Source organism: Gavia stellata, chromosome 9 (assembly GCF_030936135.1).
Source record: "Gavia stellata isolate bGavSte3 chromosome 9, bGavSte3.hap2, whole genome shotgun sequence".
NCBI lineage: Eukaryota > Metazoa > Chordata > Aves > Gaviiformes > Gaviidae > Gavia > Gavia stellata.
The window spans coordinates 778,523-848,628 of NC_082602.1; the positions used below are offsets into that span (position 1 = coordinate 778,523).

The 70,106-nt window shown below is 45.4% G+C and overlaps 2 protein-coding genes across 3 annotated transcripts in view; both read left to right on the forward strand.

Annotated features, from left to right (window-relative positions):
• The first annotated feature begins 3,213 nt into the window (after nucleotides 1-3,213).
• SGMS1 (sphingomyelin synthase 1) lies at nucleotides 3,214-39,363 on the forward strand. Of its 2 annotated transcripts, none has more exons than XM_059821157.1 (6): nucleotides 3,214-3,564; nucleotides 25,014-25,856; nucleotides 31,226-31,343; nucleotides 35,194-35,347; nucleotides 36,088-36,254; nucleotides 38,593-39,363. In XM_059821157.1, the coding sequence occupies exons 2-6, from the start codon at nucleotides 25,234-25,236 to the stop codon at nucleotides 38,770-38,772; spliced, it is 1,242 nt and encodes a 413-aa protein (XP_059677140.1). In that variant the 5' UTR covers nucleotides 3,214-3,564; nucleotides 25,014-25,233; the 3' UTR covers nucleotides 38,773-39,363. The 2 variants fall into 2 exon arrangements, with proteins under 2 accessions (XP_059677140.1, XP_059677141.1); XM_059821158.1 differs by lacking the exon at nucleotides 3,214-3,564 and adding an exon at nucleotides 14,360-14,376.
• A 13,858-nt stretch (nucleotides 39,364-53,221) lies between these two features.
• Nucleotides 53,222-70,106, forward strand: part of LOC104260456 (putative neutral ceramidase C) — a 21,057-nt gene continuing 4,172 nt past the window's right edge. Inside the window, exons 1-18 of the mRNA XM_059821385.1 lie at nucleotides 53,222-53,348; nucleotides 55,181-55,260; nucleotides 55,659-55,808; nucleotides 56,391-56,567; nucleotides 57,232-57,359; nucleotides 57,972-58,049; nucleotides 59,085-59,205; nucleotides 60,649-60,774; nucleotides 61,158-61,244; nucleotides 62,707-62,811; nucleotides 62,945-63,026; nucleotides 63,526-63,641; nucleotides 65,888-65,982; nucleotides 66,651-66,690; nucleotides 67,456-67,551; nucleotides 68,395-68,490; nucleotides 69,126-69,275; nucleotides 70,002-70,061. Coding sequence (XP_059677368.1) covers nucleotides 53,222-53,348; nucleotides 55,181-55,260; nucleotides 55,659-55,808; nucleotides 56,391-56,567; nucleotides 57,232-57,359; nucleotides 57,972-58,049; nucleotides 59,085-59,205; nucleotides 60,649-60,774; nucleotides 61,158-61,244; nucleotides 62,707-62,811; nucleotides 62,945-63,026; nucleotides 63,526-63,641; nucleotides 65,888-65,982; nucleotides 66,651-66,690; nucleotides 67,456-67,551; nucleotides 68,395-68,490; nucleotides 69,126-69,275; nucleotides 70,002-70,061 — 1,914 coding nt within the window. The remainder of the gene's footprint in view (nucleotides 53,349-55,180; nucleotides 55,261-55,658; nucleotides 55,809-56,390; nucleotides 56,568-57,231; nucleotides 57,360-57,971; nucleotides 58,050-59,084; nucleotides 59,206-60,648; nucleotides 60,775-61,157; nucleotides 61,245-62,706; nucleotides 62,812-62,944; nucleotides 63,027-63,525; nucleotides 63,642-65,887; nucleotides 65,983-66,650; nucleotides 66,691-67,455; nucleotides 67,552-68,394; nucleotides 68,491-69,125; nucleotides 69,276-70,001; nucleotides 70,062-70,106) is intronic.

A 70,106-nucleotide genomic window follows, 5' to 3' on the forward strand; every position in this document is an offset into this window, starting at 1 on the left:
CGTTGGATGTAGTATCATGGCCGTTTTTCTTCATCTGGGTCGCGGTGCTTGGGCCTCTGGGTTGAGTTTGCTTGGTGGTATGAATGGGTAGTGTGGTTTGGTTTTTTTTAACTTGTGCTAGACTTTACTTCCCACCTTCAGTGCTGGATTTCGTCTGCTAATTCCATAATTTCTTTGCTGATGGGCAAGGGAGAAGGTGACTCATTATAATCTGCTTACTCTGACTTTTTTTGATGTTTAGGTAGATTTAAGCTATCAAGGCAAGGAAGACCTTTCCTCAGCAAGGCTTTTGGAAGGATGCTCTCTTGCCAGTGCATGTGGTGCTTGAATTACCAAGAAGTATCAGCGCTGAAGCTCGGTAGTAGCTATTTCTCTTAAGTGCCAGCAGTCAACCCCAAATCTAGCGTTGTGTCACATAGCTCATGTCCTGATCAGGAAAGAAGCAAACAGGTCAACGCTCGCTGGCCGTCTCTCTTCTTCAGGCATTTTTATGGTGATCGTCATCCTCATATTGAAGCACGATGTGGGAAGGTGGAGATGAAGCAGAGCAATAGCCACTTAACTGAGAGCAGTACTCCCAGATGTTCAGTGCTATAGAAAGAAAATGATGTAATCAGTTCAGGCTGTCCTCCGTTTTAGCCCTTAGGCTAAATATGTCCTGGCCGAAGTGTGTAGGAGAAAAAAAACCCCTTTGCAAGTACTTCGGAAAAGTTCATTAAGTATGTTTCTTCTTATTTGTTTAGGGCTTACAGGGTATTAAGTTGTATCTGTCTGGACACATGCAATATTTAAATGCATAATGATTAAACATGTTGAAAAGGTGTTCCCAAAGCTCGCTTTTAATTACCTGTAATACTCGTCAAACTGTCGTCTCTTCTCCCTTCTGGCCCCACCTCACTCGTGGGAAAACAGGGCTGGCTTCGTTACGTGCCTTGAGGTCACTGAACCCATACAGTCGTGGATCACTGAGGGGAAAAAATGGCGAAGATAAGATCTGCTGGAATAAAAAAAGAGGATTTTTCTCAAATGTGAATGCATTTATTGTCAGAAGTGAGTTATTAAGTTTGCCTCTGTCGTCACCAGGTGAATTCTGCTGTCCCATGAGGTGTGCATTGGCCCAAAGTAGGCGTGAGTGTCATCTACATAACGAAGAATCCACGGCCTGTAGTGTGTCTTCTAATTAATCCCTTGATTCCTCATATATATGCTCAGTGGGAGGAATTTACAGAATTGGTACCGATTGAATTAAATCCAAGAAATCTTTAGGTAACGAGTAATTACCTGTTCTACTCCAGAATCCCTCCTAGAAAGCGGGACGAGGTTGGGCAGATGCGCCTGTTGAGTGTTATGGAGCTCCATTACTAAAAGGCTGCTGGAAAAAAAGCATAGGGAGCTCGCTAGTGGCTAATCCACACTTCTCATCTCTCCTCAGATTTAAAATAAAATGGACTGACTTGGACTTGACTCTCCAGCCTGCTAGAGGTACAGTTTAACTGTTAAAATTCTTCCTAAAAGAGTTCTGAAAAAGGAAATCTGACGGTTAGTTCACTTGAGCCGGGGTCTGCCAGCTGCCACGTTAATGATGATCTGCAGGAAAAGGAGAATGAGCCTATGTGGTTTTTAATTCTTAAATTAGGGAAAAAGCTATTTGAGAAAGGGACAAGCTGGACCGTTAAAACTAAGTGGGGGTTATTTTGTTGATCTTTAAGACAAAAGACTTTTTAAAATTAATTAAAGGCAGGGGAATTGGCTGGCCTCACTGAGACAAGACACTTGCTGTGTTCTCCTTGAATTGGTGCTTGCAGACATACAACTTGATGTTCAGAGTCCTTCATCGAAACCTTCTCCCCACCCCTCTCCTCACCAGTATTTGAAGGTTAGTGACAAACCCGTGGACTTTTTTGGCTTCTGGACTTTGTGGAGGAGCTGATTGTGAACACGTTGTTTCATTCGATACCTGGCTGTCTGCATGTATTAGGAGCAAGGACTGGTGGGCTGTGCCCAGGGGCATGTATCTATTAAAAAACCCCAGACCAACTATTCCTTAAAAATACTTATTTTCCATACGACAAGATTAGCGTGGAGGGATTTCTGTGTGCGGCTTCTGAAAAGACTTTTTCCACCCTGTGTTTCTTCGATGGGGCTCTGCAGATTCCTCGGGATTACTGGCAACAGGCTCCCGCTCCTGGGGTGGAGTCCAGAAAACCTGATGCTGCTATTTGTTAATGCTGGTGTCTTCCCCCCCATTATTTCATCCGTGGAGTGGAAGCAGGCCACTTCATACGCCTCTGACTTCACTTCTGGACAGTATCTCCTTTGCTTACAGCGGCCAGTGGACTGCGTAGAGTCTTTGCTGTCATGTAAGCTGCTGGAAAACACTCTGCCAGCGCTGCTCATCCCATCAGTCTTTCCAACATGTGGCTTCGGTCTGCTTTGTATTGTGGTTTTGTACTCAGTTACGTGGACCTCTCCGCTGTCCCATGGCGAGCGGCCGGTAGACATCCTCCACTCCCTCTCATGCTCAGCGGGGATGCTCCACACCTTCCTTTCCCACTTATCCTCACCACCCCCTATATTTGTGTGCAGGAGGTGCTAGCCTCCTCCGTCCTCTGTGTTTCCAGTCCTGGGTGTGTCTTTTGAGATAAAGGCTAGATGCGTGCCCTCGGGGACCGGTGATGCTGTCTACCCGGGGACTCTGCTGCTGGTGGCAGAGGTGGGATGTAGCCAAAAACTTCATTGAAAGGTTGGGGATTTTGTTGTTTCGCTTTGTTTTTAGCATGGTGAAATATGACTTTTTGTGGTTTGGGGTGGTGTGGGTTGGGTTTTTTTTTTGGGTAGGACTTAACATCTGGTATTTATATATATATATATCGGAAAAATGAATCCTTCCTCCCAGCACTGACTTTTTCAGCTACACAGTGTCATCTTGAGTCTTTCAAAAGTAATACTAATGCAACCTTTGCTTTGGGTTACTCGCACACATTAAGAATCAACAGACTTGAATTTATATGATAATTTTATTTCCCCCCCCCCCTTCTTTTAGCTGTTATTTTGCTGGTAAAACCCAGAGCTGCTGTAGGAAACTGCAGCCCTCTGGCCGGGCTGGCGCTCCCGTCCCTCCTCCTCCGTCTCCTCCTCTCGCCCGCTGCTGACGCACTCGGCAGGGCGAGACAACACGACCGGGGAGGGAGCGGCGGCAGACAGCGGGCGAGCGTTCGCTTCGTCGCCTCCGGTGCACCGCTCACCTCTCGTGCTTTTGCTTTCCAGGTGCTTCCCGCCCAGGGCTGGGGAGCAGAGGGGAGAGGAGCGCTGGCGAAGCCCGGCGCGACGCTGCCGGCGTGGGGAAGTTGAAAGGCAACTTTTAATTTAAAGGAAGTTCAGCTTGCGAAGGAGACTCCGGTGAGATCCTCGGGTCCGGGAGTTGCTCTGCTGAAGCGGCGGAAGGATCGTAAAACGCTTCAGCTTGCAGAGGCCTTGCTGCTGTCTTGCCATAAGCGTCGCGTCTGGCTGTCAGCTGGGAAGAGGAAAAGTTGGCTGCTGTTATCTGCCGTCTGATTTCCATGAGTGAGTAGCTCTCCAGCTCTGGATGATCCCGTTTTAGTCAAAAGGAGTGTTTGACTGCTGGTGAAGGGCCAGGGGCTGTGTTTTGGAAGCGTGCAGAAGGACTCGGATACAATAAGATCTAAAATGTGGCTTTTGAGGATTTTTTTTTTTTTTTTCTTTTAAAGGTGGCATTCAAGCTTGTGGTTAGTCTCTTGTTTGTTGGTTGTTTTTTGGTTTGGTTTCTCTTTTTCCCAAATAAAAGCCAGCCAGGCTGCCAGCAACTGGGGCAGCACTTACCCGGCCAGTGAGTACCCTTGTCTTGTCCCCCCTGAATTGCATCCGGGATCCAGCATGTTTCCATCAAACAGGTTCATCTCTCGCCATGGCCGGACATTGAGGCACGATGGAGTTTCTCCGTGGTTTCTAGGTTTGGAGGTTTTGTTTGCAGCACACGGGTACGAGGTAATCCGAGTTAGGCGGTGCAGCAGCGGCGCTTGCTTGCACAAACTAAAAGTCAGGGACAAGCTGCTGTCCCTTTTGCCATCCTCGACACCTCTCCACACCCCTAACCCCCTCCTTAATAGCTGCCAAATATCCCCAGGGCAATTGCAGCGGGTGTTTATATGAAACAGTAAGAGCAAGAATGTATTTTAGACTTTATGTGAGGTTTTTTGGCAGCTGTGCATAGGAAGAGGCAGTGCCATGAGACTGTGCCGCTCCGCATGTGTCACGGTTTCACCCGCCGCCCAAAAACGTGAATGCTTCAGTTGTAGAGGAGGGTGGCCCTGGGTCTGTAGAGGAACGCAGTGAGTCACGGGGAAACCCCAGAAATCCTCTCGGTGAGCTGAATGCATTTCAGAAAGAGAAATATAACTTTATTCGTAAGCTGTGTCTTAAATACGCAGCTGAGTCGTTCCACGGTCTGTGATCCTCTTTGTGCGTTTCTGGCATAGCCACCTTTTCTTCTCATCGTAAACCGCTTTTTTTGAACTGAATGCTTTAATCTGGAAGCTTTCTGATAGATTTATAGTGATGAGTTGAACAATTGCTTTTTTACTTGACTTTTGGGGAAGAAACTAGAAAACCTGTGCTTGCAGTAGCTCATCTCTGTGTGTATTTTTTTTATACATATATATAAAAAATATTTGTGTATATATACCAGGTATGTGTACATGCAAAGAGCTACTCCGGGCATTGGTTTTTAGTCTGTGTATATATGTAAAAATGTATATATTTTTTTTTTAAAGCAGGATGGGGTAAGCAAGCTTTGATGAGAAGAGGCATTAATTTCTTCCTGTCCCGTCAAGTAATACCATGCCCATCTCATTTGTGAGATGATTTGGTTATGTAGGCAATAGCAAGAAGGCAGACCATAACAAAACACACTCTTATCAAACATCTCCTTACAGCACTGTAATCATTGTAATCACTGTAAATCATTAACGTGTGGTCCCAGTGCTTGTCAAAGCCGCTAAAGAGGTTTCTCACCCCTGAAACTCCCTTTTTCCAGGAGGTAGGAAGTGAAGTTACTTTCAGATCTTGGTTTCTTGCATGGGTGTTTGTTGCTGTCATGGTTTCAGTACTGGTTAATAAAGTGATGTAGTCCAGTGGATTAAGGATGGGAGAGGATCTCCTCCCCCGTGCACAAAGAGTAAAGCGCCTTCCTAAGAGAGCAGCTCGAACTAAGGCAGGCCAGGCTGCTTGGTGCGACCAACTCGTGCATTGCCGTCGTGCTGGAGGAACCGTGGATAATGTTTTTATTTCACGTGAGCAAGAAACTTGTGCTCTGAAGCACTTTTGGGTGGGGGGAAATCGGTGTTTCAACTCTTCGTCAAAGTAACTCGAGGCCAGGAAGAGTTTTGCAGAAAATCGCGACTAAGCCGCATGGTTATCCACAAACCGAGAAGAGCAGCCTGCTTTTCTGGGCTGTTGCTGATGTATGTAGGGGCGGAACAGCTTCTCAGACCTACCTACCACTTGTGCTGCGTCCGGATGTGGGCCGTTGTGTTCATGGTGGGGTTTCTCTCCCCTGGCCACAGCAGCAGCGCGGCAGTTGCTGAATCACATCGGTTTCTGCTGCTTACCTACCTGTAAATACTGTAACATATTAATGAAACTTAATTTTAAATGGGTTTATGGCTGATGGGCTGTTTTGCTCAGCAGCTTTGTTTCCTGGGATTTGAATCTGCTTGAGCTGGGAAGATTTGCTGTGGGTCTTGCTGTGCTTAAATCCACACCAGACTTCTGTTTTGCCAGACTTTTTGTTTCTGTAGGCATGTAAGAAATGGATTTCTCCGAGGCATTTGATACTTATAATCTGTAGAGTCCTGTCTGCATTTGCTTTAAGTTTTGATCGACGGTCAGTAAGCCTATTTTGCGCAAGTAACTCGAAGTATAGAAAGTAAGTAGCGTATGAAAACACATTATATGGAGAACAGCAAAAGTAGCCTCATTTGCAATGTTTGCAGCTGTTGTTTGAACAAGAGAAAAAGGGCTTAGCTCAAGAAGGGCTTAAGCTATCCTAGTTGCCCACATCCAAGAGCGTGACTCAAAACTTCCCGCTAACTCTTAAGCTCCCTGAATCAGCGTTGGAGTTGTGTCTTGCCCTCCCCAAGCTGTGTGTGTTTCAGGTGCCGAGCTCTCAGCCCGGCTGTCTGATGCCAAAGGTCTGCCCAGTCCTACAAGGAGACTTTCAGTTTTCTCACTGAAAATGCCTGGTCCTAATAAGACCTTTGAGAGCACAGCTCAGAAACCTGGACCTCACTTTAAAAAAAGAAAAGGCAAACCCCAAACCCAAAAGCCTGTTTCATGACATTCCGCGTGGCTCAACACCTTGCACAGCCTGTGTTCTGCGTCCCCGGCTTTCCCCCGTCCGCCTGCGAAAGCTCAAAGCTGCTCTTGCTATTCAGGAAAGTGCCCTTTTTGCTTGGCTAACTTTACAGGGTGGCCGCACATTACCTTTTTAAAGCTGTTCTACCATGTGAGGAGAGAATTCAGGATTTCACGTGTGTCTGTGTTACACCTAACGCCAAGTGCCTGAAGGAGGAGATAGCCAAACCTGGAGGAGAGGATGAATCCAATCCTTTCCCCAAGAAATGGGAGTTTGTTGAAGGAGGTCTGTGTACTGCGGATGTCCCAGCGAGAGCTCTCAAGTGCTGTATCAAATCGTAGCGCTGGCTTGCAGAAGGCAGGAGCGGTCTCTCCATCTCTGTCCTGGGAGAGCCAGCCAAGGCAGAAGAAGGTCCACACTCTGAATCTTTGCTTAAGCCTTTCTCCTTTGAGTTTTTAGGGACAAGAGGTGCTGAGCGGGATCCCAGTTGGTTTGTGTGAGCCAGGAGAGTGGCAGTCCTTTGGACACGTTCGGTAAGAGCCGTCGTGGCCGCAGGGGACGGGGGAAAAGGAAAACAACCCGGTTCCTCCTTGGCTACCTTCAACTGTGGGTTCGGGTTAGTGTTTGAGAGTGTCTCTGCTGCCCCTTGTGCACTTACCGCCGGCCTGTAGATGATTTTTTTTGCCAGGAAAATTGGCCCGATGGAGCACTCGGTTGTCTCCAGCTGCTTTCTACAGCTGTCTGCATGGCAGAGAAGGTGGGGGAGATGGCTCTGGTTAAAAATAGAAAGGCAGATTAGGAAACTTGAGGTATGGTTTCAACATACAGCCAAGCTGCTCTGACAACTCGCTGCTGCCACCGAAAGGGGAAGGACTTGCTTATGCTTGTGAGACTGTGCAGCCAACTGGTTCGGCCGCCCAGCCCAGCAGAAACCCAGGAAAAGAGCAATTTTTCCGCCCTGCAATCACCCAGGCGCAAGAGAGGAAGGTAGGGATACAAAGCAGGAGGGTGGGGATGCCTCCGAGAAAAGGCTTGTTGAACTCCAGTAGCCCGAGTTCAGGTGCACAGGGGCTGGAGCTGAATTCAGGTGAGCAGCTCCAACGCTTCGCGTCGGTAAGGTCAGCTCTCCTGTGTGCTCAGCTGGGGTTTAAAATCACAGCTACGGCGCCCGTGCTGCCGCTTCTAGCTGGGGCTGAGCTACTTCAGGTTAATCTACCCAAGTTAAGAGCAAAGCCTTAAGGAGATCTACTTTGCTGTTTGAATCGTTCATATTCTGATAGTTTATGGGGAGAGTTTGTGTAGTTGGGAAAAAAAACCACATAAAAAGTACTGGGGCCTTAATTTCACTTACGAAATGTCAATGTCTTGCTTGGTTATAATATTACGCTCCTATAAGAGACTTTATTTTTCAATAAGCATGTGAAGTGTCAGGAGAAACGTAGTCAACAAGGAAGCCAAGGGTAAATCTATTGTGCACTTTGTAAGCAGTGAGCTTTTTAAGCATTGCTTGTAGTAAGTGGCCGTTATACCGTACTTTGTCAGCAGCTCTTCACTCAGCATTTATCGCTATTCTTCGTGGTTATCACTGGTCCTCGTAACTTTGTCTGGATATATTTTCTGTTGCCTTCCCTAAAATAAGGGCAAAATCCAGTTAAGGAAATTTTTTTTGCTGAAAAGTTTGTTTCCTGATGCTTTTTATGTCTTTGGGTTTGGGGTTTTGGGTTTATTTTTGTTTGCTTTCTCTTTTTTAACTCTTTGTCAGTCTTGAGAACGGTGTGATTTTTCGAGCTGCTCCTTGGTTCCGACGAGCTCCTCTTGCTGTTATCACACGTTGATAACCAGTGAGCCATCCTGTTCAGTGCCAAATGAAGAAGGAAATATCCAGGGATATTTCAGATATCCTAGATATCCATCCTAGACGGATCCTAGAAACCAGCAAGCGCGTCGTACCAAGCATCCCCTGCGCAGGACGTGGTGGAGGGAAAATAGCGGTTAGTTCAACGTAACTAAATAATGTTTAGCTATATACTATCTAGTTCAGAAAACCTGTGACGTAACACTTTCCCTGAGCAAATGACTTGGAGAAAAACGTCATTTATTCTTTTCAAGGGGCTGTAGATACAAGCATATCTAGAGCTTGGTGGAATTTGGTATCGAGGCAAATTTTACCTCTTGATTTGCAAAACTGGAATTATTCTTTGTTTTAAAAGTGAATATAAGAATTCAAGTTACTTTTCTAGCCTCTGGACAAGAATCCTGAAGACAAGCAGCTAGTTTTAACTCAGTTACGTTTCATAATGCTTCAGGGTGCTTTCTCCTTGTTACTGGGCTGTTTTTCATAACCAGGAGTGAAAATTCACTGGTCCCAGTGATACATATAACACTGTTTTCTTGTAAATTTAAAAAAATCACTTTAGCTGCCAAGCAGATTTTTCACTAGTGAGAATGTTGACACTGTTACACTTTATTAATGTTTAAAAAACATCAAGTTGAACCCAGTTAAATCCAATTTATTTATGTTGGGGGAGCTGATGCTTTGGGATTGGTGAGTATTGAGCATCAAGGATGAAGAGGATTTAGTAGGAAGACCACCAGCTCGTGAAATTTGGTGCAACTTTGGTTTCAGTTTCTTAGTCTTACCAGCTCTCTGGGTTTTTTCCTTATTATTTCTAACTCCTTTTGTGTTTTGAAATGTTCTCTTTTAATCTCAGCCACGTGCTTTTCTTTGGGGACATTGGTTTGTCTGTTCTAAACGAGTCACACCCTACCTAAATCCGCAGTGAAATCCTGGCACTGTTCAGGCCTCTGCAATGTGTTTGCATGTCGTACTTAAGTTAGAACAGCAAAGATCTGACCTGGGCAAGCCTCAGGAAACTTTATTTTGTGTTAATAGAGTTGCAGAGAGAGAATGGAGAGACGCTTTGGATGGTGAGAGTATCTCCAGTCCTCTTAAACTTGAAGCTAAGGAAAGCAAATAATATATTGCAAATGCAAAATGAGAAATGAAAGCAACTTTCTGCTGTGTTAGAGTTTCTTTGTCTTCACGGTTCTCCTTGCAGTTTCAGAAGACATAAGATGTGTCACTGTTTGCTAGGGACTAGATTTTAGAGAGATGAAGAAGCTCTTCTAGGGAGGCTAGAGTAAACCCTCATAACCCAGGAGAACAGTTTTCCCCTGTTTTGATTTCTCAGCTACTAAATTTACATAAACAACCCTCTCCCAAACCATATATATTTTTAAATGATAAAATTATATCTTCCCTGTATAATAAAAATATAATTGTCTAGCAAAGGGACTATTTGCAAACATTTTCCCTGTATGTGGTGGCCTGGCTTTTGCAACTTGTGAGGCAAAGGTGGGAAAAGAATCGATCTGGTAATTCAGGGTTACTTAAGCTAAAAGTACGCAGTTACTGAATTAGATTTATCTGGGAGAAAAGTAACGCAGGCTCAGACTTTTGTTAATGTTTAATGTTCTGTAACGGTCTTCCTCAGGCATAATTGAGCCATCAGCGCAGGAGCGATCCCGTCAGAGGAGCTTATTTTGAGTGATTACAGAGCCCGCTTTGCCTTTCATTTCGGTGCAGCTTGAGCTAATTGATGAACAGGGCCATAATTTATTTACAGTCCTCGGGATCCTTTCAGACTGATTCTCCTTTGGTCTCGTTTGGGATGAATACTCCTGATTTTTCTTCCTGATTTTTTTTTTTTTTCTTGATTTTGCTAGATTCCAGCATAATACAGTTTGTCTCCTACAGCTTGCTCTACTGATGAATCATGGATCTGCATCAATAAATCCAGCTCTATGCAGAGCTTTGAAATAGGGAGGAACTCCTGTCTATAAGTACCTTTCGAAATAGGTAAGCAGGAGTGATTTTTATACTCAGAAATCACTTTGGGTATGAAGGTGACTTTCAGTTCTGTTGAATCTCTGAATAATCAGGGGAGGAGGCAGCCGTGAACGGATGCGTGGCTTTGGGTTTTCCCCGTGCTTGGGGCAGACCTGCTATTTCTGGAGCTTCAGCAGGAACCTGTTGAGCTTTATAGTCCTGTATGGTGGGAAAGAGTAGTATGGAGTCCCTTAAAGACCTGAGCACTGCTGTCTTGGACCTTCGCATGTCCTGTCCTAGAGAAGTTGATGGTTGGACTTGATGATCTTTTCCAACCTTAGTGATTCTGTGAAGTTGCTTGTACAGTTCAGCACAGTCTTCATCCTGATCTCGTTCATCTGGCTGCAAGTTAAAGGGCACTTTGCAAATATGGAGTAGTAAAAAGGTAGTCTGAAAATACATTTAGGCCACACCCTAATTTTCAAGATGCAAGGTTGTTTTCAACTAGATACGCGGTTAGTTTTCACGACTGAACTTTGAGGTGCCGGCCGCCAGTTGTTTGAAAGCTGCTGTGCCTTTTGAATCGAATTTTGCAAATACAAGGAAGGAAAGATGTTGTGCCTTGTAAACATGAGCACTGCAACCGTATTACTCGTCAGTTGGCTGCCTGAAATAAAAAAAGAATTAGGAAAAAGAAGATGCCAGTGATTAGGGGCAAGTCTTCCGTAGGTAGCTATTACTCTTCCCCAGGGAATTTTGCCAAAGCAATACTGCTAACACTTGAAACTGTAAAGACATTGTGTTTGTGCTCACGTGCATGGCAAAGTGCTGGAAAACGGATACAGCGATGAGTTTCAATAGGGCAATTCATAACTACTGTCACATCTTCAGGCAGCTTTGCAGGGAAATCTGACGGAAGCATCATTTCAGCCATTCTGGCTCAATTACCAAACCGGTGAGTGTCCTGCCATCCCATTGCAAGTGTTATATTTGGTGAAGATCCACGCCAAAATCATCAAATGTTTGTCTTGAGGTTTGATTTTTGCCTTTCACCCCTTTGGCCTGACTAAATAATACATGAACCAAAGTGGTTTCTGCTATTTCTAGGCAGCGTGGATCACAAAGGTGAATATAAATGCAACACTCGTTAATATAAAACTTCCTTGCCTGCTAACCGAGCCTGAAGTCTGTGCCCTCCATTAGGGGACATAAGTCCTGTTGGCCTCAATGATTTATGCAGTTTCTGCAATAACAGGGCCTGCTGCTTACGGAAGTGCATGCATTTATATTTTACGTCTCCGCCTGCCCTTCATATTTTATTTAACGAAGAGTGTAAGGAAATTGGTTACTTGGCAAAAACTGGCTTTTAGTGAACTAAGGAAATGCGAGTTTCCTGATACTTTTTTTTTTTTTTTTGGGCTGACGCTATGTGTGTGGTGCTCCCCTCTTTCTCAGGATCTTTCTACATATTGATCCTTCCTCGTTACACCTCTCGAAAGTGAGGAGAGCCTTCAGCCCTGCTGTTGACACCCTGTCTCCTGCCGATCACGTTGTGCCCCACGAGGAGGGCAAGAAATCCCCGTAACAGATGGGAACGTGATATCCTTGGACTCTCCTATAGCTGCTGACTTTTCTGGTCCGAGATCAGCATTTTTCCCCTTTAAATCTTAATTCACCTGGTGCTGTGCGCGTGGCACGTCTTGCGTTTCAGCTGGGATGAGACAGGCTGTGTTGCCCATGTGCATGTGCTGCGGCTGGACCGGGCTGGTTCAGGTGCCAACCGTTGCGTTTGCTGTTTGCTTGTTTTTGATGGGAGATGCTCTTTTACTCTTGGGCTGTTGCTGTGAGGTCAGGCTTTTGCGATTTGGCTGCCGAAGACTGATTCAGACCAGCACAAGTTTTTCTCCGGATCAAATTAAATCAAGTCCCTACGTTGTTTCACTAATGACGTGAAATAAAACCTATAATAACACGCTTTTTTTCGGTGCTGTTGTGGTGCTGTGTAGGGTGTGCTGCATATTTCATCAGGATTTCTGCCCCAGTACTCTTATCCCCTCGCCCACATTAAATATTTGTGCATGTAGGGATTTTCAGACCCAGCGAAAAGGTTGGGGAGTGCCCAAGGACAGATAATAATATACTTGCTTTTAAAAGCAAATTTCATGTGTACTTACATTCTGTGCAACCTCTGGTAATACAGCCCCACCCTCACCCCCCCAAAAACCACCCAAACTAAAAAAAAACAACAACCCAACAAAGGCCAAACGCAAATTACTGTGACTGTTCAATGTCTTTTGGTGTGAACACTTCACAGTACTTGATCTGATCGTTTCCAAAATAGTACTTTTTTTCTCCATCAGTAGTCATTTCAACAGCTCTGTATTGCTTAGAGGAGGAGCACTGGCATTACCGGAGTAGTGATGGTGAATTTTCGTGATCTTTCTACATGTAAGATTATTTCTTTTTTTTATGGCCTCTTATTAAAATGCTATATTTTATCAGGTTTATATGGTCTTGGAGATGTTCTCAGGATTTACCTAAAAGATGCACGTCAGAGCATGGTTCAAGGATAGTCCCCTAAGAGCAAGTCTGACCATGGGATGGGTGAAAGCAGCAGCTACGTCAGGTTGGCTCCCATTTGTTTTGTACTCTTAAAATATTCGGTTTACTAATGTGTTTCGGAGGCGTATATACATTTCCCAGGCCTTGAGGGGAGTGCTGTGTAGTCATGGAGCCTGTCACGAGGTGGCTGGACGGGGCTTTACTGGCGTCCCGCTCTCAAGGGCTCCTTGTCAGATGAGTTTCTGCAGTATGATAACATCCTAACCCCTCCGCTGCTCGGATGAGCCCCTGCACATTAGAAACATCAGCGTGATTGTTATTCCCTTGTCTTATTTGCTTACTCAGGTACGCAGCAGGGATATTGCATCCTGCTGGACATCTCCAGAGAGTGCGTCTTTGGAGTATTTACCTACGGGAAGGGCTTATTCCCAGCGAGCCTTTTGCATCTTGCTGCTGAAGGTTGATTTAAAGGAGTATTGCGCTCTCCTGTGCGGCTGCTGCTTCCTTATCTACTTTGCCATTCATCTTTTAGCTTCAGCCTCAGCAGCTTTTTCCGACCGCGCTTCGCTTCTCTTGCGATCTCCCATCCTTTCCCACTAGTCAGCAGAGCCGTGACTTCGTGGCCGACACCGATCCGTCTGGGAGAGGGGAGCTTCGCTCCGCTCGGCGAGGCAGGTCAGAGTTCGGCTATTTTTGAGCCGCACCTCATCGGCGTTTACTGCCTTGCTTTCGTTAATACCTTGCTAATCTGGGCTTCACCCATCTGCTTGCAGAAAGCTACGGTGTCCACGTGACCGCAGATTTAAATCCTTCCTCCTCTCCCTCCCTCTCGTCTCCTTCCCTGCAATTTATTTGGGTTCCTCTTTCTGTGGCTGGAAGGAGAATAGTGCCGCTGGGTTTCTGCAGTTCTCTTGCTGCTGTAAACGAGCAGGGCTTGTCCTCCTTATTGCATGTTAACCTATTTGTGTAACAGGAGCTACGAAGCCCGGTCTTGTTTTTGCAGACAAGCAGCTCAGTGGTCTTTTCGGAACGACCCGCATCCCTTCATTGATTAAATGGTTAATTCACGTGTCTACTTTCTGGCAAGCAATGCTGATTTTTTTTTTTTTTAATTTTTTTTCCTTGCAAGGGTGGATGCAGCTTTTCAATTCCTAAAGCAACTGAAATTATCTGAGCAATTTGATTTGTTTGCTGCGAGCACCGTGTGGATGGTTCACCGCAGGGAGCTACAGTTGTTACGTGCTCGATAAAGCGTACGCGCTGTGACGTAGTCCGTGGATGCTTACGTCGGGGTGGATCGTGGAAATGACATTATGTCTAGCGCTGTGCTGTAAGCCCTTAACTCCTCCCGCCTAATGTACATTTTAATGAAAGGAAACACGGATTTTGAGGAGTGCATCATACAGTTCGTAGTGTACAGCTCTGTTTGCCTTCTTTTAGTTAAAAGAAAATGTTTAGACGAGTGAGCAAAGTTTGCTAGAGGCTGCGCACTCGTGCTAGCAGCTGGACGATCACGTGCTGATGATAGCAGCCTGGGTCTGGTCCCTCCATCCTTTCTGTGGCTGGAGAGAGGTGTCACATGAACCACCATCTCAGGAGTCATCTGACTTAGGTATTTTTGATCGTTTCTGGTTGTGAAGGGTGAACAAACTGCTGACTGAGCTTTGCACTCTATTTTTGAGTCGCTTTGCAGCAGTTTTATGGGCTATGGGTAGGTAGTGGATGCTAGTGTTCTCCAGGGGGGGCAGTTTGTGAGATGAAATACTGTTTTTATTTAAGTACTATTTTTAAATGTTGCTTAATTTTCGTGACACGAATGCAAGCTGGTTGTACTTACCCGGTACCTCGAGCTGAGATTCTCTTGTTTGGCTGGAATTACAGGTTACTTTGTGAACTGATTTAATTGACGCATTCAAAACCTACCAGTTCAGCGTGTCATTCTGTTACGCAGTCATCCAGTCTTTCGTGTTCGCTGTGCCAGATAGTGGAGTCACTACCTGCAGAAGAAAGGATGGCGGAGAGCCGCCCTGCCTGAGATACTCACTGGGATCGTAACGAGTTGCTGATGGACCTCTCCATAAAGATACTAGGAGAACATGACGCAGGTGCATCTCCTATACCCCAAGTGTGTTGCTAGAAAAAAAAACCATGAGGTAATTGGATGTCTGCAGGAGGAACTTATTTCCGAGGCTTTCAGTTGGTTACTGAAATATTCATTGTTTCCAGAACAGTTAAATAGCAGGAAGTTTCTTATCTTTCCTTATTTGTGAACATAGTTGATCGTTACTTTGAGCGGAGAGGAATATTTAAAATATTAAATACTCGGCAGACTTTGAACCCTACTATAATGTTTTCAAGTGATTCTGCTTGTGGTCTTGGAAATTGTTGGATACCTGTTAGTACACCCAGTTGCCATCACTGGCAGCCTGGAAGGAAGCATGTTTTAAGTGTTTGCCAGATATTTTAAGAGCACAAACCAGTTAAAAATGTTAGGAACACTTAATGTTTTAGGGAGGAAGTTTGTGCATATCTGTTCTTTGGGTTCAATGCTGAATTGTGGTCAGAAGCAAGATTGAAGTAGGATTTGCCGGTGTCCCAGGATAATCAGTGGGAGGGATGGCATGTCTGACGTAGATTGAGAGCAGCTGCCTATGGATAGTCTATGGCATTAAGATCTGGAGTCCGATACAGAGATAAAGCTACTTTTCAGCACTGGGGGAGGAATATCTTGGGTTTCTGAAGTCCAAATTCTGAAATTTGGAGCTTGTTGTAGCATCAGCATGTCACATTCGGTGGCGGCAGCAGCAGTCCTGAAACACCAAGCAATGATCATGAGATTATCTATAAAAGGCAAAAAAATAGGGACCCTGAGAGCAGGGACCAGAGCTAGTCTGAATTGGAATCCCTTTCTGGCACTCTTGCTTTCAAAGGAGGTGATGGCTGGACTGAAGAGGAGAGAGGATTCGTCTCTCGAGCAGCACTGGATTTTGCTGAATGAACACGAGCGTGTTTTTGCCATCAAGTCAAACGCCGACAGCGGCAGATCTCCACTGCAAACAGCGAGATTTGGCATCCGCGTGACTGGCAGCGAAGAGAACAAGGAGGGTGGCTGAAGTTTGGCAAGCGAGCCGAGAGATATTTTTCTCGCTTGTAGCATTAACCACAAAAGGAAGATGTCAGGGCAGTTCGTCTGAATTTTCAGTAGATCTGGCTCTAGTAAGACAAGTTCCTATCGTTAAGGTTGTACACCCGTAACTCGGCAATCAAAAATGTGCTTTTGGGTTTTCTTTTTTTTTTTTTTTCCTCTTTTTCTAGCCTTTCCTGGGTTTCTGGTTGCTCTAGACCAACTGTGCAGTAAGTGTATTCCTCTCCTTCATACAGACAGATGTCTTCCAGATCTAAATATTTGATTTATGGTACAACTCTGAACAGGTATTGCTGGGAAGAGGAGGAATACGTGTTCAAAAATCAGGTTAGGACTATTTGTACCACAAATAATCTTGAATACTTGTGGTGTTCTGTCTTTCAGACCAGGGATCAGTATGTGTTATATGAAACTAAATTAATAAAGACAAACCCAGGGATCATTTTGTTTTATAAGGGTAATAGCACTGAAAATTAATGATGTTGATGTTGCGCCTTTTGGATGGGTTTATGAATAGTAACAGCTGAAATGCAAAGAACGGCATCTTGCATGAAGATTTATAGATATTTATATTTCAATTCTTGAGGCTTGGAGTCTTTTTGATCTGGGTCTGATGTGCTGGACTTCAAAAGTGGTGTGTTTGAAATGAAATATTTCTATTTCTAATGAAATAAGGAAACATTATTCTAGGCTGGGATTCTGAGCGTGCAAACTCAGTTTTCTTTTGCTTTAGTCGTAACTCAGGGAAAGGCAGTTTGGAGGAAGCAACTGTTGTGGTCTGGATGCTGTCTAATATGGTTATCCAGTAACAAACCCAAATATTAAAAAAATACGGTGCTTAATTGCTTTAAGCCTTCAGTGAGGCTCTGTTTTTCATTGTAGTTTCATCTGGCTTTCTTTTTCCCAATCTGCGTGGCTGGTTTGGCAGAATATGCTGGAGTACGCGTTTTAGAGCCACGTTACCATCAGTCACAAGACTGTCCTCAGTTTCCTTAGGCAGAACTTCCCTTTCTGTTTTGAGATTTATTTTTTTTTTCCTTACTTCTTGCTACTACTTGGATTCCCAGAGGCTCGCTGCAAATCTGACTCTCTAACAATACGTGACTTTGAATACTTAAAAGCAGGTTAAAAAAAAAAAAAATCAAAACCCACCCCAAAAAACAAACCCAAAACACGTGAACTTGGTTAACCGAGTTAAAATACGGAACGTCACAAACATTTAATGTCTCTTCCTTCTTATCTTCTTGTTCCTGTCCTTCCGCCCTACCCCATCTTCTCCTCATTTCTGTGCCTTGTAGGGGAAAACCCACTTTTTCTGCTTTTTTCAGTGTTTCATCTGTTTTCCTTCCGAGGTCTTCTGTTGTGTGCGTATAAGGAGGTTTGGATAGCTTCAAGAAGGCGGCAAGTATGGTTCCGTGCTCTTTAGTAACGGAGTTAGCTCAGAGGTTGTGTGAGGACACAGGGCTCTATTTCCAGCTCTGCCCTATCTCTGGCTGACCCAGATCCCGAGGCGTAACACGGACGTGTTTAGCTGTGTTGGAGACGACAGCCAGAGCTTGCTGCCGCCTGAGCGCAGAGCCCAGAAACACTTAAGGTTGCTTTGGTCCAGAAACCAGATGTGCAAGGTTTGAGCTCAGCGCGTGTCGTGGTGTCCGTGGGGTTTTTTCTTTGTATATAGCAAAGAAGCAACTGATATGATGGGTGGGTTGAGTCCTTCTACAGAAGTCTTTGCTGAAGAATTAAAGATCCTGGTGTCGAAGCAGATTACCCGTACGTAAGGATTTGTGACGGTCTGTTAATATTTTCACGCACCCCTTTGCGGGTGGAGGGCTGAAATAGTCAAACCCACTTTTTCTCAAGGATAATATTTTTAGGAGTTGAATATAGCTGTGGATTTGGTTTTTTCTCCCCGGTGCAAATTAACTCTGTGGTGTTCCTTGCATCTTTCTTGCACAGAACTAAAAGCATTTTGGGCAGGGAGTTGGAAGGTGGGTTTCCTATTGCAGCCATTCAAAAATAAGCTAATATTCATCCCACTTCTGTTGCAGGTGTTGCATTACTTTAGAATTTAGACATTAGGATTGTGGTATGCAGTACAAAATGAGATGGGCGCTTGGGTTATCCCCACCATATAGGCGGTAAGCCCATAGATGTTCCTGCGGGTGCCAGCTGGGGCTCTGGTCCTGGTGCCTGGCTCTCCCCTCCTGCGTTCAAAAAGACCATTCAGTCTGAAATAATTGTTTGTAACTTAAACCAAAGGCAGGACCTGCCTTCCCCACCCCATCCTTTCCACCCCCAGATCACTCGAAGCAGGATTTCCGTAGTGTCAAAACAAAAGCCCTGCTTAGCAGCTGCTCCTGTGATAAGATTGCTGGTCAGCTAAAACCTTCTCAAGAGTGTTTGCTGGTTTCCGTAACCACTTCCAAGCGCAAGGAAGAAGAACGGGGAGGAAGAAAGTGGAGCAAAAGAGATACAGGGCTACGAAGAAGCAAAGGGATGAGCCTTCATCAGGTTTGGAGGGAAAAGTTGTCTCCATCACCTAGCACAGAGTGTGTGCGTGTATATGCCTATACACATGCATGCACGCAATATAGATGATGCATTTTTGTAGCAGAGATGTTCACTAGCAGTGTTTCCCATCTGAAGATGAGCTGTTTGGTTATTCAGATTTGATGCAAGTACTTTCATTTTGACAACCTTGCCGCTGAACTTTGGGCTTGGGTTCAGAGCTGTTATACTGAGATCCCTGCCTGTGAGTGGATTTTAATTTCTTATTTTTTTGTCAAATTAGGATAGGAAATATATGGTGGGGTGTTTTTTTTCTTCTTCCTATAGAGTAATTTAGAAAAAATTGGCTGCTCAGGGATTTATGTAGTATGCAGGCAATTTTTTTTCTCTTTGAAGCTGCGTAAGTAGCTATTCAGGGTACGTGGGAGTTGCTTCACATATTGATCCCAGCCTCTCTTTTCATAGTAGTAATTCTGCTTGCTCTGACTTTGTGTCCGTGGGACAATGTTTTCCATCTGGGACCGACCGAGGAAACCTATCTCGGAGCTCCATGAAACTCGTGAGCCCATCTGTGCCTCAATCTTACACTTACAGATATTTTGTATTTGTACTTACAGCACAGAACCAGTTTTGTTGTTACGTTTTAAAATGCCAACGTGCTTGACAGCGGTGCAGCCGCTTGCAAGGGGCGATCTCTGGTTTGGAGGCAAGGCTATATCCTGGAGGGAGGGGAGCAATTCCGTACGTTGCTTGAGAGCTCGTTAGTGACAGCCAGCACATAATTAGTGACAGGCATCGCCCTTTCGTTGCAAATTGGTGCGCAGAGGTGCTTTGCAAGTACAGGACGTGCAGTTATTGAGGTGTCGGAGCGTTATTGTGAGGGATGATAAAATGCCTGTAGAGGAGGTGACTGTAGCAGTGACTCAGACCCTGCTGTTACGAACAGTTTGTTTTGAGCTGTAAAAATACAGGACGAGAGCTCCCGGCTTTTATCCAGAGTACTTGGTCTCTGTGTAACTTCTGCTCGTGGTAGGGTTTAGGGACTTTGCTTGTGATTTGGTTTCTAAAGCATTAAAACTTCAATCCTTACAGCAGTCGATTTTATCCTGCTTAAGTGTGTGCACATAATCAGCGTGCATCTCAGCATTTGTTTTCCAAGGGAGAAATTGTCACTATTTTATCTTCAAACTATTCTTATCCCTGGACCTCCCTCATTTTAACACTTTTTTGCTAATGGTTTTATCACCTCAACTTTTCTGGGGTGTTTGGGAGAGATGCTCGGTGTTGCAACTGAAACTCACCCACTGCCTCTGAAAGGATTTGAAAATCTCCTTGGCTCCTGGTGAGGAGCTCGTCGAGGTTTCTGAAATGGCTGGTTATTTTACTGATTTCTATAGTGACTGTTGCCTTGGCAGCAAAGGTCCTCGCTTAGAGAATAAAAGCACTGTACAAACATGAGGAAAGCATGATTTGATTTGGGAAGACTTGGGTTTTCTTCGGTCAGGTTTCAAAGTGCTTTAGGAGGAGATCGGAGATGAACAAACTGGGTTTGGGGGTCTTTTTTTACTGGTTTAGGCAGATGTGGTTTTGTCTCATCGGTGTTAATTGTGAGACGTAATGCTTTCTGCTTGCAAGTTTAGAGGTAATAGGGAACAGCGTGTTAACCTGTAAGCCAGCTCCGGGGCTGTGGAGGGAGGTTACTGCTCCGTGGACCCTGCAGCCATCCCAAAATCTCATGCTGCCTGCCCGGGGAATGTCTGTCGCTCGCTCAGCAGTGAGCCCGTGGACTTTGAAACGACATCTGAAACAGTGATGTCCAACGTGAGTGTTTAGTTCTCCTCCAAGCAGACCTAGAGTTGGAAAACCGCAGAGTTTTCTGCACCTTGGCTGCCAAGTCAAGTGTGGAGGTGTAGCCAGCTGATGATTTTATTGCTGATTATCTTGTCCTTTAACCAAAGAGGTGGATGCTCCCACGTTCGGTCCTTATGCCCAACCGCACCTCCGCAAAGCGACGCAGAAGAGAACAGATCTTGATACGCAAGGTTACGTAGCGCGTTCTCAAAAACTTGTTTAACCCACTGGGGTGGCCGCGGTCACGGTATTGCAATCCTCATACGGGCAGACTGAAGTGGTGGTGGGAAATACTCCCTGTCGGGAAAGTGGAAAAGGATCTGAAAGTTTTGAGTTAGCGCTTTAACGTTTGGTCATGTAAACACGAGGAGGTGGGGACTGGAGCCCTTACCGAAGTTATTTCACCCTGCTCAGTCTTGTGGCGTGGATATTTTGAGATACCGGTTTTACGCAGCATCGTTATTGTGGTGCAATTGGTATTATTATCATAATCGCATTGTTATTTATAATTCGTTATCAGATACAGGCTCCTTAATGAAGCAGATCTGCTGCGGGTGGAGGGAGCGTTTTAGTTGCCTGGCCCAGGCTAGCAACCTCTATCAGAGCTGGGGAGGCTTGGCCATGCGCCCGTCCCCCTGCCCGTCCCCGTGCCTTGCTGGGGCAGTGGGACCAAGCTAAAGTGGTGGATGTGGCCCGGCAGCAGCCGATGCCCATCCCCATCTTCTGTCTTCAGCTTTTGTGGACAGGAGAAGACCTTTCGTGGAAGCAAGGGGGCCAATGAGGGCTGTTAGTCTCCCATATCGTTTCTGCGAACCTCACCCCATCAAGCTTTCGTGAACGCACAACAGAAAACAAGGGATTTCTAATGTGACAAGCTGGAAGGTGTTAGTAAAGAAGCTTTTTTTGCCTCTTCTTCCTCCACTAGACAGGCTGTGAAATGGAGGTTTGAATGGTAGGTGTTCATTAGAAATTTTAGTTGTACTTCCTCATTTTAACTGTCAGCGAAAACGACTCCATGGCCTGTGTCCTTGGCAGAGTATTATCTTTCTTCTAAGCCTTCCTCCCATGAGTATCAGTTACTCTGCTTTTACAAAAGGTGCTCGATAGCGTTTTACACGCTGGTGGTGCGATAGCAGCGGGCTGGGATTGCGCCTGGCCAGCGCTGCGCTCGTGCTCCCAGAAACGTCGTCCGTGAGGACTGAAGCTTTCTGCTTAGTAGCTTCTTGCTCCTTGGTGAACCCCATGCCATCGTTGTCCGTCCATCCACAGAGGACGAGATGGGGTGAAAGTGTGTGCCTCTGTGTGTGAGATGGGATTTCTCATTTTTTAAAACCAAGAAGGACTCTTAGGAGAGATATTTGTATTTTATATTCCATAAAGACACAAAAATTGGAGTCGAGAAATCTTTATTCTTCTGTGTGGTACCTTTTAATAGAATTAGTGATGGTGAGTTTAAAGCATGAACAAGTTTCTGAATTGATTGTAGTTTTTAGCAATATTGCCAAACCCTGCAGTTTTACTGCAAGACACACACATTTGCTATTTCTCATAACGCTGCCAGGCCAGGTATCATGGGTTTACAGCAGCATATTGTGACTCTTGTGCCAGCATCAGAGTAGTATGTGCAGCTGGCAGCAGATTCTGTTCTTCTAGGCTCCACACAAAGCTCATCTTAAAACCTACTAGCTTAGCCACAGCAGGAGGAGATGTACGTGCATGGTAAGTAAGGAGATGTGATTTGAAGGTTGGTTACAGGCTCCTGAACAGTGATGAATGCAGTCCTCTGCACTGTGTTTTTGGGATCCCGAATCCTTACGCATGCAGGAGGCTTGCGGTGTGTTGTCAGGGGTGGACGGAAAGGCTGGTACGTCGGGAGGATAACGGTTAAAGGTCCGCTTTCCTCCTTTCTGAGCGGTTTGGGAAACTGTGATTCAGTCACTCCAGCGTTTAAAATTGAAAAGGTTTAATATTGCCCCACCTCGTGGTATACACAGAATGCTCCGACAACCCCAAATCCATGCAGAAATTGTAAAGCAAAACCTGGAGAGGCAGCTGATGTAGCTGTGAAATGGCATGGGAAAGCAAGGTCCTGTGGCAGACTAAGACCCCAGGTGTTGTAACAGGATTAAAAAATAAATAACTTAGGCTTTATCTAAGTTGTGAGGCATTGCCCTCGGAAACAGCAAGCCTGTAGAGAAGTCTGTTACTATTAGCGAGAATTTGATGCTGCGCAGTTTATGCTGCTGCATCTCATGGATTTCACCCTGAGTTTTGACCCTAGGACAAGTGTGAAAGCGTGCGTTGCATTTTCCTTCACGTAGACACCGATCCCTTGAGTTGTGAATTACTGGTCCATCACTTAAGACTGACATATTGTTGGCATCAAAAAGGCGATGGTGTTTCCGTCTCCTTGGTCTGCAGGGAGCGAGTTGAGCCCCAGGCGTTAGTAAGCGAGGTAGCTCAATGCTGCCATCGCCCTTAACGCACAGACTGAGGCCAAACAGGGAGCTGGAGGCAAAATATCTTCCCGTAACTGCTGGTGACACCAACTCTCCCCGGCATGGAGTAAAGATGCAGGATACACGCTTGAGCTTCGTGCTGCAGCTGGTGCCAGACCCAGGATTTCAGGTGCCCTGTGATAACTAACGCGAGTACCGTGAGTACAGTGGAGACCAGCGTGGTGGAGAGCCGTGCTGCTCTCCTTCGGTCAAAGTCTTGTAGGAGTTTCTAATGTGGGTTAACATGCATTATTCAATCCATCCTTTCTTTCCATGTTCAGAGCTGTGTAACTAAATACCGATTTGCTAAACACAATTTGAATAATGAAGCGATCCATGGCTAAAAGCCTTCCTCAGTATGTATAATCCCACTGAAAAAAAGAAAGAAAGATAATAGAGCTGTATCCTCTCTTCCGCTGTTTCAAAACAGCGCAGATATTCGCAAGGGGGAATATTCATCTTTGTCCCTGTTTGCTCCATGGATTTCAATACATGCACGTGCATGGCGTGCCCAGCAAGTGAGAGATGGTGTACGCAAAATACCGCCAGTCCTTCGTCCAAAGCTTTTTCTTTTCTCAATCACCAGACCTGGTTCATTCTACGGAGAAACAGATTATAAACTGCACCTTGTGTTTCTTGCTCTGTTTAGAGGTAACAGGTCGAAAAATCACAGAATCATTAAGGTTGGAAAAGACCTGTAAGATCATCAAGGCCAACCGTCAACCCAACCCCACCATGCCCACTAAACCATGTCCCGCAACGCCACGTCCACACATTCCTTGAATACCTCCAGGGATGGTGACTCCACCACCTCCCTGGGCAGCCTTTTCCAATGCTTGACCAAAATATATTGTGCAGCATGGTCACATTTTGCATATGAGTATAGCCTTGTATCTGTTTTGTACCGCTTCTACTCAAATCGTGCCAGCAGTGTAGATTATTTGGGTTTTCCTCGGTGGCAACTTTGCTCCCTGCGGTGAAACACATCTGGTAGCTTGTAAGAGGCTAAAAATATTCTCTAAGCTGATAAAGGCATGATACAACTTTTGAAAATATGAAGTGTTTTTTCCCCATGCTGTTACTTTCTTTAGGTCACTTCGTGTTTACGGTGCCGCAGCCTCCTGCAGGAGAAGCTTGGTCCATGGGACGGCAGCCTGGAGACAGGGGTGCTCACTGTTTTCCTCTCTTTGCTCTGGGGAGGACGGTTTGTTTTTTGTTTGTTCGTTAAATAAACATCGCAAACCTGGGAATTGGCTGGTGGCATTCGCTGCCACGTGATCGCCACCTCGTGCTGAGGATTTTGCTGCTCGTGTCTCAAAAATGCAGGAAGAGGTTCCAGCAAGTAACGTCTGTTTTCCTGTAATTTTTGTATTGGAAGCGATGATCAGCTTTTCCAAGCTTTCTAAGCTGTTTTTGTAAATAATTGGGTGTAGAAGTTTGTTACCTAGTTCTTTTTTTTTTTTTTTTTAAGTTTCCCTTTTCTACTGGTTCCTTCTTTAGCTGATGAAAAACATTCATTTGAATTGTAGCAGTATACCATATATTACCTTGAAGAGCTGCTAAATATCTACTAGAGTCCTGCAAACCTAAATGCTTTGATTTATTTTCAGGCTAATCTGTCTGAGCATTGATTTTTTTTTTTTTTTTTTTTTTTTTTTTTTCTCCTGCTGGTGCTTTGGCCCAGAGAATATAACCTTGCTTATCTACACCATTATATTTTTTTTTTTTGGCGTGGCTGACCTGTAGAAAAGCGTTTTTTGTGGTACACTAGGTATTTTTGCCTTGCAGAACAAAACCCAGGCTTCCTATTTAATAACTAGGTGCAACACATTGCATTAAGATACCAATCTGTAAGGGGGAGAGAAGGTTTGTGACATGAATAACACTAAACATTTGCTCTGTGGATCCTTAAATCTATTAGTATTGTGATTTTAAGAGGAGTTTGGGTACTGGTTATGGACCAGAGCTGCATAGTAATAGAAAATTTAACAAATATAGAGCAGGAAGGAGTCCTTTCCACAGCTGCAAAGTGGCGTTTATAATACAAAACTGTTAAAGCTCTTGAGAAATCAGTGGCAAGCTTGGAAAGGACGGTGCTGCGTGTACAAGGCTAGAGCTCAATTCAGTTAGTCTTCTCCATGCCAGAGTCCAGCTATTCTTTTGCGGTAATTTTGTCTTTAAACATGAATTGCAAACTATTGGTGAACGCTGTCCTAATGCCTGGTTTTGTGTTTTTCTCTTCCCCAGGAAGAAGAATGCCAACTCGAATATGAAGTGAACTGTTTCCTATGCTTGCCACAGTGCCTGAATGCTCGTATCGGATGGTTAGAGACGAGGACTTGCCTCTCGCCAAACTGCTTCCTTGGACAAGATGAAGCCAAGGAGGAGCTTTCCGACGCGCTGGAGTCGCAGTGACTGCTGCCCAATTTAAAATCGATGTCAGACTGTGCCCCGGCTGCCTGGCGAGATGAAAGAAGTGGTGTCGTGGTCACCCGAGGAGGTGACGAATTGGCTAACAGAAAACGCTGTGCCGGAGTATTGTGAACCATTGAAGAGCTTCACCGGGCAGGATTTGATCAACCTGACGGAGGAGGATTTTAAGAAGACGCCTCTCTCCCGGGTGTCTTCTGACAGCGGACAGCGACTATTGCACATGATTGAAACTTTAAAAATGGCTCACCACATCGAGGCTCACAAAAACGGGCACGTCAACGGGCACATCCGCGTCAGCGTGAACAACACCACGCGCGAGAATGGCTTTAGCAGTAAAATGAAGCTGAACGGGATGCCAAATGGGTATAAGAAGGAGATGATAAAGATCCCTATGCCAGAGCCAGAGCGCTCACAGTATCCTATGGAATGGGGCAAGACTTTCCTGGCTTTTATTTATGCACTTTTTTGTTTCATCTTTACCACAGTGACTATCTCAGTCGTTCATGAACGAGTGCCTCCCAAGGAGGTGCAGCCTCCCCTACCAGATGCATTTTTTGATCGCTTTGATCGGGTGCAATGGGCTTTTTCTATTTGTGAAATCAACGGCATGATCCTCGTAGGACTGTGGTTTGTTCAGTGGCTGCTCTTAAAATACAAGTAAGTAAAACCTTTTGAAAACTGAGTGTTAGGGTGTACTTCTGACAGCTTTTGGTGGTCAGATGGTGGTTTACATCCAAATAAAACGAAGCTTCTTGTGACCTTTCTGATTTTGGTTTCCCAAACTGAAATAGATACCATGCCATAGGCAAACTGCAGTTTGTGTGGGCTGCTTGTGCAAAAGGGAGAAATTCAGTTCAACTGCTACCTAAGAAACTAAGAAATATCCCTGGTCTTGTTTGCCTGCGCAATTAACTTGAACCCTTTTCATGTGTGAAGACCCATGAATTGGATGTAATGATGTTCTTAACTCAGTTGAGCATCCTGTCTGTTTAGAGGGAGCACAGCTCACACTCTTGCGAACACACCAGCGAACCAACTTGGGATGCATTTAGTGTCTCTGTAGTTTACCTGATGTAAAGACCTACCCTGACGTTATGATACTCTTGGACAAAACCAACAGGCAGTGGTTTAGTCCGTGTACCTAAACAGCGCTGCGTGGAAAAAGTGTTGAAGCACGTTTTCTGCTTGACATTAGATGGGACAGGTAATGTCAAACACAAAGTATGTCAAAAACTAATCGTAAAATATGCAAAAGCATGGATATGCGATGAATTTGCAAGGTCTTGGTGGTTGTCTGCCTCCTTGCTCATACTGGTCAGAATTGCAAGGGTGAATTTGCCTGCCAACGGAAGTAACCCACCGCTTACCCTCTGCAGAGTGTGTACGGATGCTTAATTTAGGGTATTGATCCTGCCGTAAATCCACACCCTGGGCTGCCTTACCACGAGTGTCTGATATAAACCCTTGTGCTGCCACGGCTGTGAATGAAATGTTCAAAGTCAAGTGGCTTTAAGCAGTATGAAGTGGCACATCACCTTTCCTTTCGAAAACCAGGCATGAGCATGTCCTCCCAGCTGCCCAGCCCAAAGAGGGTCTCCTCTTCTCTGCTAATACATCTCATTCTTTACCTGTTCACTGACTCTTTTTTGTGCCTCTATGTAGGAAACTGAGGAAGGAACGTAATTTGGCCCCCACCATGTGAAATACAAGATCCTTTGGTTCACAGGACTTTGTAATGACCTTAGAATTACAGATTTCCCTTTTTAAAAGAAATTAAAACAGAGGCCAATGGATCACTCGCCCTTAGAACGGAGAAAAACATTACAACTTAAACGTAAGCATGTGGTTCACCAGCTTCGTAAGGTACCGGCAGCTTGAAAAGAGAGAATTGCTAAGCTGGAGCAGGATACCCTTGTGCAACACAGCTGTAGGTTTCCATAGGAGAGTGACAGATGTTTAAGTAATCCACAAGACTGAGGTGATGGTTTATTCATCTTTTCTGTTGCCTTATATTACTTAATGTATTTTATCAGGTGAAATTTTAAAACTGTTGTACGCTTGTACAGAGGTGGCATTCGTTGAAGGAAAGTTTCTAGAATGGTTAATTTATTGCTATTATAGGAGCGTAAAAAGCTGCGGAATTGCTTTTTGTTTGGTTGGGTTTGGGTTTTGGGGTGTTTTTTTGCTTGGGTTTTTTTTTTTGTTTTGTTTTAAAATGTGCACATATGTGCAGGAGGAAGAATTTACCCCAGCTTAGCCTCTTGTTTTGTTCATGGCTCTAAGCTTCAGCATCGCTCTTACGTTGGTAGCTGCAGTGCTACCAACTGCACTCCAGCTCCTCTCCCCACTGCTCCGTCTGCCTACGGTGAACGTGGGGGACCATTAACTTTCTTGGGGTCTCTGTGCATAAATGTTGTTCAAAACCAAGGGAAGCACCTAGAGAAGGTGGCGTGGGGTTGCTCTCAAGAATGGGGTGTCAAGTTAATAGGGCAGTATGAGGGATCAAACACCCTGTGATGGAGCTGAGCAGAGTCTTTAGATGAATTCCTTGGAGACTTCGAAGCAGCAAGACAAGGGTTGACTTGATGATAAAGTATGTTTGTGTCGTTGACAGATGTGAAGATTCCCCCCGTCACCCCCCACCCCGTTCCCTGTTTGCTTTGATGTGTTTGTTTTTACTTGCTTTAGAAAGGCTCTTTCTGGTGTTAGGGGAAGATGTCAGGGAGTCGCAGAGCTTTCCATTCCCAGTATCAGCCCTGGAATAGCTGGTCAGCGCTGGTCAGCGTGTCTACTGGTCACGTAATGCTTTGCAGACCGAGTCTTCTTGTATGTCAATGAGCGGAGGTATGGAAGTCTGAGAGGCCCAAGCTGTCGGTAAGCAGCAGAAAGGGAAGAATGGGAAAGGTGTGCATGGGAACAGGAACCCAAGGAGGTGGCTTTAGCTGGAGGACCTCATCCTCATAGCTTTGAGTGGTGAACCACTAAGTGCTATAAAAAGAGCTGAATCACTTTTGTGGCGTGGGTTATCACCTCCCTTTGAAACTTAATTCAAGAATAAAGAGAGGGAATTAAGCCAGCTAGACCTTCCTCGCTTCTCTGACCTCTGATGTCAGGGATAGCCATTGCCACACTCCATTTGAGATCTGAAGATAAGACGTGAAGCCAGGTGATTGCTGGGCAGGATGAGACCTGGTTCCTCGCCTAGTCAGATGATAGAGATACCATTCACAGATGTCTCCATGTGCAAGCTCAGGGTCATCGCTGAAGCAGCAGCATTGTCACCCATGACCTGAATTGCAGCCAGTGGCTGGGTTGAACCTGTGACCGAAGGAGGCAGCTTCATAGTTTCAGACTTTTTGAAACTCTTTTCTTTGCCAAGCAGTGAAATTCCTGTTGCTTATCCTACCAGATCCATTATTTGCCGACAACCTGATTTCATCCAAGCTGAGCCTGCTGTTCTCCCAAGCAATGAAGGACGACAGAGATGTGTCATTCATGATACTGATCAGTCAAGTCTTCCTTGTTTAGGCCAGGGATTGCATGATGACGTTGAATAGGACCTGTGTGTCATCTTTGTTGGACTGCAAAGTTGGGGCCAAAATGGAAGAGGGTGTTGGGTGTGTCTGTCCAGCTAATCACAGTGCAGGGTTTCCCTTGGCCCCTGTTACTGCTTTCTTGCCTGAAAATTAATTTTACCTTCAGGTAGACACTGGAGTTTCTGGCTGGCTTTGGGGCAAGGCGCTAGATTTGGCGCGAGAAAATCAGTGACAGCTTTCTTTGAGCATCCATATAGAATACTGTCCGTGGCATTGGGTTGGGTTGGTTTCTCACCGGAAAGCAGGAGCAGGGTGGGTGTGCAGGTCTTGGCTGGGGACTCCGGGCTGCCCAAGCCTTTTTCCACAGATAACACGGGGAGCTCGCGGAATCCAGGCGAGCTGCCGAGGCAGAATTAACTTCTCTGGGAAGCATTCCCAGATCTTTTGGGAGAAGTACAATGCTGGTTTTTAGCCACGCTTGACATCTGATTCAGCCTGCATGCTCATGGGATTGAAAAAGCAGCGTGCTCGCTACTCGCGTTAGGTGAGGTCTGCATAGTTGTAATAAAAGTTGTCTTGGCCAGTAATAAGCTTAGAGGTTGTACTTGCTAGCTGGCTCATAATCACACACGCACACACAGAGATATCCTTCTGAGAAGGGAAAATATGAGGCTTTTTACATTTTTTTTAATATTACAGTACAGAGCACTTTGACGCAGATTTTCCTAAGCTAAAATATGCTAAATCCAGCTAAACCAAGTAGGTTTGTGGATAATTTTAATTTAAAAATTGTTCAGTGCTCAATAAAACACTGCCAATTCTTCGGTCGAAATACAGCGCTGCTCAGTCTTTAATCCCCAATCCTCCCCTGTTTGTCTTTATACCAGGTTATAAAGAAAAGCAAGTTCATGTCTAGTTATAAAAGCCAGGCACAAGTGTGAGATCTTTATTGGATCGTACGGAGAAAAATTCCCCATACGAAACACAAAGGAAAACCACTGCCCCAACGGCATGGTGCCGTCCACTCTTAAATTTCAGTCCATGGAGCTACATTAATAAAGTATAATTTTTAACTCCCACCTTTGTCCATGTTTACACCGGGAGGGGGAAGAAAAAAATACACAGTGCTGTGTTTCGATAGCAGTGAGCACTCGAGTGCAAAATGCATTTACACTGTAATAGTTGAAGCTTTTCTGATAAATTAAGACACTCAAGTTGTTATTGATCCGGCACTGCAAAGTCATCCTTCTCCGAGAGTGGAGCACTGCTGTTTAATAACTCTGCCAAAACTATTAAAAATAAAAAAGATGGCCAATTTTGAGCTTTGAAAGAGCTTGGCTTGACAGAAATACTTTTTTTTTTTTAAAGTGAACACTTCAAAACAGCAACAAATGAATGCCAGAACTTCCAGCTTCTGTTGTAACCCTTGTATTCCCCAAATGATCGTAATCGTAAATAACAAGGATTTAAAATCAACCAAAACCAACAGGGTACAAAGGGTTGATGTGGTTAAGGTCATGAACTGCTGTAACTGGATTTGCCCTTGATTTTTGTAACGCTGGCAGCGATTTCTCTTTGCTGAACTCTATGTGAGCTCAGACAGAGGTTGCTCCCATCCTGATGGATGTGCCAGAAGGGATTTAATTGTCGTAGCTCTTGCCTTGTGATGTTATTAGCTGGTACGTGGCAGTGTTAACTCAACGGGCCAGTTTTGGGGCTGGCTGTCACTCCCGAGTCGAAGCTGCAGCTCTTTACCCCGTGTGCTCTTGCTGGTTTTACAGAACTGCGTCACGGTACCCCAAAATTGCATCTGTCCTCTCCGCATATGTCAGCGACTCGCTGGCAGCCTGCAATGAATAAATCTCTTGGCAGCTATGGCTGCTTGCCTTGAGAGTGGCTTCCCGTGAAAACACCCTGTCCTGTAGCCAGCGCAGCTCTACATTTGTATTTCGGAGGTTTCGTTGCTGATGGGAATTGCTTCCTCTTTAATACTGCTCAGGAAAGACATGTTCTCACTTGTTTGGGTCATACAAGCTATTTCTTCTCAAGCAGCGCTTTGTAATTACTAAATATGTGTGTCAGTCGAAATAAACTTACTCCTTTTCGTCTTATAATGAAAATATTGTAACTTTATCCCCTGCCTTGAATAGAAAATTAGTCACCGCTCAAAGCTAATGGAGGGGTGTGGGGCATGAAATCCCTTTTAATGTCTTCAACACTAAATCTGCACAGGCTTTTGTATTCTAATCCTTACGATTCCTGTAATCACCGGTCATGGGTAATGTTAGTTGAGTTGTTCTTGTGTTTCTGACCTGTAAACCGTGGGAATATTTGTAAAGTAGTTCGGTGTAAGCTGATACCCTCACGAGTTTCAAAAGCATCGAGAAGAGAACAATTGGTAGTTTATTTTATTTACCTTTGCATATTTTGTTTGCATTGAGTGACCTCCTTATTTTTTTTCCTCTCTCTTTTTTTTTTTTTTCCTTTTAGGTCTATAATCAGCAGAAGATTTTTCTGTATAGTTGGCACACTATACCTGTATCGGTGTATTACAATGTATGTGACTACACTCCCAGTACCTGGCATGCATTTCAAGTGTTCTCCAAAGGTAAACTTCTTCTGGCTGCCTTTCTGTATTTTAATCTGTATGTTTTCCCCTTGCCCCTGTTGTTCCCAAAACTGTGAGCAACGCTTTCTCAATAATTGTTCCTAATTAATTATTTCTCCATAATTGTTACTCCAGTCTGGAGAAGAGGAGGCTGAGGGGAGACCTTCTCGCTCTCTACAAGTACCTGAAAGGGGGTTGCGGGGAGGTGGGTGTTGGTCTCTTCTCCCAAGTGACAAGTGACAGGACAAGAGGAAACGGCCTCCAGTTGCACCAGGGGAGGTTTAGGCTGGATATTAGGAAAAATGTCTTTACTGGGAGAGTGGTGAAGCACTGGAAGAGGCTGCCCAGGGAGGTGGTGGAGTCACCATCCCTGGAGGTGTTCAAAAGACGTGTGGACGTGGCACTGCGGGACATGGTTTAGTGGGCATGGCGGGGTTGGGTTGACGGTTGGACTCAATGATCTTACAGGTCTTTTCCAACCTTAGTGATTTTGTGATTCTGTGATTTTGTAATTTGAAAATACTGGTTTGGCATGATGGGGACATCCTTCTGCGGATCATCAGCTTCCCTCTTGGCGAAGGTGTTGACGGTTGCTTCGGGGCAGTGCAGGCATTCCCACCGTTTTTGAAGCGCTAATCTACGCAATTTCTGTAGCATTTTCAACTAATTTGCATGATCAGCATTTTTCTATCTCCACTGAAGCAGTCGAAGGTGTGCAACCTGCGGAGGTGCCACGTGTGACTCATTTATTTCTAAACACTTCAGTGTGTCAAATCCAAGGATGATTTGTGTTTGAAAATGGCCCAAAGAGACTTTTCTAAGGCTGGTGAAACTGTCTCCTTTGCAGCCGTTTGTCCCTGCGTGTATTTTTGCAACTGTGTTAGCACAAGGACTTGCCACCTCCTCCCCAGTCTAGGACTGACTCCTGTTTGTTGTGCCGAGGAATAAAACGGGCTTGCGAAAGCCGTGGCTGAAACCAAGTTACTGAGACAGAGCTGCTTAGGCAAGACCCTTGTAGTCAGCCTTGAAGGGTGATTTGCGTGCTCGGGGCGGAGATGGGACAGGGATGGTGGTGTTGCATCCATCTTCTGTCACACAAGCGTTGGCGTAAGCGTGGTCCTTACTGCAGCGTGCTGTTTGTGGTGGGGAAATGCAGTCTAATACAGACTGGACTTCTACGGTAGGGAACAAGGTGCGTATATTAGACAAGTGCTCTTTCTCTAGAAGTAGTTCATCTCCATGCCCCTCCTGGGGTTGTTTGTGCTGTAGCTTGATTTAAGCAGGAGAAAGGGGGGGGAAACGTAACTTCTGTGAAATATCTACTGCACGCACAGTTCAACGGCTTTGTGTGCACAGCCATGAGTTAGATGACAGGTAGTAAAATCCCTGATTTACAGGTAGTAACACCCTGATTTGACTCGGTCCACGTGCTGTCGCTGTTTTGGTGAGGACGGCTGGTACATACAAACAAAGCCGAAACGTTTTAGTTCTTTGGGGAAATAAAGCCAATCAATGTACTACGTCGGTTGTTTGACAAGGCAGAGCGTTTGCCAAGCCCCGTGTGGCTTTTTGAGGGACCGAGGTCTTTTGTAAAGAGAAGCGAGTGGGAGAGGAGTCAACATTGTATTTGATCAGTCAGCCATTATGAAATTAAAAAAGAAAAAACACAGGTATTTATGAGCTGAAGTGAGTAAATCTCCCAGTTTTGGAAATTTACAGCTTTGGCAAGTCCGTCTCATTACTCAAGTAAAGACAAGCCTATGTTGTGTTCTTCTATTGCCCCGGTAAGACTAAGAATCAGCTGGGCATTCTTGAAAGCTATAAATATACTGGTGGGAAAAGAATAACCTCTCAACACCTTACTGAGTTATATCCGATTGCGAAGAGTGGGCTTTGGGGAGCATTTTAATGTTTTGTAAGGAACTGTTAGCAGGAAATGTTTAATTGCTGCAAAGACCCTGTTTAAATCTGTCAAATTAATAATTTCCACGTCTTAAAGCAAGACTGAGCTTTAAAATAAAAGGAAAACATGCCTATAATGGCCAGCCAGGGGGATCTGTGTTTCCTTCTGACTGTTAAATGGTTACCATGGATTTTAAAACTACAGAAAATGAGGTAAGGATGCAGCACGTGTGTAGTCGCGTGCCTTGATCCATTAGTCCTGCTCTTTTGAGCTCAGACGATTCCTGCTTCCCGTTGGGTCCTGGAGGTGCTCGGTACGTCCTGGTTTCACTTGTCCCGTGGCATACATTTTCTTTGTGGATTTGTTTAACATTCGGGCTTGTTTTAGAGCTGGGAGGAGCAAAAGCAAAGTCTTGGGACAGTGCCAGCTGCCCTTTGGTCACCTGGGAGGAGGGACAGGGGCGTCCTCACCAGAAGGTCTTGGTTTGCTTCGATTTGACTTTCCTAAGGGAAATTTGAAGGTTTTTTTAGAAATCCCACGACACTGGCTCATAGGGTTTGGAGGTGGGACCGAGCAAATCTGTCAGGTGTAGAGGAACGTCCCCGTTGCTCCCGTGGATTGTGTGAGTTAAAGCCAGCACGGAAGTTTGGCACCGTGCTCGTTGGCACCGTGCTCTGACGAACACCGTATGTGTTTCTTTTGAAACGTGAAGCGCAAAAAAACAACTTTAAAGGCTTTCCAAGGCGGGGTGGTGCGAGGCCTTAGAGTTCAGAGTGAGATACTTTCTTCTGTGCGTTGAATCTGGGTTTCGGCAGCTGGAGGTAGAGCTTGGGCGGTTCATCCTGTTTTCTGTTGGATTGTCATCTGTAGAGCTTGCGCTGTTATGAACAAGATGAATTAAATTAAGCTTGATTTATTTTTAGAGCGCATTGCTCTTGAATAGAAGGAAAATCAGATGTTTAGAGAACACGACACAATTCTAGCTATAGCTGGAAATATTTTTAATTCCTTTTTACTGGTGAAGCTGGATTTTTGAGACTGCATTATAGAAGTCATATGTTTTCCAAGGGTCATTATTCTGAACCTCACTGTACATACACGAGTTTCATATATATATATATATATACACACGCACACGCCCATTGTATAACCCAGTGCAAGAATATAATGAATAAAAAGAGATCTGAACCCATTAGCTCTGTTTGAAGATTCCCTGTAAAAATCATTTTCCTGCATAGCCACGAACATTAGCAAAGGCGTCAAAGATGACACCTTTACGTGGTAGCAGCAATAAGTACTTATAAATAACATAGAAAACAAGTTTTTCTCACCTACCTGTTTTACCCTAAGTGTAGCACTCTGAGTGTCGCCACTGACAGGAGTTTAACAACTTTTGGACCAGTTTTTTTTTGCTTTGGTATTATACTGAAAAGATGCCATGTTTTTCATTGCAACTGGAAGCGACCTGGTGTAAAGGAAACACATATATACATATACAGATATGTCTGTAAATAAAGTTGCCCTTTTTCCCTGCCTTTTCAATCTATATTGTGAGCACAGGAAAAAACAGTAGTCCTTTGGGATATTGTATTTATAGGGAAATTGTAATAATTGCCTTGATTCTTCATACGTTGAATACTTAAAATAAAATAATGTTTTAGACAAATGGATGGAGGTGCATACGCCTGTGCTCATATGAACACTAGCTGTAATAGATGCAAAGCATCAATAAAAAAATAAACTCGTGTCTCATTTCCAGTCTTTTTCCCTCTGGAAATGTGCTGATAGCTGTTGGAAAAGGTTGTGGATTTACTGATTGATCTTGTGTATCAAAGCAAGAAGAGAGAATCACTGAAAGGCAAAGTTGCTGGCTAACACCATTGCTTTAAGCTCTGAAAGATTAGCGCTGATATTTTACTGTGCTTTTGTGTTTTCCTCTTCCACCAGCTTTTTGGAGACTGGGAATCTCATCTGCGAAGGATAATGAAATTGATTGCTGGCGGAGGATTGTCCATCACAGGATCCCACAACATGTGCGGCGACTATCTGTACAGCGGTCACACCGTCATATTAACTCTTACATACTTATTTATCAAAGAGTGTAAGTTTGTTACTGTTCATGTGAAATTTTCTGTTGTATAATTCCTTGCTAATTGAAGAATTATTGTTGTGCTGGTCGGTAAATACTATTAAAGTAAAAATGCACGCTTTTTCAATGAAATAAAAATCATAGCACTTCAAAGTCGTAGGGCTTACTGAAAAAGAAAACTTTGGAGACAAAATTAAACACTTCACCATGTAGATGTCTGAATTAAGTATTTTGTTTCAAAAAGATTTTGTTTAGAATATAATGAAACCTTCATTGCACCCTGCCTGATGAATGGCATTTCAACTCTGTGTCTCCGAGTCTAGAGAGAGATGAATGCCATGTTAAATGCAAGGTTGCTCGTTTTGCAAGAATCAGGCCTTAATGTATGCATTTATCTTTTATGACAGGCAAGAGGAATGGATTGCCATCTATGCAGAATCAATATTGAAATACAAATCAGTTAATTTGACTGACCAGGGTATATTACATCGTTATGTATTGGGCCTGTTCCTCAAAGATTTCGTAACCTTTCTATTTTCCAAAGATCGGATTACGCCTGGGTACAATTTTAAGCTGCACCTTAAGAGAATGATACTTATTTTGTGATCTCAGCATTCCTGCTCTTAATTTTAACGCAGGCATCGCGCTACCCACCCAGGATTGCAGTCCGCGTCCTCTGCTAATTACAGTAATAGTCTTGCGCACTGATAACATTACGCTTTGAAATAATCACTGCGTGTGCTTCTTTCCAGATTCCCCACGGCGACTCTGGTGGTATCACTGGCTTTGCTGGGCACTCAGCATGGTTGGGATGTTCTGCATCCTCCTTGCTCATGACCACTACACTGTGGACGTGGTGGTGGCTTACTACATCACTACAAGACTTTTCTGGTGGTATCACACAATGGCCAACCAGCAAGTGAGTTTCTTTCAGCCTTTGGATCCGTGTGGCTCCGTTTGTCATAGCGCGGTGGTGGGCGAATATCCACACATTGTCTTGAGCCTTTCTGCAGGAGTATGAGTGGACTCAACCGTGTCTTTTGGCCCTCTCTTCCCCCCTCACACTGGGTTTGCAGGAAAGAAAGAGGCGTCATCGGTTGGGTTCGTCTTGCATCTTGACTGCAAAAATATCTGAAGGTCTACCCGCAGGCAGGCAGGCCTCTCTGCTTCTGCTGTGTAACCTCAATTTTTGAAGTCCTTCTGAATTTGGGCCGGTTGGCCAGTTTTGTGATAGCAGAGCAAACCATTTAGATGTGGTGGTTTTTTTGGTTTTTTTTTGCCTTGGTTTTTTTTATTTTTTGTTGAAGCCAACTGGGTTGTCCTTGTATTCTGTGGCTTGTGCCCTTTAGTCAGATGACAGGTCTCTTGAAGAATAGTATGAGGCCTCACTAAAAATGAACCGGTTTTTCAAAGTGTTTCCAAGTGGCGGTAAGTTCCCCTGACCAAGGGAAATATTTTCTTTTTGGAGGATGGCGCAGCAGAAAACAGGCTGCTCCTGTCCTAAAGCCTGTGTCTGGGAAGGCGTGAAAAATAGGGTGGTGAGGGAAATACTGAGAACGAAGAGCTGCTTAGGAGGAGACGCAGCACTTGATGGGAGAGAGCAAAGCATGGTTTGTAACACTCAACCAGAGAGCAGCGGTAAATGAGTCAAAGGTCGAACGAAGAAGTCTAAATGAGGTCTCATGTCATTCTCGTTGTTCTTACTTCCCTGCCAGTGAACTAGATCAGTAAGAGACGAACTTACAATGCTGAGGGATGTGAGAGAAAATGCACAAGTCTCTTATCCATGGGAAAGACCTAGTAACTCTTAGGTCTGTAACAGCATATTGGTGTCCAAATATTTTCTGTGCAACGTGGAGAAAGATATTTTGCTTATCTGTGGCATATGACTCCAGTTAATTATGTTTAAGAAAGACCTAGTATGATGATAGGGAATTAGTTAATATTGTGATAGTACAGATTTTTAGATCGTATCAAGGTCTTCTAGCTACCACGTCATATTATTCCCGTGGTTTTGATGCTACTTGAAGCACTACACCGCAGTCAAGCCCTGTGGTACGTTTTTACCACCAAATGCCTAATTGCAAAGAAGGCACTTTGATGTTCAGTCAGTTGGGGAACCACTGTGTTCGATAGCGATCTGTGCCCAGACTTCGTAACTCTTGCCGTGCAGCATCAGACTGACTTCCGCGCTTTGAATTTGCTCCTGGGCTCTGTCAAAACAGTGGTGCTGAGTGGCTGTGCTTCCAAGCTGGAAGCTGCTGGAGTCAGGATTGCCTTGAGTGCTAATGAGGACTTGCTTCAGAAAAGCCCTTTGCCTTATTGTATGGAAATCGTACCTGTTTTGCTGCATGATGTGACTCAGAAGATGGCTCAACGTTGCTTCCCTAAGCTGCTGAGATGTTGGGAAATGCCGATCCCTGGATCCTTACCTGAGCACACATTTGTGTCCTAGTCTCTCCTCCCTGGTGCTGCTCCATGTGCTGTGGCTTGTGGCTGACCTTAAAATAAAAAGCAAAAGCCCACCAAGGCTAAAGTGGATTTATTTTACATGTGAGTTTAGGACATGGAAAGAAAGCTTTAGCATACAAGCCCTGTACTTACACTTTCCAGTGGGCTGATACAATGCTTCCCTGCTCTGGCATTGAAAACGTGCAGCAGGATAGTTGGATAACTCCCTCGGTGCCTGCCTACTCCTCGCGTCTCAGCTGTGGCTTGCTCATGGCTGGGAGAAGCAGAAGGGTGGGTGGGGGCAGTTTGGGAGCATGTGGAGGGCAGGGCAGGGTTCCTTACCTCCTCCGGATGGGTTGAGGCATGCCTTGCTCGTTGCTCTGTAGGTACACGGCCGGGCTGTGAAGCGATTCTTGAGCTACATGTAATTTCAAAGATACTTATGGAAATAGCTGTGCTTTGGGTTGGGATTTTTTCATTCCCAAAGGAGAGGAGAGACTGACCTTTCGGGCCATTCATTCTTTTCCTGCGGGACCACTGAACAGCTAAAGCCTTGAAAACAAGGGCAAGCCTCACTTGGGAACAACATTTGGTGTGCGCAGGGAGGCTATGGAAAAGTAGCTTGGCTCCTCTTGATCTTTGTCCGTGCAGATCTGTTTGGGAGGTGTTTCTAGATATCGAAAGATTTTTGGAAGCAGCTGTAAGCAAGACGCCGCTGAACGGTAGCAAGCGACGTGTAGTGAAGTTGTGCAAGTAAGTGACGTGCTCATTTGTAATTCTCTTTTTTTCTGATTGTCTTTTTGCAGGTGCTAAAAGAAGCTTCCCAAACTAACCTCCTTGCAAGGGTCTGGTGGTACAAGCCCTTCCAGTACTTTGAAAAGAATGTCCAAGGAATTGTACCTCGCTCCTACCACTGGCCCTTCCCCTGGCCGGTGCTGCACCGGGGCAGGCAGGTGAAATACAGCCGCCTGGTGAATGACACGTAACAGCGTGTCGACGGACAAAATGGGGGGGGAAAAGACCTGTCCCAAGTGCTAAGAACTCCGTACGAGAAGATGCCATAAAAAAAAAAAAAAATCAACTGCTCCCTAACCTTTCTTTTAACAGTTCCCTTTACTTAACCTATTCAGTTACCTGGTAAGCACTGTGATCTTTTTTTCTCTCCAAAGGATCTGCGTTGGACAACAATAAAGAAAATTTAACTTATCATGCACTGTTATACATTTCTTGTTAATAGATTTGGGATTTACATTTACCCATCACCATGTTCCTTTGTATATGATGCGGCAGCATAAATGAAAGCTTTTATATCATAAGTTCTGGTCTTTCCAGTCACGTCTGGGAATAAAGCATATTATTTTCTTGGGAAAACATACTTTTCATATCTCTTGCCCCAAAGATTGGGCTGTAAGCCATTTTCTAGCAAATGACTATATGAAGGTTTCTAAATACCTGCCTTGGGTAAAATCGAGAAATCTTTCTACCTGTTGCACCGCGCTACGAATAAGATGATAGACACAGGAAGGTTTGGTAATCTTGATTTTGTAGAATCTGCAGTGACTGTGTCAAAAAGTGCAAAAAAAAAAAAAAAAAAAAAAAAAGGAAGAAAAAAAAAAAGTTGTAAAGTGATTTTCTAAGTATTTCCTAACTTTATTTTTCAAAATGTGTATGAAAATTAAATTTAAAAAGATTTTTACATGTCAGAGAATAGAGAGTTAAAATTTAAAGAAAATGCTTCTTGGGAGAGAGAGATTTGTCTATGTTTCTAGTGCCTTTCTTGTCTTGATTGTATGGTCAGTAGGCAGTCTTAAATGTTTTTATTTAAAATAAAGTATTCCATGAAAGCAGAATTATATATACTGTATAATTACTAATTTTTGCATTTATAGCTAAATTAAACTGGAAATTTGCTTATAATGTTGAAATTGCCATGTGTAGGGGGTTAAAAAAAAACCAAATAAAAAGGGTCCGATCTGGCTCACACATTGTGGGCAGGTCAAACGAAAAGGTATCACTTTATTGTCTACTTGGTAGCTGTATTTTAAAAAGAAAAACAGCCATGAATTCCTGTTTTTTAAGAATTTTACAAATGATCACTGAGTGAACTACGAATGGTTTCTCCATCCCGTATTGAAATGTTGTTGAAAAACAACAAAGATAATCTATTTCTTTAAAATATTTGTGCAGAAACTGCATGTAATTATAAGTTTCACTCCTACCATACATACTGTATGTTTGGGGAAGTATTCTATCCTAAACTTGCCAATGTGCAGAACAAAATAGTTTTTTTTAAAGAATGAAGAAGAGAAAATATATATATAAATATATATATATCCATTCTGTATTTTACGTGAAGCAGAGTTATCTTCTGTAGGGTTTTTGTGTATTCACAAGGTGATATTTGTATTGTAAAACAACAATGGTGAAGGAAAATAAAAAGGCTTTTGAAAAATGTAGTTTCCTTTATCTTTTTAATATTAAGTTTAAATTTAAAGCTGGGTTTATTCTTCCAAACCTTGCCTTTAATTTTATCTGTTATTGCACTGTAGGCCATCAAATTTGGACTGTATGGAAACTGCATTGATTTCGAATTGCTTGTTCGCGTTGGGCAAAACAGTGCCTTATCTGAAATAAATGCTATGCAATAGATTCTGATCGTGCGGGAGCCGGGAGCAGATGGGAGAAGCCTTCCTGGGAGCCATCACCAGGGCTTGAAAAATCTACCCCAAAACCGCTGGGACGGAGCGCATTGCAGGGTAAACATCCGTGACCCCCGGATCTATCAGTCCTGTCACTTAAACGTCCAAAAAAAAAAAAAAAGTGACATTTCTGTGAGTACGTGCTGGTGAAAGTGTCGTTTCTTTCTTCTTTCCTTTTTTTTTTTTTTTTTGGATGGGTTATCTCTACTTCTCTGCCCTGTTCCTCAGCCTTGGCCAAAAGTCTTCCTTGAAGAATTGATGGGGTGTTACTTCTGCTGCTTTGCCTCGCTGTTGCTTGGGATGCTAAACAAGACTAACCCGTTTCTTATCAGTTCTCTGTCTCCCTGGGAGGGAGGGGATTCCTTCACACCCCATGCTTCTTGGCAAAACCCTTTGCAGCAGCATTTGCAGAGCTGTCTGCGAATTTTAGGGATTGGCTCTGCATGCTTTACCTTCAATTCACAGTATTAGCTTTGCAACTCTCGTTGAAAGTCCGTTTCCAAAAAATGCGAACCCACCCCGAGATGATTGCTTGAGAGAATTCACGCTCCCAGACGTAAATGAACGAGTAGATTTTTCAAGACCTGGCGTCACGCACATCAAAACCATTGACATAAGTTAAATGTATGGATATATGCACATGACATTAAATGGAATCTGCTGAATTCTGCATTGTAGTGTCTGACTTACTGCATGGATCTTGCTAAACATGGTTTCATTTTTTTCACAGCAGAGCTGTGCTTTGGTAAAGCATGCTGCCTTGAGAAATAAGTCTGGGCAAGCAGGGACGTGGAGCTCAGCGTGGCGTTGCTCTGGGTGCTGCCTAGTCTGGAGGAGGGGACCAAGGGAATAGGTACGGGACAAAATTGTTGTGCATCGGTGTTAACTCCAGACCGTGGCGCTTGTGCTGCCTTGTTCTTCTCCTTCCCTGTGAGTATCTGCTCGGCAGCACCAGCTTTTTGAGATGGGTGATGGCTTGCGATGGCGCTAACGCTGCAGGGATCGCTGCGTGGAGTGCAACCGCTCATTGTTTAGCATCGTGCTAACGATTGGGGATCCCAAATTTCCCACCGTCCAGCGCTTCAGCTGCGTTTCCCCCAAAACCGCTCAGGTATGGTACATCGGACATTGGAAGAGGCTGCGCAGGGAGGTGGTGGAGTCACCATCACCGGAGGTGTTCAAGGAACGTGTGGACGTGTCACTGCGGGACATGGTTTAGTGGGCATGGTGGGGTTGGGTTGACGGTTGGACTTGATGATCTTACAGGTCTTTTCCAACCGTAGTGGTTCTGTGCGTGATCTACAGTGACTCTTTGGCCTTCGCTTTCTGGAGAAGCATAGCCCAGGGGTGATGGTGGTCTCCTGGAGACTTTGAGCACCCACACTTGCCTTTCGAACTTTGCATTTCTGGGGTGAGATCCTTGGGCAGCTTCCAGGGGCTATCCTGTTCCCAATTAGAGGCTGAACCACCGTGTACATCGTCCCCTTGCCTTGGGGCAGTGGTGCATGGGTGCATTGTGTGCATCTACCTGGGTAGTGAAGCCCGTGCTGCTTGGGCGCACGTGGACCCTTACCATTGGTGCCCGTCAGAGAGGTGAGCACAGCAAACTTGTGCCAGTGTGGAGCAAGAAGTGAATAAAAGAGCTGAAATCTGGTGGTGTGCTGCCTTGGTCGAAGAAAACAGAGCTAACGGCTCTTCCCACATTGTACCGGTAAAACCATCTTCTCTTGACTTAAAATTGAACATTGAGTTGTTCAGTTTGAGGGCGTCTGAAGGAGGACAGACAGGAGCCTGGCTTGTGTGTGGAGGGGTTAACCTTAACACGTTGTCTAGTGCAGATTCCAGGAGGCTGAGATTAAGACCCTTAAAATACAGGGACGGGAGGTTTTTGAGGAGCACAAGCCAAGCAAGGGCAACGATCCCTTTGCTTTTCTGTACTCTGAAAACAGCAATTAACCCCCATCAACCTCCCCCCTCCTGCTTTTATTCAGGGGCCAGCTCAGGGTATTGCTGGTTGGCTTATCTTTCTTCTGGTGCCGGGGTATCAGAGCGTTCCCTGAAGACAAGCCACCACACGGTCCTGTTTTGGCAGCTTTTCCCATCCAAATCGGCAGATATTGGCAGCCGGAAGGTTTTATAGCTTCTTTTTGATCATTTGATAAGGACTCCTTCCACAGCCAGGCGACCAAAATAGAGATGAACCCTTTGCGTCGTGCAACGTGGTGTTCCCACGCATCTCCTCTGTAACCTGGCAGGAATATACCTCTTCCTTGTAGAAAATTAACATCGATTTTTCCAGCACTGGTGCATCCTCCTGGTGTCACTTCTGCCACTGGTTATCCGTGTGCGCTGTAGGCTTGGCAGGGAACGCTGGTGAGCACTGGGATTTGGGCACAGCACCTTCTGCACATCCATTCTGCAGCCTGTTTAAATAAATAAGCACATCTCTAACAAGGTTTGGGAGCAGGCAGGAATCCCCCAACTTGACTGCCGATGGTTTTCAGCAGCAGCATCTTGGCCCTGGTGGTTCCTGTTGCTGGCAGACGGTTGGCGTGTAGGCATGGGTGGGCACAAAGCAGCCCACCTTGTTCATTTTTCTGCCCAATTTTTGCCTAGAAAAAGCCACCGGGAGTTAGCTTGGGAAGCAGCTCCCCAATTCTGCATTGCTGTTTTTCAATCTCCAGGCCCAGGGGGTGAGAAGTTTTTCCCAACCTTGTGCCAGCGCTCTTCCGCTTTGCACGTGCTGCTTGGCTCTTCCTCAGAGCGATGCTTTCCCCACGCTCTCCCGCATCCCAGGTAAGTGCCGTGCCCATGGGGCTGCTGCTGTGTGCGTTTGAGCAAAACATCCATCCGGGGACGGGAACGACTCCGATAAACGCTGTTTTGGGTGCAAATGAAGATGTTGTTGTCACCAAAGTGTTTGTTTTCCGACAGGTGCTTCTAAATTCATCCAGCAGCCTTGTGATCTTGTTGCAGGTTGGTGAAGGGGGAAAGAGGGGAATGGGTTAGCTTGGGGTAATGTTCTTCGGCCAGGAGACGATGGGCTGAAGCCAAAATTGGCTGCTGTAGAGTTTCTTCTGATGTCTCCTACACTCCTAAGCATTGAAAGTGCTGCCAGCTTGGACTTGGACATCTCTTAACCCATTTTGCTCTCAAAAGACCTCTGTCAAAACAAGGATGTCTCCCTCAATCACCCCTCTCTGATGACGGGGACAATCCTCCAAGTAGTGCCATGGGGTCCGGTCGTTTTGGAGTTGGTCCCATCCCCTTTAACACGATGAGGACAACTTTCTGCAAGAGCTTTCCCGCGGGGTACCTTCACCCCCTGGTAGGGTCAAAGCAATTCATCCAAGCCCTGCTTTTGCCCACGTAATGCTTTAACGCATCTCCCTCCCCGGGCTTTGCAAAGCAGCTACAGAGCTGAAGGGTCTCTCCTCTGGACCTATTTATGATGCTCTGGGTGACTTTTGGCCAACGTTACTCCCTGACTCAACTAATAATCGCTTCTGCTCAGGCTTCACCGCTGGCTGCCCGCAGCCGCGGCACACGCCAGTCACAGCACAGCGTTATCATAACCGCTGATTTTCATTTTCCCTGGGAGAAAGATAACGCTGCCAGACGAGTTATTTGAGCAACCCTTTGTTTTGGGTTAATTTTGGTTCATCTCAGCTTCTCGCAGGTTGGGCGCAATGAGTCTGAGTGCGGAACAGGGATTTGTATTTGCCGCCCGGCGGGGTGGGTTTGCCTCAGGCAGCGCTCTGCCGGGTGAGCGAGCCTCGGCTCTCCCTCCAAGGTGATCGGTTTTTTTCTTTTCCACTCAATATTTCATGGGCTTAAAGGAAAGCGGAGTGGGCAAGGAGCTTGGGACGTTACCTGTTTCTCTGCATTGATGTCTTCCTCTTGGTCAGAAGATGCAGCTCTGCACCTTCCAGCAGTGAGAGGCGCTCTGGTTTATTTTTTTTTAGCCCTTCAATGTACTTGCACTTTGACAGAGTAATTGAAACGTACCTTCCCATTTCATCTGGCAGTCAGATTACTTTTTTGTTGTCGTCGTTAAATCCACCATTATCTTTCTGGCAGAAATTTTGATACTTGCTCCAGTGCCCTCCTTGTCGTTCGGTTTGTGCTGCTGTTCGGGGAAATGAAAATGCGGCGCTTTTCCCCCTCTGTTCGTTTCTACCCCCTGTTCGTCAACCTGCCCGTGCCTTGTCAGGCGACTTCTTCATGACGTCGTTCTGCATTTTCAGCTCGTGGGAACCCTCAGCCAGGCTAGGGGGGCAGTGAGGGGGATGCTTCAGTTCTGAAAGCAGTAACGTTACGTATGAGACGGGGAACGCGCGTTTGGCCTTTTGCTGTTGCTTCAGATGATTGATGGCAAAATATTTTCCATTTGTGGTGAAGCTTTAACCCATTTGCATTTAATCTGTGGGTAGATTTCAGGCACGTGATCTGGGGAATTTTTGGGTGTTCCCATGTCTGAACATCAATCAAGTATTAGACAGCAGCAAAAAATTGCCAGGAGTTTTGTCCAGAAGGGCAGGAGGGTCCTTGCACATCCCAGGACAGCATTTCGACAGTGTTTGGTAGATATCCCTTCAGTTCAACTATCGCTCAGTGATCTGGGCATGACTTTTGAGTTCAGAAACCATAATTGTTCCAGTTTTGCTACTTTTGCAAAAGCCCTTCTCCCCCTTCAACCTGCCCTTCCTAAACTTCTGTGCGTGCTCCCAGCCCTGTTGTCCAGCAGGAAAATCACCGTTCACCACCACAAATAGGTCTGATCCCGCTACCAGGAGCAGCTTTCAGCTACGCCATGGACTGCGACGCTTCCACAACACGGCGTGCTGTCTCCCGATAAGTTGCAAGTACCCCAATGCCACGTCCCACAGAGCTGTTGGTGTCTGTCCTGGAAAATACCTTCATGGCCCCCAACCAGCTATTTAGCACACGTGCAAGGACAGATGCTTGAGGCCCTCGAGGGACGCCAGGTAGCCGAGCGCTGGGACTGCAGCAGGTTTTTGTTGTGCAGCTCTTTATGGGCCTCCTCTTCTGTTTTTCTGTCCCTCTGGCATCACTTTTGTCCTCCTTTTGCTTCCCCATTGAAGTTTTTTGGTTTCACCTGTACCCACAGAAAGGGGTCCTGAACTCAAGTGCTATATTTAGAGCTGGCTTTAGCCATGTTCCATTGCGTCACTCAAGCCCAAGCTCGGGCAGCTCCTGTCAGCAGGCAAGAGGCATGTCCACAGCCAAAGCTCCTGTTGAACGAGCTCTCCCAGCTCACGGGTGGCAGATTTACCAGAAGAACTAGAGGTTTCATGAAGCCATTGAAGGCAGCTGCACTGATACCCACCTGGACTGGCAACCTCTCCACCATGCTCAAGTTTTCCAAAGAAATACCTGAGGAGCTTTAAGCCCAGCTCAGATCTTGGTGAAACACCTGTACTGCTGCATTGGTCATTGGCCATTGCTTCAGAAGGAACTCACTGCATGTCCCAGCTGTTGGGCAACCAACTAGAGAGCTGGAGAGAGATCTTGTGCTACTGCTTGGCGCTTCTGGGTCAGTCTGTGTGCCAGCCTGGTCATGGGGCTGTACTTGGGCATGGCCACCATGTCCATGACTTCAGCCCTTCACCCAACGGAGCTACCTGCTGCTGCTTGCGGCAGGCGTGTGAGTGTTTTGACCAGGAAAGGTGGGGAAGAAAATCCACGGAGTGCTGCCCGGATCACTTCCCACTGTGTCCTTGCCAAAACCTGAGCAGCTTTTTGCTGACAGCTCTGGGCAGAAACATTATCGTCTCCTGCCATCAGGATCCTCCTGCGTCCATGTAAAAAGGACTTTGGCCTTTCTTTGTTAAATAAACAACATTATCTAAGAGACCTTATAACTGCTTTCCCCTCCTCACATCCAGGATTCCAGGCTTTGGTGAACGTCTTGGGTCCGTACAAGCAACGTGCCCGTGTTGAGATGGTGGTTGTTTCAATTTTCTGCTCAGGAACTGGCCATGGTTTAGCAAAAGGGGTTGAATCAAGGTTTCCATCCTCCAAGTGACTAGGCCTGCGACATGCCTGACCTCGCTGGAGAATTCCTCACTGCTACGGGGTATCTGCAGTGACTTCCCAGGAAAAAAAAAGATTTGCCCCCCAGAAAAACGCAGGGTTGATGCAGCCGCTTTCAGTGGCTGCAGAAATCCAGCCAGACTTTTCTGGTTTCGTAGATAGCGGCACAAAATGTTCCAGCGTACTAAAGAAAAGCCTGGGCAACGCAGCACTTTTCTTTTATTTCTTTTCTTTTTTTTTTTTTAAATATCAGTCTTGTCATTACCCATCCACCCTTTTGATAGTCCCCAGCAGAGGCAAACAAAAATTCAGCCAGATAACGCAGCAGATCTGTCCTCTTCCCAGCTCTGTGTCTGCAGAGAGTTATACCAGCTGGTGGGTCTCTTCTGGACGGCTTTTTTAACGAGTTTAATTAACGGAAAGGCAGCAGAATTGGTGTGAATCTTCAGGAGGGCCTTTTGAAGATGTTCAAGAACCCCACACCTCGTCTGGCAGACGAAGGTGTACAAGGCAGCTACGTTTTGCAAGCACAAAGCAGCGGGTGCTTCACCCCAAACATGGGGCTGGACTTACTGATAGGACATGAATTTTAATTATAATGCAAATGAGCATGTGTTTTGGCTTGGGGCTATTCATGCTGAGATGTCTCCGGTCTGTCAACCAAAACTCAGTTGGACATGTTAAAACGGGATGGTCGGGTTGCTGTCCCAATGATGATGAGCTATGTCAGAAAAGCAGAGATCCTTTAAGAGAAGGGTTTTGTTCTCCTGCCTTGGTGAAGGCAGTCGTTCCTTTAATCCTCACCCCTTAAAGCATTACTTTTATTTACTATTTTTAACAGATGAAGTTTTTTCTGCTTGTTTGGCTTTGGTAGGACATGGCAACCACAGCCCTATTCTGGTGGGGACAAATTGCCTCCTGTTGCGATTTCATCCTGCGTTCCTGGCTGACCCCTGGAAACCTCACGCATCTCTGTGGATTAGCCAAAACCAGTTGTTGCTTTGGATGAACGTCTACCATGTGTGAATTCAGGTGAAGCCACTCTGAGCCTCTGTTTGGACGGAGCTCAGATGAGAGCAGGTATTAAAGCTGGAATAAACCGCGCTGTGAGACCATGTGAAGGACTGTGAAAATGAGAGGGGAGGAAGCCTAAACTCTGGCTGGTTTTCTCTATTTCCCTTGAGCGGAACGGGCAACAGCGAAGCACTGCTGATGGAACGTTACGTCCTTCCCCTCCGCGGTCTGTGGGAAAGCGGATGATAAATTCAGGGTTAAAATGAGGATTGAGAGAAAAGGAAGGAAAGCAGAGGGACAGAACAGATGAATATGTATTCTATTTAGTCTCTTCTGTGATCTGCTTAAATTTGAGGTTTCTGTGGGAAGAGCACCTGGAAGGCCAAGGGCAGGTGGGAATTCTGCAGTGTCCTATGTGTACCTTCCCTCTGTGTCTCTTTGGTGATCTTCCCCATCGCCTTTCCTGCACGCCGACATTGCAAGACCAGGATGGAGGGATTTGGTTTCAGAAGGTTTGCGGAGAAGAGCGTGGTCTCCTATGCATTTATAAGGGAAGAACTTAGTTTTCTATGGTCCCAGCTTTGGCTTGCACAAAGTGAGCTCTCAGAGATCAGGAAATGCTGTTTTTGTGCAGGCTGGTTTTAAAGCGAAATGTGGATGCTGGAGGAAAGAGTCAGTTCTCTAAAATGATCTGGTCTTGCTCTGCAGCAGTGAGAAACTAAAAAATGAGGAGCAGAAAGGGAAGCAAATGCTTAATTGGTTTACAGTTTAAAGAAAATTTGCTTAATTTTGGGTTTTTCCTAAAGCTTCATATATAGAGGCGGTTTGAATCCTCTTTCTTAATGTTTTGGAAGCACAACCTTCACTGCATAAGGAAATGTACATTTGCAAATCTATGTTTACTGCGTTTCCTTCTCTTAGCTTTGACTTATTGCTTCACTGGATCCATTAATCGCGCGTGGCTTTAGAAGTTTTTCTTTTCTAATTGAGGGTACATTAACAATATATTTTTAACTTTCCAAATGTATGAAATGTTTTTAAGAAAGGAAATCATCATTTTATCCTCTGAGATCCCCTTAAGTGGTTTACCTACAAAGTTGTTCCAAACTTGTGTTGTTTAATCCCACTGAGTGAGAGGATCCACAGTCTCCTGATGCTCCTTGTCAAATATTTCCAAGTAATTAAAACCTGGTACCTGGTCTTATATGAGAAATCAAGAGCATCTGTCAAGAGAGGTCAAGCCCAGCTGAGCGTTTCCATGAGTCGGTTGGGTGGTGGCGTCAAACCAAGTAGGTTTGCAAGGGCTTGGCTGGCTTGTCCTAAAGTGTTCTGCAGCATTTGTGCTGTGTTGAGAATGAAAAGACTGTGCTGTTTGCAGTCACTGGATGTGTCTGGGAAGGGTACAAATTAGTATCGTGTGATAGCGGTTGTGGGTAGAAGCCATTATTCAGTACGATAAATTTTATCAATAAAATACAACTCTCTTTAGTGTCATTTAGCACACAATGAGAAGGGGAAGAAGTTGGAGGACTCTTGGTCTTGGGAAAGTGGATGTTCTTTGGGAAACCTTTCGTCTTATGAGAAGGTAACTTGACATGTTTATGATGTGATACCAGCCTGGACTGATGCCTAGAGCCAGGCTGGCCAGGCATTGCCGAACAAGGACCTCACAAAGGAAATAATTTTTCTGGGTCTGCATGCATTTGACATGTGTGACCACTTTCTAATCCCATGTTTTCTCCCACCCCCAACACGGAGCATAATTTCAGGGATGTGCTGACCCCTTCAACCAATGACTATTGTTGCTTCCCAGGCTCTGGTTTCCTTCCAGCCTGGATCCGCAGAGTTACTGATCTCGACCATCAGTAGTTAATGAGCAGGTTCACGAGCATCCTGCCCCTGACAGGACAGTTTTTGCATGGGGGTTTTAGTTTTCGAGCTAGGTGCTCTGGTGTGGCCGCTTTGCGGTAAGCATCATGCCTCCAGTGGGACCACAGTCCTTCCTCGTGGTGGTCGTGTTGGTGATCTGTCTGATGTGGTAGACGTGAGATGCAGAAACCGGTGGGGAGAGTTTCCCTGAGAAGTGCTGGAAACATTTCCAGGACTTCTCCTCTGAGCCAATTTGTCATTGTTTCTCACTAGATTGACAGAGGCTCTGAGGTGCTCCGGGGTACCTCTTGCACTGCCATGTGATGACCTCTGTGTGCTCAATAAACACTTTCCTGGCCACCGTCTTGGTAATCCACCTTCTCTGGAGGCACTGGGTTGCATTTCCACAGGCAGGAAGGAGTTCAGAGGGATTTACCAAGCCCTTAGCACTTCAGCTGAGGTCTTTGCAGTCCCTTTTCTGTACCAAAAAGCTTGCTGTTTCTGCAGTCCTGAGCCAGGGCGGGTGGACATGGTCATGCCACCTGGGGGACATGGGGAGCTGTGGGTCCCCATAAACTCAGTGAGCAGCCTTTTTAAAAGGAAAACATTTAAGATATTCCCCAAAACGTGTTTTGAGCTGCTATCAAACTTTCTTTTCCTCCTCCACCCCCGAGAACAGTTGGGTTGTCCTTTCTGGAGTTATAGAGCCACAGTGAGGTCTTTTCCTTGGTTCTTTGCATTTCATGGGATGAGACTGGCAGGACACACCATCACTATACGAACTCCTTAAACTCGATTTCTCAAGTTTTCCTGATGATCAAGCAAATATACCACCTTCAGGAAGAGCTCTTGCTCTTCCTGCCAATGCACAACCTACTCCTGGCTCATCTCTATCTCCAGGACCTTTCCTCTGACAGCAGTGTGATTGACTGCTCATGGTTTTGTCAAACGAGGCTCTTCAGTTACCTTCAAGGCCAGTGCACAAAACCTTGCAACCCGAAGAAGGGTATTCCCAGCATCACTGAGGTGGCTGGGGATATCTGTCAGCCCACACGGCAAAGCAGGTTGTTTCTCCACCAACAGCAGGGCAAGCGCGTTCCTTCGGTATTGCAGCGGGGAGATAATGTATCAGCAAATCTTGCTTCTCCCCAGCAGCCGGTCCAAAAATCGCTGCGTCAAAAGGCAATATTGAATGTCACCTTGAAGCAATGACTCAGACTGCATGTGCTTGGCGCTAACTGGATTATTAACCCTTGGATTAGGGTGCATGAAAGAAACGGCGACGAAAGGGGAAAACTGAACATCCCGACATTTGCCTCTTGGAAGCTGACTGGGAGGGAAAATGTCGGAGTTGGTCCCAGCCTTAAATTCCCACTGAAACGCATGGGTGCTGGGGGAAGGAAAGTGCTATTGCTTCTGTGGTCTTTCATGCCCCCCTGCCAGCAAGGGCAAGCAACCACTCTCTGAGGGATGCTGTGGGTCCCGTCATGTTTGGGAAGAGCAAACTATCAAAACCCTTCTGATAAAGCATGTTTTAGCAGCTGGTGAATTTGTGCACGTTGCAACCTATCCGGGACTCAAAAGGAAAACAGGTGTGAAAAGTTGTTTTTTAATAAATAAAATTTTTAACAAATAAAAATACATTAATAAAATGTATTTTACACTTAAAATACAATTCTGTATTCAATTTCTTCCCGTAGAGTTTGGAAACCCTGGGGACTGATCTTCCATGAAGATTAGGAGTCATAGCCAGATGGGAAGCAGCAGCCATTCCGCAGGCTGGTCAAGCTGTGATGAAGCAAAGAGGAGGGAAGAAGTCCTGTCCCCAAATTCCTTGTGCACCAGAGCTGAGCAGTGCAATCCCGGAAAGGTTATTTTAGAGAGGTAGACGCTGTTCGTAACTTAAAATAAATGCACTGGGGAAAAAAACAAACTATCATCTCCTTGTGCAGTAAAAATTATTGATTGGTTTCTTCTTATCTTGCGCAGTGCTTGACTCACAGGGCTATAACAGCAATAATTTTTAAGCTGAACTTTTCAGCTTGAAACAGGTCTTGAGCAGGGAGACATTCCTCTAGACGCTGGGACACACGAGGGATCTCAGGTAAGTTTGCATGAGATTTCATGGGAATTTCGTAGGACTAATGTTTGCTTCTTTTTAGTATTACTTCGGCAGTTTAATCAGTTGGAAAAAGAAAGCTGTAATTGCGTATCAAGCAGACGTGTTTAAGGCTGGTGCTGTGATATCGGTTATCTGGATGGGTTGCAGTGCCTTGCGGCTGGCTGCCAATGCCACATTTGGAGAATAAAAAGGGGAGGAAAGAAACCCGTAATGTTAGATTTGTTGCCAGTAGAAAATTTGCTAGGTGAAATTCAGCAATGATCATGACTGTTGTGGCTTACCATGGCAAAAGAAGCTGATAAGAAGGCCACCTATAACAAGTCTGGGTGACCACTTGGCTCTCTGGTGATGTTGTTTCTCGTTGCAACCTTTCCAAGACCATAAATGCTCATTTCAGCAGTTCTTTCCTGCAAGTTCCTTGTTTCCAGGGCGTATCACCTCTGGGGAATAGCCTGCAGGCATAAGCTTTACCAAGTCCCATGTAAGACAAATGATACTTCCAGGAAAATTAGAGGCTCTGCCTCCCTATTCCCTTTCTAATCCCATGTTCATCCTTCCCCATGTCCACTCCCGTGACAGTCAGGCTCCCGGTAGGTCCAACGCTGCAGCTGCAGCAGAGTGCTTGGGGCCATGTCCAGGCGAGTCAGGGCATCCCCAAGGATGGAGACCCCTCCACCGCTCTAAACAAGAACCAGTCTTTTGGGGCAGATATGTGGTTCGGTCACAGGCAGAGAAATGGGATCTGCAGTGAGTTTTATCTACTAACACATCTAAGGACACATGGAAACTCCCAAAGGTATTTTAAAGGCTTATTTCTACCTTGTACAGATGCTTACAGGACGGGCAAAAGGCACGTCTTTGCTGCAAGTTCCACTTCCCACCGGGCAAGACTGAAGCCCTTGATGCAAATCTCAGGTGCCAGAGCAGGACAAATCAGAGGTCATCAGAACTTTTATCAGAGGGCGAAATAGCATGTTTTCCCATAGCTGTATTTTGAATAATTTTTCTTGTTAAACTTTAACCCAGAATAAACCTCTGTTCAAGGCGGAAGAACGATATACAAAAAGCAAACCCAAAGAGCTCTGCATATGATGAAGGAAGCCAGCGTCTATACATAGGGTCTTATCTTGGAAAGATAGCCGGGAGAGAACTGCGCTTGGACATGCCATGTGGTGTGCTTTTCTCACGCTGAGTTTCCTAAATTGACCTTTATTATGATGATAATATTGTTTTCTGATGCGGTCTGAGCACATGAGCAGCAGAAAAGCTGCGAGGCTTCAGGCCACAGCATCTCCCTCAGCCGCTCAGTGAACGTAGGGCCTGGTGGAAGATCGTGGGGTTTATTTAAAAGATTTCTTCAAAAGAGTGAGCAAAGTGTCCCAGGAAATGTGGGATCAGTAATTTGGCCACTCACCCTGTCCTAGCGGGCCTTGTGACGCGGAGTGATCACTACTTGCAGGAGATATATTTTTGCTGTCTTAAGCAGATTGAAAAATAAATCTCCACTTCCCATCCTTATCGCTGCTGCCTGCTCTGACGCTGGGGCAGGGGACACAAACCATCACCAGCTCTCTGAGGGTGCCATGTGCTGCTCTGGGTGGGACGTGCCCAGCATCGGGGCTGTGCCGTCTGCCTTCCCCACGAGCTCCTTTCTGCTTTCACAGTGCCTCCACCATGTGTGGGAATAGGTCCAAGTGCTCCTTCTCCCGCCTGGAGGTGATCCTCATCGTTTGCCTGGCGTTGATGATAGCGGTGACCGTGGTGCTCCTCATCCTCCACTTTGTCGTCAAAGAGAGCAACGGCAAGTTGAGCTATTTCAGTCCCTCCATTGCACCCTGCTCAAGTGTGTGTCCAGTGCAGTAATTTAAATTAAAGGGATACAGGTAGAGAGCCACTGGACCACTGCTGAGCCTTCATCATCTTCTCTGCACGTGGTCCTCTCACGCAGCCGCGGCACGGTGCTGTTGCTGGCTTCTGCGGCAGGAGCGCGGTGGTCAAACCCAACGCGATCATCTCTCGGGACATGGATGCACAGCCTCGGGGCTGGTGGGTGAGGCTGGCTGCAGGGATCCAGACAACCTCCCTTCCCTCTCTCTGCCTGGTGGAGGGGGTCCCGAGAGCCCCTCGCTCCCGGCACCGCACCAAGGGGCTTCACAGCTGTTGCAATCCCATCACAGCCCATTTATGCCTCCAACCCCATCACCAGGCATGGGGCAGGTGGGTGTCGGAGCTGCCCAAAGTTAACTCTCAATTCACTTCTAATGTACCCCGTGCTTGTCTTCCAGAGAGATAAAATATCATAGGGAAAGAAAACTTTTTGAAGCTTTAGGTGTTTCCATGTGACAGGAACCCTTTCCCAGAGTTGGGGGTCTCCCCTGCCCTGGACAGGGCATAACCCAACATGTCAGCAACGGGACCTTCCAATTTCTAGATTTTGGTCTCAAATTGGATGTAGTTCACGCTTTCTTCGTGGTTTTTAGGTTGTAACACGGAAGAGTTTTGCACAAGCGATTCCTCTCTGTGTCGTAGCTCTTGGAGGAGGGGGTGAAGGTACAGTAGTTTTAATGGGTAGCCCTGTTCACTCATACCGTTTTAAACGGGCGAAATGCCCTGTGGTCAGTCTGTGGCCAGTGTGAGTATTTCACTTCTCCTCTGTTTTAAGTGACAGCCTAGGAAAGGCCAGACTGGGAAGACCAAGCGTCCCCTTATCCCGATGCCTTGCCTCGACTGGCAGCGGCAGGCTGGGGAAGACTGTGAGAACAGTTCAAGCACATAGAAATATTTTCCCACAGTGTTGTCTCAGCCTCCAGTGATTTGTGGCTCTGGGATTTCCTGAGATGCAGATAATATTTTTTTTTTTTTTTTAAATTTAATAGTTCTCAATGGCTTTTCTTCCATGAGTTTGTCCAGGAGCTTTGCCCATCCTGTAGAAGGACTTCTGCACTTTCATGATGGCTGGGATGATGCATGAACTTTTGCAGGAGTCTTTTTCCTCACCACTTGCCTGGAGGTCATTGCCCAGAACTGCTTTTCCCTTCTTTGAGCTTCTGCTGGCTCTGCTGTGATTTTATTGAGACTAGGGTACCAGCGCTGGACACGGGACATGCTGGAAGGCACCAGGGTGACATATGGATGTGCCCCTCTTTTTTCTCTAGTCCTTTCCCAGTAGCTCCTGACATGCCATCCCCTTTTTCTCACTGCTGCTGAGCTGAAATTTTTGTGTGAGAACAGCTCTTACACTCTTGGATCTGTTTCCTGCATGGTAATGGTGGGCTTGGAGAGCTTAACTGGCAAAGATAGGCTTGTTTTCCCCTCTCTGTGACTCATGACACATTTTACATAGTCGAGTGACCCCGTCTTGTGAGCATCCTCTGCAGTTCTTCATGCCTGGTCCACCCTTTACCACCCCAAATGCTTTAACAGCCTCAGCCCACTTTGACTATGTTGACAGCCCATTGGAAATCCCAGCAGACAGTATCAGCTGTATCCCCTTGTCCACGGGCCTGCTGAGTCCTCCGGGGATGTCGAGCAGGTTTCTGGCATGCAATCTCTTTAAAAAGGCTGCGTTGCCTCGTCTGTCCTCGATGCTGCTTGCTCATGTGTCCACTAATCTACTATTTATTCTTCTTATAGATTCCAGCACAGTACTAGAAAACTACTTACTGGGTGTAGGTCGAGCTGACTGCACGGGACCTGTGGCAGAAATTCCCCTGGTAAGTTGGGGGAATTAAACATGGGGTTGGCGAAATACTGATTTTTATCGTCTGAGTATTTTTTGCAGGACTTCTGGTTTAGAGGCTCTGCCTTGCCAAATGGTTGTCATCTTCAAACATTAGGTGAAATTTCTTTGAGGCTTTGAGCAACCTGGTCTAGTGGAAGGTGTCCCTGCCCATGGCAGGGGAGTTGGAACTAGATGATCTTTAAGGTCCCTTCCAACCCAAACCATTCTGTGATTCTTGCAATCACAGAGCAAGATAGTTGCAGCTCTGAGCGTTCATATGTTGAATGAGTCCTCTGACCCTCTGGCAAATCTACTTAGAAAAATACATGCCAATGAATACATTGCTCAATATTTTGCCTACATGGGCTTGATGGAGCTCTTCCCTTCCAGATGGGATATGCCAACCCGGACCAGGTGGGCGGCGGGCTTCTCATGCGCCTCTACAGCCGAGCATTCATCGTGGCAGACCTTGATGACTGCAAACGAGTAGTGTTTGTCAGCGCCGACATAGGAATGGTGTCTCAGAGACTGAGGCTGGAGGTACGTGGCTGGAAACGAATGACTGGCACAGTTTGGGTTGTCGTTGGTATTAGCATTAAGGTTGTAGTCATTGTTCAATAATATTGAGCCCGGCAGCACATTGGTCGTTTGCTTTGGGATCTCCTTGCTGCACGATCTTGGAGAGATGTTGTGTCTCTGCTGAAGAAGAGCTTTTGATTCCTCAGCAAATGAGGCTGGACTTTGACCATGCTTTTTTTAGTGGAAACATTGCCACGAATACATTCGAATCATGAATACATTATCACGGTGCCTGTGTAATACTGGTCTCCAGCACCACAAAGAAGGGAGGGAGATGCCAGAGAACTCCAGGGACTCCTTGGATGATCTGGCTTCACTGCGAGTTGGTCATAGAGGTCTTCACTTATCAAATTTTATTATTTTAAGGCTCTTGCCAAGTCAATAGCTATAACCTACTTGTTGTGACACCAGTATGGGAGTACCAGGCAGAAAGAGAAGAGTGAGGAGGAAGATGAATGGTTGGGTTTTTTGCAAGGGCCGTTACAAATCTCCATAGCCTTTGGGTGTGAAAAAGGGTTTTTAGGACCACCTCCTTCCTCTCAGGTGCTCAAAAAACTGAAGAGCAAGTATGGTGACCTGTACCGACAGGACAACGTCATCCTCAGCGGCACCCACACGCACTCGGGGCCTGGTGGCTACTTCCAGTACACCCTCTTCTGGATCACTAGCAAAGGGCTAATCAGACCGTCCCTCAACGCTATCGTGAATGGTATCGTAAAGGTTGGTGCCATCCAGTCTGTTGACCTGAGAGCCCATAAACGCAGAAAAGGTGGGGGGAGATATGTTTGTGACTAATGGAGCTCTTGCTGTGATGTTCACTAGCAAAGGGCTAATCAGACCGTCCCTCAACGCTATCGTGAATGGTATCGTAAAGGTTGGTGCCATCCAGTCTGTTGACCTGAGAGCCCATAAACGCAGAAAAGGTGGGGGGAGATATGTTTGTGACTAATGGAGCTCTTGCTGTGATGTTCATGGTAGCACCTCCAAATGTTGCAGTCTTAAAACACACTTGGAGGTGGGTTTATGCTTACCAGTGAAATCAGATCAAAAAACAAAAGCCTTAAAATCTTTCTTTAGAAAGAGACAGTTGTGGGTGGTTTCAAAATATTATCATAATTCTCTAGAATTTTAGACTACTTAAAAAAAAAAAAAGCAGCCCCCAAATTCCCAAGAAAGGGTTGGGGACAGGCCCCCAACCTTGTGGGTGGTTTCAAAATATTATCATAAATCTCTAGAATTTTAGACTACTTTAAAAAAAAAAAAAAAAGCCCCCAAATTCCCAAGAAAGGGTTGGGGACGGGCAGGGAAAGAGAGAGTTTATCCAGATGATTTCACATATGCCTTACGTGCATGGACTGATATTCCCTGCCTTCCTGCTTTTCAGAGCATTGATATAGCGCATCAGAACATGAAGAGAGGAAGGCTTTTTATAAACAGAGGCACTGTAGAAAACAGCCAGATCAACCGAAGCCCTTTCTCCTATCTTGAGAATCCAGCATCTGAACGAAGCAGGTAAAAGCTCCTCGAGCGGGAGAGAAACAGAGCCCTGAAGAGGACCCTTCAGTTGGGACCATGACCCAGCCGTCTTGCAGCTGGTGTTCCTGGTCATTCATGGGATGGTTGAAAATGCGGAGCCAAGACCATGGCAGAATGACACTGTTGCCATCCGGGGCACTTGGGTGTGTGCATCCCCAAAAACTAGTTGCAAGAGTGGGCTTGAAAGTTGTGGTTGTCCCCTCCAAGCATGTGAGGCATTGGTCAAGGATGTGGCCTTATGCTTTGTTTAAAAAAATAAAAACAAACCCAAAATCTTTAGTAGACGTTAGCATTTGAGTCAGACAGCATTGAAGTGCCATCCTTGGTGCATGGATTTGTATTTGGAGAGAGCTCCTCTCTCTGTCCCCTGGAGAAGCAGCGCCTGAGGTCACCAACAACCATAACTCTTCCCTTAACTTCACAGCTATTTTCAGATGCTCCTCTAAGGTCTCACTATGCTCTGGTAATATCCGTAATAACCTCTTCATTTCCTTGCTCAACCTAGTGGTGATTTAACGTGCCTGAGCAACGCAGAGCGTGACCATGGCTCGGGTGCTAATGGGATTTCCCTGCTTCATTTTCATCCAGGTATTCATCCAACACAGATAAAGAAATGGTGATGCTGAAGATGGTAGATGGGAATGGACAGGAGCTAGGCCTCATCAGGTACTGACCACTGAAGTAACATGTTTTCATCCAAATCCTCATAAACCACAGTTCTGTAGCGGTTCTGTCTTTCTGCACAAGCTCTCCTTCTGTACACTGACCCTTGCCCATAGATCCTTGCTCCCAGCTGCTCACCAGAGGGTCTCTGAGGGAAGAGTAGGTGAGACTCCATGAGTGCATAAACCAGGTCCGCACCCCTCATCTACTCTGGGAGATACAGCAGCAGCTGACCCACCTACAGCTGGGCGCATCTCCTGGCATGACCCAAAGGCATCTGGGGAAGACGAGCGTAGCTGGTATTCCCTTGTAGGGGTGAGGAAATATCCCTTCTGGGGCTCTTACTGTGCCCCTCCAAGTAGATCGCAGCCTCGGAATCTCCAGGACCCTTTGGGCTCCTTTTCTCTTGGATATTTTCTTTAACACTCCACGTTTCGTGGGAAGCGTGCCATTCCCGCAGGCAGCATTTACGATGCCCGTCCTATCAACAGATCTGTGGGGCAGCGTTCGGCCGCATGAAGTTCAGAGCTCAAGGCCAGGCAAGTGAAGTAATGTGCAGTAACAAAGCCATAACTGCGTTTTCCTCATTTAGAAGTCACAAACGAGAGTCTGACTGCGTTAAGAGTTTTCTTTGTAAGAATGAAAGTGGTCCTTTTTGCCCTTTTTTACATCGTTGAGTCCTCCTTGTTTCTTTGAAGCAAAAAAATAAAAGTCCCTCCAAAATACAATTCTCTGGACTCAGAAGACAGTCAGTTCGGGTCTGAAATAGGTCTTGGTGGCCCTGATAGTTACGGTGCCAAATTCTTGTGGCCTCAAGACCTGGACCATCATAGCCATGAGCCCTTCTGGTCAGGAAGGGAGAGGATGGGAATAACTCTGCCCTTGTTAATCCATCCCTAGGTACCAACAGTCTGCGTTTGTAGTCTCCCAAAGAAAATTCCCATAAGTCAATTGCAAATATATAGATTGAACAAGTCAATTGCCAACATACAGATTGAACAATGCATTTCCTATGTGTGTCTTCTGACTCCTCTTCAGCTGGTTTGCCGTGCACCCGGTCAGCATGAACAACACAAACCATCTTGTGAACAGTGACAACATGGGCTATGCGTCTTACTTGTTTGAACAGGAGAAGAACAAGGGGATGCTTCCCGGAGAGGTGGGAGTGTTTTCAGACTACTGAAAATAATGGGGAAAAAAGTTCTGCAACAGGGAGGGGACGGTTGGTGCTTTCTATGGGCCAAAGCGGGTTCTTTCAAACAGTGAAATAGGACAGCAGGGTACACACAGAAAAAGGAGGACAAAGATGAACGCTTTGATTTATTTACTTTCTTCCTCTAGAGAAGAGAAATTGCAAGGTGTACCCTTGACTTTCCAAACTAGCAAGCAGCGACATTTATTTAGACTTTAGGAATAAACCAAATTTATTTTGCTTCAACTATTGGAAATACTTTAAAGACACGTGTGGGATACTTGATCCAAAGAGATCAATATATTGCATATGTGGTGTGGCCTCAAGTCTGTGGTCAGCCCCACTTCTTTCTTATGGCTTCCAGCCAGTTCTGCCTTCTGATTTTCATTTATCCAGAAGATTTGCCATCCTCAGAGTGCAAGCACAGCTCCTTTAAAAAGCATTATTTCCCCTGAAATGTAAATATGGACATGAACCCATCTCACAGACACTTTGAGTCATGAGTTGATTAAGAGGGTGTTCTGTGTTGTATCTCCAGCATGTACCTTGAAGCAGTTGCCCAATTCCTATTTTAATACCCTGGGCAGTGGAATACATGCAGTTCATACCAAAGATGGAAACTAAAGGAAGTCTACCTAATTCCTGCTTGCAAATGTCTCTTTTTATAGTGGATTATTTAAAAGCTTTTAACAAGGCTCGACTCTAGTGCATAGTTATGGGTGCAAGTCAGTGCAAGTTGACATGCAGGATTCAATATGTAGCTGTACGGTCTGCTGGGCACATTGTGTCTAGCAGTCTTACAAGAAAATGGCTTAAGAGCCAATAATATATCAAAATATCTGGTGTTGACGCATCCCATCTCTAAAAAGGGGGGAAAAAAATGAGAGTATCTGTGAATTCAGCTGACACTCAGTGTGTAACCAGCCTTGCTTCTAACGAGTACTGCTTGATGTTAACTCCTGCAGACAGATCCAATAGCTCTCATCCTGTAGATCAGTCATGGTGAAAGCCTGGCAGAAAAAAAATCCTGTGCAAGTTGCTACAATGAGCCATTAACATCTGATCGGTAACAGGAGAAACTGGGGACGTGGGGGGAAGAGCTCCTGCTGAGATGGAAGAGGTAGATGAAGAAACGCTGTCTGGACACCAAAGCGGTGTGAAGGTCCCACTGAAATGGCAGCTGCATCCTGCGTGTCCTGTTCTCCCTTGCTCTTCCTGTCCCTACCCCTTGGGACACTCCTAAATCCCTATTCCAGTCTTCCCAGTCACTTCAGAAATGTTTACCAGCATCGCATGCTCACCAACGGGCTGCAATGCTCAGCCTTGACTTGACTGCAGGGAAAGCTGCGGGTGATGTTTGCAATCACTGCAAGGCACTAAAATCCATCTGACCATGTCTGGTTTTGGCAGGGCTCTTTTGTTGCCGCCTTTGCATCCTCCAACTTGGGAGATGTGTCGCCCAACACCAAAGGCCCGTTCTGCGTAAACACAGGGGAGTCGTGCGATAACCCTCAGAGCACCTGTCCCGTGGGGGGGGTAAGTATGTCTCACCTGATCTACATTAACTTCTGATAAGGAGAGAACTCGGGGTGGAGCAGCAAATACAGAGCCACGGGGTGGACCATTGTGCATGAAGAGGACATTAAAAAAATCACGTCTCTTTGGACTATTCTGGATACCTCTTTCAGGAACTTACTGTGTCTTGTCCTCACACACCCTGTTTTCTGGTCTTTCAGCCCGAATTTAAATTTATCTTGCTGCAAAGGTTAGCGTGGTAACCCGGTGCCCAAATCTGCGATTGCTACCAAGAAGCAATTAGGTCCCACAGTATGACAATCGCTTGTGAACTCATCCACTTTGCGGTGCCACGTGTTCTCCATATTAACTGATGGCTAGCATTTAAACAAATTTCTTAACAGGCAACGATGTGCATGGCCATGGGTCCCGGTAATGACATGTTCGACAGTACAAGAATTATAGGGCAAAATATCTACATGAAAGCAAGGGTAAGTGATATTTTGCTTTATGAGTGTGCGTGAATGCTGTTATTAGAGGAATGCATGTTCATTTAAGCAACTTTCTCGCACCTGTTTTTGTGAAAGTTTGTAGATTTAAATTACTCTGAAGTCCATATTTATATGCTTAAGGAAAAGTTTCCTGACCATTCAGAAAGCACACACTTTTATTTAGTTACATCATTGTAGGTGTTGCGATTTGAAAATGTTGGTTTGGGCTTTTATTCTCAATATTCCTCATCGGTATATAATGTGGATGTTGCCCCTTATAATCCCCCCCTCCCTCCCATGCATCTCAGAGGTGTCACGATGGGAAAAATCGCTGGTGTTGAAGACTCCTACAAGAGCTCAGAGACATGACCTCATACCACTTGTTGGCCAACTTTGGCATCACACTCCCAAACTAGCGCAAATGTGAGTTAAGACATGCCAGCTTAAACATCCATGGAAGATACTCATCTTGCCCTGCTTGACTTTGCATTTCCTCGGCCCGTGTCCTCCACCCTATGGGCTCCCTTACATCGCCTGTGTCCTCGGGCTCAAAAGTCACCTGAATTTACCGGTTCCCCTTCTGCTGCCTCCTGTAATGTGAGAGGAGTCAGGAAAAGGACATTTTTTGGCACTGTTTCAGGGACAGTGGCTTGTAGGAACTGGACTGGATCTAGCAGAGGAGTAAGAGCAGAAAGCTCGATGGTGGCGATTTCCTTTTAATCGCCTTTTCAGATGCTTGCCCTGAAGTCACTTCAGGCTGATCGTGACTTGCAAGTGAAAGATTGTCCCAGTCAGAATGACCCGGCGTGTGTATCAAATGGCGAGGGAAAACATTGCTGTTGTTTTTAACACTGCAGACTCTTGGCCTTCAAGGGCTGTGCCCTCTATTCCTTTCTGCAGTTACAGGAATGTTACTAAACCTGTATAACTTCTGGCAACACTCTCTATGTACCAACTCGAGGCATGTGTGCCAGAAAACCACTCAATGAATAGCTGAATGGCTTAGCTGTCAGCTCTATAGTAAAGGTATGGGAAAGTCCATGCGTTTTGAAGCAATGCATGCAACAAAGTGCATCTTTCGCATAGAAAACATTTCTTCTGGTTGGTCTAAGACGTAAGACACGCCAAAAGTTTGCAACTAGGAAAAGGAAGTTGCCATCCTCGTGGAAGAGGTGCATGTTTCAGCTGTAAAAAGAAAGGCACGCACAAAACTACTGACCACAGAGTGTCATCCCTATGTTACTCGAGACAGGGAGAGTTTGCAGGACTCGGGGCATGCAGGATGTAGAGACGGGGTGATAGAAACAAAGGAGCTTGGGAAATACACTCTCGCTTTAACACCTGGAAGAGGACACTGGAAGGTGTCAACAGAATGAAGAAATAATTCGTATAGCTGGATCTCAGAGGAGGTGAGTTCCTGATTTCTTCTTCCTCAAGGATTTCCACCTTGTGTGCCTCTTAGGAGCTGTATGAAAAAGCTTCCCAGGAGGTCACAGGACCCCTCAGATCAGCTCACCAGTGGGTGAACATGAGTGATGTCTCGGTGGAGCTCAATGCCACACACACGGTAAGAGCGGGAGCTCCCGGGACGCAGGCATAAGGAAAGAAGAAATGTTATATTCTCACAGCAGGACTTGGCACGCCGAGGGGAACCGGTTTTAAAATGTCTCTTTTTCATTTTTTTTCCCCCTCTGATTAAGGTGAAAACATGTAAACCAGCCTTAGGACACAGCTTTGCTGCGGGGACTATTGATGGAGTGGGGGCTTTCAACTTCACACAAGGTAATTTAGGGAGCAGATGTCAATATGGTTTCATACAGATGGGGAGGACCTGGGGCATCCCCAAATAGATTCAAATCCCCAGAGTCATTTAAGAACATCAATAGCTGGTTGAACCACAATCTCCAATGGCATGGTTTTTAGGAAGGTGTGATCTTACAGCCCCCTCGCAAGTTTGTCTGTGTTCGTCAGAAAGCTTCTGGAGAAGGATATGACCGTGCTCTGAAGGAATGAGAGCGTTGGATAGGGAGTGGGGAGAAGAGCGAGCTGGCCTTGGGGCAATCTTTCTCATTTGTTCTCATTACTCGAAGGCTGCCAAGGTGGAGCTCAGCTGGGCTAAAGCTCAGCTTTTCAAACCACCCCAGAAAAGGGAGATAGTCAGAATCCACTGAGAAGTATCCTATCCCACATAAGCACGGAGGGTGTAATAAATGAGTTTTTCTGTCCGATAGCTGCTGGGGCAGCTGAAGGAACAGCGTTTAAATGATGTTTCCCCCTCAAGGCTCAGTGGAAGGGGATCCGTTTTGGGATGAAATCCGGGACCAGCTGCTGGGAGAGCCGTCCAATGAAACGAAAACTTGCCACAAACCCAAGCCAATCCTCTTTAGCACTGGAGAGGTAAGGATACACCGGTGTGTGCCCTGGGAAGTGCAGAGATTGTGGATTTGGGCTAGGTTTTGGCAGGGTGCTACAGACAATGTCTGTGCCAGCCCATATGGTGAAGAACAAGGAGGGAGAGAGAGCTGCATGGGCTTTGAAAGCAGGAAAATAGAAAGCAAGAATAAGTGTTGTCATTAGTTTGCATCAGAATGAGAGAGGTGGAAGCCTTCCTCCTGCAGACCATCTTTTCCCTATGTCCCAGGAGGAGGGACCGGAACCGCTGCTCTCATTATGGTCAACAAACCCAACTGAAGATCCACCCCGGCCTAATTTTCTGCCTGTAAAACAGGATGCACAGGGAAAACACATTAGGTCGCAGAAAGCCAACACTGCGTCTGGAGCTCAGCGTTGCCTCCCGGCAGTCTCTGGCTTCAGGACATCCTCTGCTGGTGCTCAGATCTTGATAGCTCTCGGTGGATTTTTCTTCCATCCTACCATTGGTTTCCTTAATGCATGAGAGGTCCTTTCTTTTTGTCATGTGACAGGTCATGCAGGTCCATACAAAATGAAGTAACTCATCATGGTGCCTTTTGGAAACTCTTGAGACTGTATCAACTTACCTACTTTCTCAGTGTTATCTTCAAAGGTTTCTACTGGGCTTTGACTTCCTCTGGAAACGTCCTGTTGACTTCTCTGCTTTTCTGTCATGTTTATGCAAATGTCTGATAGTTTTTTGAGCTATAACATCGACTGATGCCGGACTTACTAAATCCACAGGTAGAATCACACTAGGCTCAGTCTATAGGTATGCTGGGGTGGGTTCTCCAGCATGACCCTGCTCCCAGCAGGACCAACGCTGCAGCTACAGCAGGTTGCTCAGGGCCATGTCCAGAGGAGTCAGGGCAGTCAGCAAGGATGGAGATCCCCCACTGCTTGCGTCCCCACACCAGGAATGCCCCACTCACAAAAGGAAGGGCTATTTTTTAGGGCCAGCGCCTGCAGAGCTGCTGCCCCATTGGTCCCAGCCCATCCCCATGCACGGGGCTGCTCTGTTCTGGGCAGGACTTGGTGTTTGTTCTTACTGAACTTACCCAAAATCCTACTTACAACTTTAAAAGAAAATTAATGCCCCATTTTCCACCTGCTGTTCCCTTGGCATTGTCAAATGCACTGTAGTGGAGCAGGATCATGTCCAAGGTCCTTTAGAGCACTTAGAGGATGCCATCTGGATGATGCGATTCATTATTATTCCTTTCACCAGTCTCTTTAAAAGCTTTCCTAGCATCGCTTTGTGTTCAATCAGCTCCTCACCTCATCTCTCATAAAACAAGGTCCCAGCGCAGAGCCTCCTCCTGCCCACCTCCTCCATCCAGAATGGTGTTACCGAGAGTAAATTACACTTTATTCTTATGACTTTATCACCTTTTGAGCATCCTTTTACGGATGCTCTGGCAGGCCTCCTGCCTCTGATGTGCTTCACAAGGTTTTGTCATTCATGTTTTGCCTCCAGTAAATTGCTCCTTAAGAATCTTTTTGGCTTGGTGGAGTGGGATTTTGCATTTCATTTGCTGGAGCCATGCCACCCTTGAGCTCTTGTTGTTCTTACTTTCCTTTTAACAGGCTGCTTCATTTTTTTTATCTAGCTTTTTTTTTTTTTTTTTAAAGATGAAATGCTACTGTAGTGTGTGTTTTGGCTGCTGCAATGGTGCCGAGTCGGAGTACGGTGTGGTCTTTGCTAAGGGGCAGTTTGAAGTCAGGGCTAGGTCAAGGGTTCCTTGAGCATAACCCTCCGGGTGACTTACTTAGAAACTCTCCTTCTGCATCACAACTAACAGTGCATTTGCTCGGCTAACGAAGAGGTAACTCTCCTTTCCCATCGCTGTCGGGCTCTCTGCTTTCACTCATTCACTTTTGCCTTCCTGGTCCGATGATCAACCTTATTGATCCTAACACTATCCTTTTCCCATGCAGGTGAGGGGTTTCTAGGTGTTACCCTGACCTTATTTACCTGCTTTCCTTTAAGCTACCCCTCTGACAACACTTTTTTTTTTTTTTTGCTTTACCCATAGTAGTTACATGTGCCTTATCTGTCTGTTATAGTCAAACAACTTGCTGTACCTGTGGAGGTAAAACACTTTCTCATGCGCCTGTCTACAAAGTAAATTTATTTGCCTGATTTATGACTGTAGGAAGGAAAACACTTCAGCTATCGTTTTTTTGCTACTATCCTCCAATAGTCATATCCACTTTTTTCCCCCCCTCAGATGACTCGGCCTCACCCGTGGCACCCTGACATCGTGGATGTTCAGATTATTGCCATTGGATCACTGGCAATCGTTGCTGTTCCCGGAGAGTTCACGTATGTATTTCTTTGGTCTTGTTCTATGTATTGCAGCCAGCAGCGTTTCATTCAAACCACCTGCGATCCTTCTGCATGCAGGTAGAAAGGGGGTGTAGGCTAAAAATTGTCCCCAGTATATGATAGCTGTGCGGGCACTACACGTATATGTCCGCTGCGTGTACTTTCTTGTGTACTGTCTCCTCTGGTTGCCTGGGGTTTCCCATTTTCTTCTCCGTTCTGTAAACTAGCCATGGGGATGAATGAGGTGCAAACAAGTTTCCTAAATAATTTTAACTGCTCATTGCAAAATGCAGTTTCAATGAAACAAAAGGAACTTGTTAACTTTGATTTTTATTCTTTTTTCACGTCACAAACACCGTATTGATGAATTGCACTGACTGTTGATGGTGCAGTGGTGAAAATCTGAGTAGAATAAAGATTTATTTCTAACACCTTTTTTTCTACCCCACCCTGCCGTGGGGTGCCTCCAGCCTTACCCTGGCTGTGGTGATGTCTGTGAAATGTTTTGAGGTGTTTTGGTTGAGCTCATTGCAGAGAAGCCTGAAGGGATGCTGAGCTGCAAGTGCGATGTGAATTTCTGGTGGTGTGCTGCGTGTCCAACCAACGATTCCTGCTTTAGCTCCCTGTGTTTCTGGAGACTGACGTTGTTCCTTTAATGCCCCTAGGACCATGTCTGGACGCAGGCTACGGGAAGCTGTTAAAAGAGTAAGTTGCTGAGGAAGAGGTTTCTCCAGAGCACAGCGTATCTGGAACTTCACATTTCTTGATCCTTCTGGTTTTTCCCTTGTCTCCTTCCAGCTGGGGTCATGGGTCTCATGTCTCACAGATGTCTCCTTCTCACAATTGCTTCAGACACATTTTTGCATGTACTTACCGACATGCAGGAGAAATGAATATTCTCCCCACAAGAAGCAAACCGATTGAGTTTCAATCCATTAAGCCAATGCAAGCTAATTCATCTGGGATCCAGGCACAACTCTTGCTAGCAGGAGTTTTGTCTCCAGGAAGGAGGGGTTTAGCTCCTTAATCCATATCAGGATTTTGCAACATGAGAACAATTGGAAAAAAATGGCAAATGTATTTTTTCCATTTTCCTGATTGATACTTCCTATTCTCAGCTGCAGCCTGAATACCATCTTAATCTCAGATGCTGTCTCCACAACTCACTGAGCCTGTCTCACATAGTTATACCATCATTTCTTTAGGAGTATACAGGCATCAGCTTCAAAAAAACCCCTAAATTTATTGAATTTACTGGAGTAATTTCTCCTCTTTTTCTTTGGGAGGTGCATATGAGATGTTAATAAAGGCAAATTACACTTACAGGGTTGCATTCCTGAACATCCAGCCCCCTCCCCACTGTAACTTTGTATTGTCCTGGTAAATAATAATAATAACAACAACAACAACAATAACATAATTGTGCATTAAGCAGTTGTTACAAGATAAGTGATTTACTTCCTTTCTTAGGAATTTGATTCTCATGGTATGCCAAGAATGGATGTCGTAATTGCAGGTCTGTGCAATGTCTACACCCATTACATTACCACCTATGAAGAATACCAGGTAAACGTTAAAATTGCAGATTGAACATGTTTAACTGAGATCAGCTTTTGGCTATATGGGGTGATATTTCATGTGAAATTATGTATATTTAGAGTACTTCTCCTTTGCCACAAAAAGCTGAAGAATCTGTGGCAGAAATCACGAGAACTCCTTGTTTATTCTGGCCTAGATGACATGGTCCAAGGGCTGGTGTGGTTTCTAGAGAGTACATATGGATGCTTTAATGTGGAAATGGTCAGACGTACTGAAGAGAGCTCCTGTGAGCTCAGGTCTGTTTTAGTAATCTCCTGATGACTTGGGTGAATTAGAAATTATCTTCATAAGGTGGCAAAATTGCCGGAAGAAAGATTTGGAGCTGTAGGGTTGTAAGGTGAACATGTTGCTGTGGAAAAGACTGAAATACATCTTGCAAGTCCCAGTTTTAAGGATCCCCACAAGGCATGGTAGATGATGTGCTTTGAGGATGATGTGGACAATTGGATGGACTCCTTGGGTTTAGAAACCCTAAACTGGGAGGGAGGGTTGGAAGAACGGGGGTTGTCCAACCCCAAAAGTTGGAGAGGTGACAACCTACATGACAAGCCTTTAAAAGAGTAAAAGAGCTGTGATAACTGGAAGAGTGACAACCGGTCCTCCCTGTTTGCAATGGATTGGAGAATGAAGAGTAACCTGAAATTCCAGCAGAAATACTTAGGCAAGTTTTTGGGCTGTCTCGCTAGCAGTAAGGGAGTAAATAAATCCCCACAGGTATAGTGCTGATCTTGTCTTGGCACAGTAGGATGAGCTGTATAAACTGCTCAAGAATGCTTCAGACCCTTCTTTTCCAAATTTGTTCTTTGCTAGGCTCAACGATACGAGGCTGCATCGACTATTTATGGGCCGCACACCCTTTCTGCTTATATTCAACTGTACAGAGGACTTGCAAGGGCTATTGCTACGGTAATCAAAATTTCCTATATGCCACATGCTGCTAGAGACATTTAAATCCTGTAAATGGTGATGGATATATTTGCTCCTTAGTGAGGTTACATGATTGCTACCCTCTCTTTTCTCATAAGAAACCGCTTTGAGAAATCCTCATGTGATATGAAAATAATTCCTGTAACGGTGGTCTCAAACCACTTGCGAAATTCTGGGAGTTTTTTTGTTCAAAGTTTAGAAAATGGGTACCTCCAACCTTTCAGTGTGGCCTGAAGTTGCTGCTTTTTTACCAAGAGGAAAAAAAATCTGCTACATTTCTGCTGTACGTGGCAATGTTCGTTACCATTGTATCTGTGGACCACGTGAACGTGCAGGACCGGTGGGCAGGCGCTGCCTCCTGAAGTCGTGGGATATTCTGGTGGGTGGATTTGGGGGATCTCAGCAAGAGGGCAGCGGGCATCCTGTGGGGATTGCTCCTGTATGCAGAGCACAGATGAAGAGCCTCTTTGTTTTTACCCTCACTTTATTGCCCTTGTTCTTAAAATCTGTCTAAGCAACGGACTTGGATAAAGAGCCATGGCAGTGATATGATTCATCAGGGAGATACCGGTTATCTATATGTATGTACAATGAGCACATCTTCCCTCTCCCAGAACACAGTTCAGGATTTGTCACGTGGTCCAGAGCCCCCAGTTTTCAACATAGGTAACGTGACCTTGGTGCCTCCTCTCGCTGCCGATCGTGTGCCGGCCAATAAGACGTTTGGGGATGTGCTACAAGAAGTGAGACAACAGTATCGAGCGGTGAGAGCTTCAAGGATTTGCTAAAACCTGTTTAGGATATTGTCTTTAAATTCTTACCCCTCATTCAAAAAAGTCTATGTTTTCTAAAGGGTCGTGGTGCTCTCAGACCAGAAAGTCTCGTTGCCTTTAGTGGGCGTGACAAGACAGAGACAGAGCGTTTTAATTCATGATGTCATTGTACTGAACGTGATTAAAATGGGTGAGTGAAGGGGAAAATAAAAGCCCTTTATTCAACGTGAAGATTTCCCCTTCTGCTTTGACATTAAATAACAGTTGATGATTAAACAGGCAAATACAGTGATTTCTTTACAAGCAGAAATCAGGTCACCTTTGATGCCTCTGGTTTTTCAGTGCTCAGAATTTAGATAAGGTGTTCAGAGCAAGGACTTTCACCTCATTGCTGCCTCCAGCAGTAAGGTAGGAAGAAGGCAGGGAAGCATTCTTAAAAATCTCACCTATTTCCCTCCCTCTTTCACACAGAAATCTTATGTGCTATGGTAGAGTTCATCCAGCAAGCAGGACAAGTGGAATGGCAAGGCACAGAATACCAGTTCACAGTATAAATTGTCAATTGCTATTGCAACAAGTGAAATTATGAATAATTTAAAACAAAAAACACAAAAAACCAACCAAACCACTAAAAAACTCATATGGCATCTTCAAAGGATGTTCTTAATGTGCAATATGCTGTTCAGTCTTTAATATAAATCTCAATTTCCCCCACAGACAGAAGTTGCTGAAGTAACTTTTGTAGGTGCGAACCCCAGGAACTCTGCAGAGAATGCGGTAAATATGACGCAATGACACTGGAATTGGGGATGTTCAGGATTA

Bases quoted from the DNA above. Each gene is read 5' to 3' on its own strand.
- SGMS1 (XM_059821157.1), top strand. From the start codon at position 25,234: ATGAAAGAAGTGGTGTCGTGGTCACCCGAGGAGGTGACGAATTGGCTA. The intron at 31,344-35,193 runs GTAAACTTCTTC...CTCTTCCACCAG, and splicing joins ATTTCAAGTGTTCTCCAAAG to CTTTTTGGAGACTGGGAATC. The intron at 36,255-38,592 runs GTGAGTTTCTTT...GTCTTTTTGCAG, and splicing joins ACACAATGGCCAACCAGCAA to GTGCTAAAAGAAGCTTCCCA.